Raw genomic sequence first — 68604 nt, forward strand, 5'->3', positions numbered from 1 at the left:
GCCCGAGGAGGGCGAGGTCTTAGAACTGTACCTCTCGGCAAGCGACGAGGTGGTCAGTTCGGTACTAATAAAAGAAGTAGATCGGGTCCAACGACCCATCTATTATGTTAGTAAAATTCTGCAGAGAGCAGAGACGAGATACCCACAGATAGAAAAGCTAGCATACGCATTGATAATTGTAGCTCGAAAACTCCGCCCATATTTCCAGGCTCACACTATCATCGTCTTGACTAACAAAACTCTGAGGCAAGTCTTACTCAAGCCTGAGGTTTCTGGTCGGCTGACAAAGTGGGCCATCGAGCTCAGCGAGTACAACTTCTAGTATAAACCACAAACTGCTATTAAGGCCCAAGCCTGGGCAGATTTCACCATCGAGTGCACGTTCAGGCTCGAAGTCTCTAGGCCGGTTAAGCCCGATATCCCCAGTTTGGGTAAGCCCGGGGCTCCCAGACCAATAGAGTCTAAACCCCGTGAAGTAGCAGCCAGGGTGGCACCTCTCCTAGTTAGGCCAAATGCGAACTAGGATTAGGAGCCCTAGATCCTTCACGTAGATGGCTCCTCAAACCAACAGGGCAGCGGGGCTGGAATAGTCCTATGCGGCCCGAGTGGCACAAAATTAGAATGCACGCTACGCTTTGAGTTCGCGGCATCCAACAATGAGGTAGAGTACGAGGCATTGATAGCCGGGCTTTTCCTAGCATAAAAGGTAAGAGCGAAACACATAGCTATCTACAGCAATTCCCAGCTTGTGGTCAACCAGGTTACAGGCGAATACGAAGTATGCGAGCCAACTATGATCAACTACTTGGCAAAGGTAAAAGAGGCTCTGCTCAACTTCCAGTCACACTTCATCAAGCAAATCCCGAGGTCAGAGAACACTGAGGCCAACGCCCTGTCCTGGTTAGCCAGCATCAGTCACAACGCCATGAGAACCATGTACATGGAGGACTTACCTCGGCCTAGCATTCTCAGTGGGGCAGAGGAGGTTGATTCTGTCTTTGAAGCAGAGTCGAGCTGGATTGACCCACTCGCGAGCTTCTTGCTAGATGGGACCCTCCCTGCGGACCGCAATGCAGCCAGAAGGGTGCAACGCCAGGCAGCCAAATATGTCATAATAGACAAATGGTTGTACTGACGATCCTACATGCTCCCTTACCTATGTTGCTTGTGACCTGTCGAAGCCAAGCTCATACTCCGTGACACTCATGAAGGTCTGTGCGGCGGACACTTGGGAGGTAGGTTCCTCGCCCAGAAGGCACTTCGGCAAGGGTACCACTGGCCAACGATGAAGGCAGAGGCCATCGAGCTCGTCAGAAAATGCGACAAGTGTTAGAAGCATGCCAATATCCACCATCAGCCCGCCGCCGACCTCAAGTACCTCACCAGTCCATGGCCCTTTGCACAATGGGGCATCGACCTCCTGGGGCCATTCCCGCCAGCAACAGGTGGGAGGAAGTTCCTAGTGGTGGCGGTAGATTACTTCACAAAGTGGGTAGAAGTTAAACCTCTCGCAACAGTTACAGCTCGAAACGTACAAAACTTCTTTTGGAAGAACATAGTATGTCGCTTCGGGTTACCTCGGGTACTGATCTCCGACAATGGCAAGCAGTTCGAGGACATCAAGTTTCAAGAATGGTGCCAAGATATGGGGATTCGGCAGAACTTCACATCGGTCGTGCACCTGCAAGCAAACGGTCAAACAGAAGTGATGAACAGAGCTATCCTCCGCGGACTGAAAGTGCGACTAGACTAAGCTAAAGGGTTGTGGGAGGATGAGCTACCAAGTGTTCTATGGGCTCACCGAACTACAGAAAAAACTGCCACGAGAGAGACTCCCTTTAACCTCACCTACGGCACTGAAGTGGTAATCCTAGCGGAGATCGAAGTACCTACACTGTGACTAGAAGCATACAACGATCATACAAATGGAGATGAGCTACGTACCAACCTCGACCTATTGGAAGAGGTAAGAGATCTCACGTACATCCGAACTGTAGCTTACCAGCAAAGAGTAGCTCGGTACTACAATGCCATAGTAAAAAAACAAAACTTCTGCGTCGGTGACCTGGTTCTCCATAAGATCATGGCACCCGAGCCCAATGTGGACAAACTTGGACCAAATTGGGAAGGGCCCTACCAAGTAAAGAGGGCGCTCATGGGAGCATACGAGCTCGAAACATTAGAGGGCAAACAAGTACCCTGAGCATGGAACGTCATTAACTTAAGACGATACTACCTATAAATTACTAAGCAAAGTGGACTAGGAGTCGCTATTAGAGCCTGAGGGTTAGAATGATGAGCTAATAAGGACCTCGGCATCTCATTATCAGAAGCATATGGTCAGTTCGGCAATATAGTCAGTTTGGGAAAAAGAGGGTGACAACAACTTGGTCAAAAGAACGTTTCATTACTAAACACTCTGTTTACATTTAAAAAAAATATTGTTTACATTCCAAACAGTTCGACAATCTCAATCCTCACCCTTGGAAGGCACGTCGATGATACCCGAGGGTCCTGCCTCATCCTCGGAATCTGGTTCACCATCAGCCGCGTTGGCCATCTCCTGAGTATTGCGCGAAGTAGTTATGGTGCTGATGTCGAGCTCGGGGTACGTATTCCTGATCATCCACCGGCTTAGTTTAAAACCCCTTCTGTACGAACCCACCATCAGGTCGTCAAAGCGCGACGAGGCGATATAGTCTTCAACGGCCTTCTTCTTGGCATCCTCGATGCCCTGAGGAAAGATCTATGTCTTCTCCCTAATATCCTCTTGAAGGTATTCGAACTGATGCTGCAAGTCTAGCCTCAGGTTCGCCATATGCTTCACCACCACTCCCATGGCCTCGGTGTCTCTCTGAGACCTCACCAGCCTGGCCTGTGCAGCACGAGAAGCCGCTTTGACAGCGTGAGAAGCTTCTTTGGCAGCTCGGAAAGCCTCTTTGGCAGCTCATGCCCCCCTCGAGCTCCTCTCCGCTTGGGCCGCTATGGCATGGATGGAGGAGTTCACCTACCTAAAAGAAAAATAACGAGAATGAGCAACAGCGAGAAAGGTAATGACAAGGAGCCCGACAAGAAGTCGCTGACTTACCACCATGGCATGAGAGGCAGCACGCGCCGGCTATATGGTTCAAAGGAAGCTCGGTCCAAGCTGCGACCTCCTTGGGGTAAATGGCCTCCCTATTTTTTTGAAGAGCGTGGTTCGGTGACAACACGCTCCTGAACTCACCTTGGCCTCCCGATCCTGAAGGCCCAGCTCGCATATAAGCAGTCTTGGTGTAAGGAGCCCCCGTCTAAGCAGCCTCGGCATAAGGGGCCCCTACTGGTTCTTTTACAGGAGGGGCCACCTCGGGCTCCCTGGGCGGATCCGCTGCCGGGTAGCCTGGCACCTCGGGCTCCGCATCTTGGGGCAATTCAGCACGAGTCCGTTTGGCAACTCGCTTCCTCCTCTTCATGGCATGTAATAGGTTCCCACTCTGCGTCCATCACACTTGCACAAAGAGCTCGGCATCAAGAAAACAAAAGAACGGAAAATAAAACAAAAGGCAAGCCTCTGAGCAAGGAACCTACCCGAACTCAGGCCAGCCTGGATGAGCTTGGCCTTCGTCAGATAATGGTGGAATTTTAGCCCAAGCCGGGCCCATTCCCGGAGGCCCTTCGCCATCTCCCTATCTAACGTAACACCGGCATCAAGGGCAGCCATCCCCCACCCGGTTTGGAACGGCCACCCCATTGCACTTCGCACCCCAAAGTAGTCCCGTTTCCACGCCGGGACCTTGTTGGTAAGATCGTGTAAAAGTTTGAAACCTAGGTGAGGAGACAGGTAGTACGCCCGCCTACGCCTAGGAAGGGGACCCGCTTGCTTCTTAAGCATCAGAATGGAGGAAAATATCTCAAGGTCTAAAGGCAAAATCTATTTGCAGAAGAGGGAGATAGGTGCAATCCAGCGGCAAGCTGCTCCCGGAATATCATGATCTCATCAGGACCGTGTTCCCAAGGGAAGTCGCCCGGCGGTATAAAGTAGGTATACTCCCTAGGCAGGTTAAACTGGGTGATAAGGGAGTAAAGCCCCTCAGGCATCATGGTTGAGGGCTCAAACTTGTCCAACGTCTGACCTCGACAGGAGGAGGATGCCAAGCTACCCGAGGCGACTCGGCCTACGGGTTCGAACTCTTCCTCGAGCTCCTCCTCGAGCTCTACCTCGGGTTCACTAAGGCTGTCGGGGGTTGCAGCTCGATTCGTAGAACTTGCATCTAACCCCTCGAAGAATTGTCTGAGCTATTCGAGCTAGACATTGGGAAGAAAAGAATACCAGGAAGAAAGCACCGACTCACCCGAAAAAAGCAAACGGACTATGGAAGGTTGACGCGAGGTAAAAAACTTGGACGCGAGCTGGAACTTGGATGCGAGCTCAAGAAGCAAACACAGGAGAATGGCAATGGAAAGCGATTGGGGGTCCCCCACTATTTATACCCATAGTGAATGAAAACCGATGGTCTTGATCGAGGCGAATCCAACGGACCACGATCAAGCTGACCACACGCCTCCTAAGACCGAGACGTGACTGGTCGCACGTCTTTTGAAACTAAAGCAGCATCGGCGCACGTCTCCTCGCATTGAAGGCAGCAACAACGCATTTTTTCAAATTTGAAATAACGCCCGCTGTCACGTCTCCCAACCGTTCATTTTTTAAAATTTAAAATAACGCGCGTTGTCACGTCTCCCAGCATTTAAAGACGGACTGGCGCGTTTTTTCAAATCTCCTGACGAACGCACACTTGACGCTATCAGTAAACCAGTTCGAAGTACGGGTCAAATCCACCCGCCACCTCGCGAACTCCCCGCACCAGGGCAAGCCCCTTAGCATGAGGGTTGGGGGGCAATTGATGAAGGAAGATTTGGCCCGACCTCTTGACCACCCAACATGTGGTAGAAGCAATAGATTGGCACGGCAGTACGCTCAAGGCGCGAGCTCCGAGAGGAGGAACCAGCGATCCAAGCTCCCTAAAAGGAGCCCGAACTCTCCCTTTGACCCCGAGCCTTATGAGGAGCGCAAAAGGCAACCACCCGAACTGGCTCGCCCCAGGGCAATTCGGGCTACACCTCTATCCGAACTCAAGACTTCACCTCGCACACCACTCCAGCACTTCGTCTCCAGGCCGCCGAACTGAACAACCGTACCTGACACCGAAGGAGTCCGTATCCTGAGGCGGTGCACCTGACTGACTTAGGATTTGACGCTTGACAACCGCACTTCAACGACCACCTGCCACCGCCACATCCAGTCAAGAGACGGCTCTGACAAAGAGAGCAGTGGCGGTTGCCTGCCCTAGCAGAGGTGGTGGAACCCGAACTAGCAAAAGTGCAGAAGTAATGATACTCGGCCCGACAGGAGCTTGGGAGTGAGTGCGCGAAGTGGTTATAAAAGGCTCTCTTCCCCCCAGAAGGAGGTATGTGATAACTTTGCGCTATCTGGCTTATTATCTTGCTTTAGAGAAGATACTAACTTGAGTTTCGAAGCACTCTCACCGGGTTCCTTCTCGGAGATACTCGCTTTCTTCCCCATTTTCAGACACCTTTCACTCCAGCCAGAGGCAAGATCGTCGACAGCTAGGACTGACCGGATCGTACTCCATCATTTCCCTTCTTCCCCGTATATAGCATTCAATTCAAAGCCTAATTTTTATGTAAGAGAACCAATCGAGAAGTGGTTTAATTGGTTTGTTTTAGTATTGATGCAGAATCAAATCTTACAATCATCAGATTGAGGAAAAAGGGTCAAAGGGGAAGCTATTAGTGGTGCATGGCACGAATTATCGAGCCGTTTAGTCTAATAACCATTCAGATATTCAGTTCTGTTTTACCTTTGAATTGTTCCTTTGACAAAAGCCATTAACTTAGTCAATTATCTGTTGATCTAGGTAGTCGAATCATTAATTCGTTTTATCTAGATAATAATATTTGACCATTTTTTTATTATTTTTAAAATTAAAATAGGCCATCCATTCGGGCCGAAAGATGGAAGTCGAAAGTGGTTCTGGTTCGAATTCTGGGTCGATTTTAAAAACATTGGTGGGAATTGAAAATGGATACGAAAGAAAAATCATTTAAAATAAATGTGATTGGGGTGGGTGACGGAGTGTGGTATATATGTGCTTTGTCTTTCACTCAAATTGGGATTGAGGATGGGTCTGTTTTACAGAGACTTTTTAGTTTTTAAGTACAGAAATTAAAGGCGGATCTGGACTCTGACTCCGCGACTTTTTAACAGCTATCCAAGTTCTCAAGGATCGTCCTCATCTGTTGTTACTGTTTTATCACATAGAGCCTTTAGGTCATCATTTGGTTGATTATATGTTAGGTCAAAATATTTTTCTTTCAGTCAAATGACTTGGTTTTTGTTAGGATTGAAGTATGAGTATATAAGGTAACGAATCCACATTAAAACAATAAAAGAGATGCAAAGAATTTATTTATAAAGATTGATCTACAACCTAATTCTTTAAGTTTTTAGATTAAAGATTGATATCTAATTCTTGTGTGTATAAATTTCCCGATTTTTGCAACTCTATCCGGTTCGTTCAATAATTTTTGTTTAGTACTTGTTGTGTGCTGTATGGTAATAATTAAATTAAATATATTAATAATATATATATATATATATAATTTAATTAATTTAGATACCTTGGCGGCATTGATATAGAGTTGTAGCAATGTTTTTAAAACAAACCCGGATGTTGAATCATTTTTCTCTCGATTGTGGGTTACCAATTCAGTCATCCAGGTCAAATAGGTCAAACTGTGCCATATCATCATACTATATAAGTATATTTATAATTATGGGAAAATCTATGTTATTGGAAAGACATGGTACGGAAAGAATTTTGACCAATACAGTACCCCGTGAATAGTGATGAACATCTAATTGGTCATCTCTTTTATGATGCAAATTTATTGGATTTAAGTTTTTCTAGTATCTGTGTATGTATAATATATATTTTATTAATAAATAATGTATATAATATATTATACATTTAATATATGCATTATTATATGTTTAATTTGAATTTTTAATTTTTTTTTATTTGTAAATATGTTAAATTTTGCATTTTGAGGCCAAAAGATTTTCTTTTCATGAAAATAGTGGGATAAGGCACCTTGGGACACACAAGTCTTGAAAGTTATTCAAAATTAAAAAAAAAAAAAAAATCTCAATCGAACATCCGAGCATTAAGTTATGGACTTTGGAAGTTTGCATACACTTTTAGTATGCACCCACAACATGATCACCAAGTCAAATGAATCAACAATTCAACTGATTAGGTCATACGGATTTTGACTAACCATCGGGTTTTAATAGAACTAGTCCCGAAATCATGGCCAATTGATGATTTAGACGATTCAACCAACTAGGTAAATAGTGGATTGAAAAGGTCAATGAAGCATAAGAAATATGAGATTTTTCAAAAATCACTAATTTCTAAGATTAGTGATTTCTCATAAACCAGAGAAATTGCTCATTTGATACCACTGTTGCCATGTCAACCAATTTCTAAAAAACCAATTAAGAATTTATTTGGTAGTGATCCGAGGTGTTCCGAACCGAGGACACAATCGGATAGTCCTGTCAACTAGACGGGGTTGAAGTGGAAAGTCAAAGCCACACACTGATATCTGCAACCAGGAGAAAGGTCAAAGGCCCGAGAGATTGTTCCCCCCGTATAGGTACTCTGACACTTAAGTCAATAGGGTAAAGAAGGATGTGGTCGGGATGACCAATTTGAAATAGCATTGGTCCAAGCCGAAAAGATAGTGCAAAGAGGTATTCAGAGAGTGCAATTCTAGAAGTCCCTTACCTCAAGCAAAGAATACCTATTTATAGTTGAGTGTCTATGTCATAGATGGATAGGTCTTCCGAGGTTGCCGAAATGAGGGCGTCTGCCAAGGTCTTCGAGAAGTTTCCTCTTCTCTAGCAGAGCTCGTTTCTGTATCCATGCATGACACTCCTTCTTAGCCGTATTCTTCCGTTACGCGTGGCGTCAACGTGGCTTGAGAAGGGAGCGGCTGCAGAAATAGCCATGTGGCATCCTTGACCAGCTCAACCGAACAAATGAAACATAAGAAATATGAGATTTTTCAAAAATCACTAATTTCTAAGATCAATGATTTCTCATAAATCAGAGAAATTGCTCATTTGATACCATTGTTATCATTGCCATGTCATCCGATTTCTAAGAAACCAGTTAAGAATTTATTTGATAGTGATTATCAGTAGTGATTTACGAAAACTATCTCTCTTATCCATATGAAAGTCCATATCATCCAAAAAAAATGAAAATCAAACTGAAAAGATCTGCCAATCAAACAGAAAAATAATGGACGATTTTGAAATCGCTAATATGACTTTAACGTGGCACCGATTTCTCATAAATGAGCGTCCTTCTCAAACACTACCCAATATCAAACACCCTCAGTGATTAGCGTTGTAACGCAATAAAGCATGCATGATGACTACGCTCGTTAGAAGCTGATCACGTGATTGACGGTCGAAAAAAAAAAAGAAAGCCGGCAGAAAAAGAGGTCCAACGTTTGGATCCAAGCGTGCTTTCACTCCACATGAAAATTGTTGAGTCCAAAAGCCAAACGTGCGCCATAATAAAAACAGTCGGGCAGGAATCAGGATGGCTTGTCGTCACTCGTCATCTCCTATGGAGGCCGGAGGACCGGAGAAAAGCATTTTTCCATATGCGTTGCTTTTTCCGTCCCCACTAACTGTTGGGACAATTCATTTGCACCACCAACAAGGCCGAGATTGCCTTCCTGCTTTTAGCTATTGATGGAGGAGGTAGAGTAGTTTCTAAGTCACTCATATTTTCTCCTCGAAGCTGATATCATGTTGCATGATAAATAAATGACTCCGAAAAAAATTAAAAACAGAAGAAGCACGTATATGATTCCAGAAAACGATTTTTCTATGCGTGTCAAATGATTAGAGAAAAAGTACTTTCCTTTGAAACAGTGTGTTTATGGGAGTGAAAGGAAAATGAATGAATTCGATTTGATGAGTCAAAATATCCCTCGGGCTTTATATAACTAGTGTAACAATGCATGGTAAATGCATCTGTGCAACTATTAATCCTATATGATATATGGTAAATGCCATTCCATTAGAAATGGGAATGGGATTTCAATTCTGCCCAACTAAATAATTGGAAAGAATGGTTAATTCCAAACCCATATTCATAAGAATCAAATCGGCCCTAAATTTAAGGTTTAGGGCTTAGTGGTTTAAAGTATTAGAGTTTATATTTTAGGGTTTAGGGTTTTTGTTTTTGGTATTAGGTGCTATGCATCATTAACAGCTTTCCCCTAACTCCTTTTTTCCTCCTAAGTGCTGGTTGCAGGATTTGATTCTGCATCAATGTTGAAACAAACCAGCTAACGCACTAATGAGCCAGCTTTCGATTGATAGGGTTAAGGGTTTAAGGATTTTAAGTTTAGATTTTAGGGTTTAGACTTAAATCTAAAAATTAGGAGTTGGTAAGAAAGATGTCCTCTAATATAGTAGGAGCGAAGTAGTAGGGGTGTCAATTGGACTGGATTTGGTCCAATCCGATCCAATCCAATGTGAGTCCATTATAAATAGACTAAGTCCAATCCAATCCAATGAATGTTTTGGACCAGTCCAATTCAATGTGTGGACCATCCAATCTGTTCAAATTCATTTTGACTTGGATTGATTTCAATCCAAACCTGGTCTATTGACACATATATTCTTATCTTATATCAATGGACCAGATATTGGCTTAATCCAACTTAATCTAATATAAATTTGTTTCGAACGGACCATGTCCAATCTAATCTAATAAATATTTTGGATCAAATTGGTCTAATCCAATATGTCTTGTTGGTCCATCTATTCCATCCAATTTGGTTTTGGACTGGACAGAATCCAATCCAAAACCGGTCCATTGACACCATTGGAGCCAAGTATTGCTCTAAACTAACATTATATAATCAAGATTCGACAAATAAGGTAATAGGGCCTCATGTACGGTCACTATTGAAATGGAATCTTTTTTCCCCATTTGCTCCATCCAACGGCTTTGGCAAAGGGACAAACAGAGAATGCCATCAGGAAATAACCTTGGAAAATTGAGTTGGGCTCCGGCCTTTGTTCCTTCGGTAAAATCGAAGTCATTTTCTATGTAGGCGGGAGTTGGGCCCATAGAAAAAATGGGAGAAGAAAGACGATGGGTCAATCCCACTCAGCGCCAAAGTAGTAATGTGGGTGTGGTTGGTCCAATCCAACAACTTATTAGCTCCATTTTCCTTTTATCTTACTCTCAAGTCTCAAATGTCTAAAATACCCTCACTGAGATCCCTTCTGTCTGTATAGGACAGGTGGCAAGCATTACACTGATCAGTGATCGATTCTATCTTTGATGTACACGTGGCATACATATGCCAAACGACCTTACCGCCCAACAACGAATTTGTACTTAGTACCCTAGTCATAGTGGTAGACCGACCACAATAATTGACTAGAACGTCTAAGTTCTAACCACCGTCGGCTGGTTCTTGTCCTGTCACCTGTCACCCAAGCGTACGATTGTCGTACACTTTGCTACTGCGATCATACCGTCTGTCCATCGGCCATCCAACCATCCAACAACGGGAGTAATTGGTTGGGCAAAATTTGCAGGTCTCAATGGATGACATAACCTTATTGGATTTTTAGCCTGCGCCCAACGTCAGAATTAAGATTCGAACTGCATACCTATAAAATAGTTTTACCTATAATACCCGTATCCGCCCATAAATTAGTATCAATTTTAAGTTGGCACCTACCTATAATGGAACTGGGATTTCAGAGATGGATTGACGATTAAAACCCCTTTATTATAAGACGGGATCAGAATGGTGTAAGTGGATGAATCCCACAGAATTGTAATAATCTAACATTAGGTCACCGTACTCAATTCTTTCTTACAAGACCGTGCTCATACTATCCTCAGTCACTTACAATGTGCATTGAAAATATTTTGATGAATGAATCTGATCTTCACTACAGAACTTTTCTATGGACTAGAGGGTGTAATATTTTTGTGCATTATTAGGTAATATTTCGCCTGACTGAATCTTATATTTATGAGTATCCTAGCAACTTTTCTTAAGGCTGCATTTGGAAATGATGCAAATATAGTGTAAATCCCGGTTTAGGGTAAATTTGTACTCTGTTCACTTTTGCCTATGCTTGATAACATTACATTTATGCATTGACAAATGATAAAAAAACTCATTTTCTAATGTATAGTTACATTGATAAAATAAGATGTAAAAATACATCGAGTATTAGAAATTGACAAATGACAAATTCTAATAATACATGCTTTATTAGAATTTGTGTTTGTATCCATTACAACTAAAATTTTAAGAAGATAAACTTGTCGGTACAAAACTAATCCAAATTTACAATTTATATGAACCGTTTTATATACTATATATTTGCATCATTTCCAAATACAGCCTAGGAATCACTTGTCTAATCGTCAAGGGAAATGCATTACCTAGGTAACACAAAAGAACCAGGCCTTAATTCCTAGACCTTTTAATTAAATACCGTCTGGACTGGACAATGGGAGTGGATTGAAGAAGGACCAGACAACCTCTTTGATTTCAGACTTTCAGTCTGCCTACCGAACCTAATAAAACAGTGATTAATATATAGAGAGAGGGTACAATAAACAAAGACGGTTCTAATTTCCCGGCCTTTGCTTGAGCCAAGGCCGGCCCGATGGCAATCGGAATATTGGGTTGATCAGTTTCTAACGCCTGCAGAGAATCAAATATTATTTATGAGAGATATTCCAAATATACAGCGGGAGTGTGCCTGTAAGGTTGTTGTGAGGCGCACTTTTAATTAAACCCCAGTTCCCAGTTTTAGTTGGCATGTTCGGCAAGATTTACGGGCTTGTAATTATCTTATCAGAAAAGGAAAGGTGGCCGGATGGAGACAAACAAGAGAGAAGTAGGGAGGAAATTTATAGAAGTTCTGTCAAACACCTGGAGGATGGAGCAATAATTGAGAGTTAGATTAGGCTTTACTCACCCACTTACGAGGTTTTCATTTGATATGATTTTGGGTGTACGCAAACTTAGGTTGTGTTTGGTATCATTTTTATTTTCTACCTGAAATTAAGGTTTTTGAATTGTCGTTAATTTAGACGGTTGAACTGTTTGTCCTGGGAATCATTCAGGTAATTGATTCTGTTTTACTCTAAATCCGGTTTTTGTTTAAAAACCATTGAAAATTTCAATAATTCATTGACTCGGATGGTCAAACTGTCAACTTGTTCAATGGTTTTTGACCATTTTTTATTTTTAATTATTTTTTCATTTATTTGTCAAAACGGGATGTCTATTAGAACCAGACGGTCAGACCATCGACCCCGAAACTAGTGGCCAAAACGATTCCGTTTCTGGGTCATTTTTTAAAACATTGCCTGAAACCATTAGTTGATCAATATAAATCGGCATACAATTGTTATTGAAGGTTAGTTATGGTTAAAAAGGCATATCTTGGAGATGAATGTCTTAGAGGTTGATTCTAAAAACTTCAAATTGGTGTTTCTTGCTTAAAGGGGTGAAGTCTAATCATTCTAGCTAAAGTAATTCTCGCATGTTATGTTAATAACACATGTATCTCATAGATTTGTATTCAGCAACCCAAAACGTTTTAATTATAAACAACAATGGTATCAAATGCAACCTAAAATTGGTCTAGAAAATGCCTAAACAAGAAACAAAGGGGGAAATTGGTAACTTTAGAAAATAAATTGAGATTATGTTAGAGGAATAATGGGATTGAGGTTATTGCTTTATATAGGGGTGTCAATTGGACTGGATTTGATCCAATCCGATCCAGTCCAATGTGAGCCCATTATAAATGGACTAGGTCCAATCCAATGAATATTTTGGACCATTTTGGACCGGTTGAGTTCAATGTCTGAACCATCCAGTCTGTTCAAATTCGTTTTGATTTAGATTGGTTTCAACCAAAATCTGATCCATTGACACCTATATTCTTATCTTATATCAATGGACCAGATATTGACTTAATCCAACCCAATCCAATATAAATTTATTATGGACAAACCAGGTCCAATCCAATCTAATAAATATTTTGGACCAGATTGGTCGAATCCAATATGTCTTGTTGGTCCGTCCAATCCGTCCAAATTGATTTTAGACTAGACGAGGTCTAATCCAAAATCGGTCCATTAACACCCTTAGTTTGCTGGTAGAAAAAATAATTCATTTTGCCAATTGTTTTTTTTATTGATATGTTTTTTTTTTCCGATATAACTTGTTTAAAGAAATTATGTTTTTTTTTTTGTTCGAACAAGGTCTGTCCAAACTCAGAAATACAATTGGCCAATATCTTCTAAAAGTATTTTTCTGGTTAAGGAAATCGATGATAAATTTATAAAGAAGTATTAGATATACAGTGATCAATGTATTTGTAAAATCACTAGCAAATGTATATATGCTTTTACATGGAAACTTTAGATGATGATCATAGTAATAATATGTTTCCAAATTTTTTTATAAGTTTTTTCTACGTATAAAATTTTTTGATTTATCACACTTATTTTTGTTTAATATGATGATTGATGAATACATGATATTAGAGATGTGTCCAAATATTTTCTACAAAATCTCTATATACTTTTTTTTTTAATTTTTGTGTTTTTCTCCTTCTAACTTTTATTTAACTTTGATACCAAGATTTGATACACTTGACCTAAATGGTTGAACTACTAACCTCCACCAAACAAAAAAAAAAACATTTATTTTTTATATTATATTTTTATAAATTTATTATATTATTTATTTTTTATAAAAAATATGTATATATATATATATGATGAACATAATTTAAAAATACTTGTATTTTTTTGTTTTTACTTTATTTAAATTAATATATTTTATTTTTGTTTTAATAATCTATTGATTTTTAAAGAAAACAAGTCGGATCGGATCAGATCCAACTTACCGATAGGATTTGAATTCAAACCGAGTCCTATCAGATCTGTTCGAATCTTCGAATCGGATCAGATCCAATGTAAACAGTGTCGGATTGTATTCAAATATACCCTGATCTGTTTGCATCCCTAATCAAGGATTGAACTATTAACCCACCACCACATAGGAAAAAAAAATTAATTTTGGGGTTTGTTTTATATTATGCATTTCATTTCCTTAATAAATAAAAGCAATTATTGTTTATCACACTTATTTTTCTTTATTGATATTAGAGATGTGCCCTTTTTTGTGTTTATTTCTATTTTAAAAGTTTTATCATTTAATTATTATATCATGAGCTGACCCATTTAGCCAAGATGGTTGGATTGCTTACATAATAAGGAAAAAATAACTTAAATATAGGACTCAATGAAAGAGAATGAGAGTTAATATCTTAAATATAAGACTTAATGAGAGGGAAATGAACGAGGTAAAAGTAATAATTCAAATTATGCTTTTTGCCCTAACAATTAGACTAGTTTGGTTTGAAGGAAAAGGTAGGGAAAGGAAGGGAAAGGTAGAGAAACCTATAAAAGGTTAGTAAAGGTTTTCCTACCTTTCCATACTTTTTCCTTCAAAACAAACACAACCTTAGTGAAAAATCAAATTAAAAATTAGTGGTATTTTAGTCAAGAATAAGATTCAATGAGAGGGAATTAAAGTTAATACCTTAACTATAAGACTTAATGAGAGGGAATTGAATGAGGTAAATTAGTAGTTCAAGTTACATTTTTTACCCTCATAATTAGAGAGGGACCAAATCAAAAAATAGGGTATTTTGTTCAGCATTCTCTTATTAGTATAGGCTTTAGTATATATGTGGAACTATAGAAGGTGTTTTAATAAATGACCCTTGAATATAGGACTTAATGAAAGGGAATTGAATGAATTGAAAAGTGGTAGTTCAAATTACATTTTTGCCTACAGAATTAAAAAATGGTCCAAATTTAAAGTAGGGGTATTTCAGTAAAAAATTTCCATAAAACTCTTTATTTAGTATACCTTAAATATAGGGTTTAGAGAGAAGAGAGAGAGAGAGAGAGAGAGAGAGAGAGAGAAAAAGGGAGTTAAACATTAAATATAAAACTTAATAAGAGGGAATTAAATGAATTTAAAAATAGTATCTCAATTTATGTTTTCTGCATTACAATAAAGAGGAACCAAATTCAAATATATGAAGTATTTTAGTCAAGAAAAATATCCAGAAGCCAAATACCTCACCCCCACTTTTTATAGCAGTATAGGTACAGATATAGATATAAATATAGATTTAGATATAAAGGAGACGACAAAACTAAATGATATAGAGCTGTTTGGTATAACTGATAACCTGTTTTCAGAGCCTTGGATTGAATATTGGTACATATACCTACTATTTTCTATTTCTTTAGATGGATGGTCTATCATCTTGAATAGCCTAACATATGTTTGTCTTGTTGCTAATGGAAATAACCTTACTTGGGGTTAATCTCATGTTTTAGGGAGTGGGCTAGATTTATTTCCTTAAATATCGGCTATGGTTTGTATTAGCTAATGAGCAATGAAATTCCTTGACAATGGGGACGGCTATCTGTCTGATGGTCATTTTAGGGCTCTAATTCCATCTTTCATAAAATGGGAAAATCATCATAAAGGTCCACACCAAATGTCCCCACTATCTTTTCCTTTTTACATAATCCAAAGAAAGGCGATGTTTAAAGCAAACAATTTCGCTTTCAAACAGAAGAGAAGTTGCAGGGTTTAAGGCAGGAGTAGGATAGAGCGGTACAAATGGAGATCAAATCAGCCCCCTGTTAGGCAGTTTTTGTATGCCCTTGACTTCAATCTGATTTGATGTACTTTTGTTATTTAATGGAAATAAATAAAGTGCATGTTTGATTCATGTTGTTTGGTTTAATTCTCTGTAAAACCCTAAAATTGGACATTTATAGAGACTCGTGTTAGTTTTAAATGTTCACAGCCGTTGGATAAGTCTGGGGAGATTTATCCTGCCAAGGCTGATACTGGTGTGCCACCAAGTGTTGGGATGGCCTGTCTCAGCCACCAGGGTAAGACCCGAGGCACACCCAGTATGGGATTACTTGAATCCTTGAACCGGACCAGATTTCCAGTATTGCCCTGGACCTTGGAGATAGATGGGCAAAACTGGAAAGTTACACCTGACCCCTAGATTCGATTATGACACTTCACTAGGTGTTGGATCATGCTGCCTTTGATATGCCAATCAATGAGATCCTTAGCAGGGATCAAAACCTGGGTATGTTGGGGCAGTTTGAGAATTCATCTGAGTGGGTGATCATAGTGACAGAATCAGCCACTTTGTCGGACAAAGGGTAATGATCGAAAATGCACTCTCTTTGATGGAAACCAAACTGTCGGCAGTTGATTTCAATCGTTGGAATTTTGTTTTGCAAAATTAATATATTAATATATATATATATATATATATATATATATATATATATATATATATATATATATGTACGGTTTCAAATTGTTTGCAAATGGTTTTAATTCCCGGGATCCATGTGAGAGGAGAGTGCGGCACTGTTCCTTGCAGCCGAGGGAGAGGTCCTTTCTTATCGGGCAGTGCTTGATCATTAAGGGCTGAGAGATTAAGTGTAAGACCATTGAGGATAATACCTGATGGGCTAATCTTGCACCTGCCCACAGTCCCTGGGTTTTTATAAGATGGCTTGGCCCAAGGACCACTTAATGTAAGTGTTGGGCCCATAGGGTCCATATGATGGACTCAAGGGGTTCATTGAGTTTTTCAGTGAATTCGGCTAGGCCTTGTATTAAAGGCTGGGCCGAACCCATGTGGCTGGTGTGTAGATCAATGCTTGGGTCCCACGCCATACAAAGAAGCCCAACTGGGCAGCAGATTGGAAAGTAATTAGACACTGAACACTTAATGGGCCAGAAGCCCATTTCGAGGTGGGCTGATATGATCACCCATCCTTGGGGCGAATCTGAGATTAATGTTAGTAAAAGGATTGGGCCTTTAGCCTTATCCACTCTTGGAGACCAAATTCAAATTAGATTTGAATCTGGTAACCTCCTGATAAGATCAGGAGTAAGCTAACTTTATCTGCAGATAGGATTAAGATTATCCCTTATCCAAATACTGATTTGGATTGGGATAACTCCTAATTAGGAGGATTCTTAATCAAGAAGAAAGGAGGAGAAACCCTAACCAAAAGGGAGAGAAATACAACAGATTTCAAATCAAGAAAAATCGCAAGAAAGGTTCCTGCGAATTGAGATCAGATCTCATACTCCAAAAAAAAAAAAAAAAGGCAGTTCAGCATTTTCGCCTTTAGAATTCTCCTCCTGCCCCCGCCATCTCCTTTGCAAGATTAGATCTTTGCAGAAAAGAAAGTCAAAAAATCTGTTCTTGACATCAGTCTTGCAAGAAAGACTAAAATAGATTCAGTGTTTAGTGCTTCCAGAGGATACTTGCGAAGGATCCAGTGTGTAGGACGCACCCTGCTGGTTCTGTTCCATCTACAACTGTATCATCTTCAGCAGGAACAGATCTTGGAGCATTCTTTGGGCGTGAACACGAACTTTGGGAGATAGTGCTTCTCTGGATCAGGTATATTCCTCCCATTTGTCTTTTGGTACAGATCTAGTTTGATTATGGTTCAAGTAGGATCCTTGAATATTGTATTCTAAATTTAGGAAATATGATTCCTAGTTGGAAGAAGGTAGAAAAATTTTTGAAATTCGCCCACCCATTCCGCAACCTTTATAGCGTCCATTAGATGGATCCTACCATTCTTTCACCCCCCACAAGATTGCCCCTCGCACCGTCCTACAATACATCCCCGTTGTGTATTAGAAACATCTTTTGATAATAATACTAGAAATGATGATACCACCATCGAGAGATATTTCTAATACACGGCGGGATGTGCTGTGGTACGTTGTGGGGGGCTGATTTGAGGTTTGTACATGGAGGTGAAGTTTATAAAAGTGATCCAAGGAATGGGGGGAGTGGAGTTCCTGTTGGACTGCTAATCTGTAAGCATTGCAATTTGGGGGCTCACAAAATGAGTCTTGCACAACTATTGAAATATGTCAAATTCAGAATGTCAAATTCAGAAGGTCCTGTGCCAAACCCCACAGGGTCCCTACCCCTTTGAAGGTTTAAGACAGCCCAATATAAAAGACAAAATGGGCATGGACAAGACGATATGGGTGGGATCCGCGGGTTAAATATATGATGCTTTTGCAATGCAATTTCATTTGCACCTAATTCAGAAATTTGTATAGTGCAAATTCTGGTTTTTTTTTTTTTTAACCTTGCTTCAAATTTCATTTTACTACATTTGCAATACAAACAAATAAAACAAAGTAAAACTTAACATAAAATATAAACCAGAATTTGCATTCAACTTATCTGCAATCTCTTACTTTTCAGCGGTATAAATAAAATTGCATTAGGCTCAGTTTGGAATGAGTATTATATATTTGTATTAAAACCTCACAAACAAATTGGGCCTTGGGCTATCTGAATGCACCAAGAGTATTAATCCGGTTGTTTATTTATCTTGCCCTAGGCACTAAATTGGATGAATTGAGTGATGGAAGGCGATTTGACCCAACCCCTTGAGAAGGTGACACGTGGACATGATTCAGCACAAGTAATAATTCAGCAAAACAGCTTTACCGCGACTAAGTAATGAGCCCACAGGACAGCTCGCTACGTCACAGCTCGCCTTAGGGTGAACTCGTTATAGCGCGAGCTCGAGAACCCCCGATGTACTAAAAGGGAATACTCCAAGGCAAGTCCATCCCAGTTCGCGAGCTAGGATAACTAGCTCGCTCCAATACTTAGGCAGAAAAACTGCCTCAATGACCACTTCAAGAGGAATCACCTCGCACTACCCTCAGAAGCTCGCTACAAGGTAGCTCATGATAGGATACAAGGCAGCTCGCTGCTAAGCGACGCAATGTCTTCAGGAAGCTTCTATCTGACAAGACCATACCTGTCAGACTACACCACGTCTCCTGACCAATGGTGTAGTCCCCGTCAGCTCGACAAGATTGCGCCCACGTCTCTCGACAGATGGTGGCATGTTTGTCCTTCCGGGACGTGTCACTCATCCAATTGGGTAGTACTCTACAACGGTTACCTGCGCAGCCCTGGCAGATAACGGCTGCGACAGAGGTCCAGTGGTGGTTACGCCCAATTTAACAAGAACACTCATATATAAGAGCCCCCTAGTCGAAGGGAAGGGCTCTATCGAATATCTTGAGTATCTTATCCTAAATATCTCGAACTTTCTCTCGAGCTAACTCAGTGATCTAGCATGACGTACACTCTTAGCCTTCTTTGCACTTTTTACTTCTTTCTCCAACGTTCTAACTTAAGCATCGGAGTATTCCCACCAGGGAAGTCCCTTGGGAATCCTTCACCATCTGCTTCTCAGGTACCATCCATCGCCAGCATGGAGCTAGTCAGCTGCTAGCTAGGAGTGCCCGGATTGCTCTGCATCATTTGGCATCATCTGTGGGAAATGCTTCGAAAAAGCCTTCCTCTAAGTTTCTACATCTTCCCTCTGAGAACTTAGCATTCATGGCCTCCTCCAGCAATGTCGAGCGTGGTGCCAACCAGAACGCTTCTAGAGAGCAACCCCAGCTTCCCACTGTCTGTATCGGATAGTTCACCGTTCCCCTCTTTGTGGACAGGATCCCCAACCTGAACGTGCCTCTCACCGTGGCACCGTGAATGCTCCACTCCCTTCCACGGTTGGAGCGTCCTTTGCTGAACCTTCGGTCGTGCCCCCAGTGACTAACCAGAATCAGTTGGAAGATCTAGTGCAGTGCATGCAAGCCATGCAAGCTCAAATGTTGCATCAAGTCTCTTAGTACCAGTATCAGCAGTAGTTCCGTTCCTTGCCTCAGGCCCAGTAGCCGCTTCCCCCTAGGCATCCAGCCTTGAAGCAAGCCAAGCCCTCCCACCGGAGCGAACAACCTCATCAGGGAGAAGCCTCTTAGGCTCAGGATCTCTCCAAGAGCCAAGTCTCTTCCCATGGCAGAAAGGAGAGGCCAGCCACCCCCGCCTCGCAGCCTGTGGGCAGGTCAGGGGCCTCCCAGCCAGCCAAGCCCGCATCGCCCCAACACTCGTAGTTCAAGCTCCCACTCGCAGAAAATCCGTTTGAGGTTCTAGCCGCAAACTACAGGCAGGGCCCTTCAGTTCAGAGCTACCACCAGTAGTCCGATCCCATCGAGCTCGGTAACACTAAAGCAAGTAGCACCAACGCTGAGCCGACAAAGCAGTAGCGAAGGCAACGACGAGCTCGCCAAACTGCTACCCGTGTCTTGCCCGAGCTCAAAGGTAAAGAGGAGGTGAGCTCAGGTGAAGTAAAAGCTACTCCTCTTCTCTCAGTTCCTTCCCCATTGTCTCCAGAACTTCTTGTTGTCTCCATGCCAAGGGACTTCAAGCTCCCTCCACTGGACAAGTATGATGGATCCTTCAATCCAAATGATCATGTGGACGCTTTTCAGTCCCAGATGCACTTGGCAAGAGCCAGTGAATCTTGTATGTGTGTGGCTTTCTCCACCACCTTCAATGGGGGTAGCCCGCACATGGTACCACAACTTCGCGCCTGGTTTGATAAGAAGCTGGGCGTAGTTCATGCAAGTTTTCACCTCCCACTTTGTCACCAGCAAGAGACGCCCAAGAACTTAGGAAAGCCTCCTCGACATAGTTCAAAAGGAAGGGGAATCCATTCGGAGTTACGTCAAGCGGTTTAATGACGCTTGCCTACAGATACCTGATTTGGACCCCGCAGTTCACCTCACCACAGCCAAGCGAGGTATTACCCACAAAGAGTTCAAGTGGCATGTGGTCGTCAATCAGCCCAAGATCGTGACCGAGTTCCTCAAGCTCGTAGATTGGTTTATAGGGACGAAGGAAGAGATCAACTAGAAGGGCGAGCAGGCCCTCGAGAAATGGAAAAGGGAACCGGAGCCCCCAACTTAGGGCGACAGCAAGAAGAAGAAGGAACAAGCTTGGGGGGCAAAGCCAAACTAGCCTTTCCGAGCTCCAGTAGTAGAAAGAAACTACATGCCCCTCAATGTGAAGCCGGTCGAGATCCTCAAGGCGATCAAGGACACCCCGTATGTGAAGTGGCCATCTCAGCTGAAGGCAGACCCTAATGTTAGAAATAAAAATTTGTATTGTAGTTTTCATAAAGATCGCGGTCACAGCACCGAGAATTGTAAAAACCTCCGCAGCGAGATAGAGGAGCTCATCCGTCGCGAGTATCTGAGAAATTTTGTACAAAATAATAATAGTAATAATAAAGCAGGTTGGCAGGGGAAACAGAGTAGAGATGCTCCCGAGTTCAACAGGCAGGCAAAACAGCCGCAAAAGCAGCCCCCCGAAGAGAGACCAGTTCGGGGGACCATCCACATGATAGTCTGTTAAACAGTTTTGTATGCCCTTAGCTTCAATCAAAATGATGTACTTTATGAATTTATTGTAAATGAATAAAAGTGCATATTTGATTCATGTTCCCTTGGTATGTTTCTATGTAATACCCTTAAACTGGACACTTAATGAGACTCGTGTTAGTTTAAAATGTTCATAGCCAGTGGGTCAGTCTGGGGAGACCTATCCTGACAAGGCTGACACTGTGGTGCCACCAAGTCGGTTGGGGTGGTCTGTCTCAGCTACCAGGGTGAGACCCTAGGCACATACAGTGTGGGATTAATTGAATCTTTGAACTGGACCAGATTTTCAGTATTGCCCTAGACCTTGGAGATTGATTGGCAAAACTGGAAAGTTACACCCGACCCCTAGACTCGATTATGATACTGCACTAAGTGTCGGATTGGGCTATCTTTGATGTACCAATCAATGAGATCCTTAGCGGGGGTCAAAACCTGGGTATGGTGGGACAGTCTGAGAATTCATCTGAGTGGGTGATCATAGTGACAGGATCAGCCCCTTTGTCGGACAAAGGTAATGATCGGGGATGCACTCTCACTGATGGAAACCAAGACTGTCGGCAGCCGATTTCAATCGTTGAGATTTGTTTTGCAAAATATATTTTATATGAGATATAAAAGTATATATATTATGGTTTCGAAATGTTTGCAAAAGGTTTTAATTCCCGAGATCCATATTTGAGAGAGTGCAACACTATTCCTTGCAGCCGAGGGAGATGTCCTCTCTTGTCGGACAGTGTATGATCATTATGGGCTGAGAGGTTAAGTGTAAGACCATTGAGGATAATACATGATGGGCTAATCTTGCATCTGCCCACAGTCCCTGGGTGTTACAAGGTGGCTTGGCCCAGGGACCACTTAGGGTAAGTGTTGGGCCCATAGAGCCCATCTGATGGGTTTCAGGGGGTGCACTGTCCATAACAGTGTATTTGGCCAGGCCTTGTAACAAAGGCTGGGCTGAACCCATGTGGATGATGTGTAGATCAATGTTTGGGTCCCACACCATACAAGGAAGCCCAACTGGGCAGCAGTTTTGGAAGGCTTAATGAATACATAACCCTAAATGGGTCTTAAGCCCATTTCGAACTGGGCTAATTTGATTAGTCTTTAAGGGGTGAATTCTGAGATAAGATCAGCTGATAGGATTGGGCCCACACCCTATCCACTCAGAGAGTCCAAGATCTAAATGAGATTTAGATTTGGAAGCTTTCTAATTAGATTAGGAGCTGACTGATCTAATTTGCAGATAAGATAAGGATTATCCCTTATCTTAAAGGGACTTCTAATCCATATATGATTTGGGTTAGCAACTCCTAATGGGATTAGGAGCTGATCCCTTTAAGTCTATAAAAGGAAGAGGGGGCAGCAGCCTTTAGACACAACATCCAATAGACTCAAGTCTTGTTTTCAGAGCGGAGATCACAGAAGAGAGAATTCTGCACCCTACAAATACTCTTTAGCCGCCTCCTTCCTGCAGCCGCCATCTATAGCAGTTTGATCTCCATTACTTGGGAGAAATCAAGATTGGATCTTGATTCCAATCTTTTGGAGAAAAGATTGGTAGGAGTTGTATTCACAAGCCGTCCAGGTGATTCTCGGGAAGAATCAAGTTCTTAGGAAGAATACTGCTAATTCTGTTTCACCTTGCACCGCGCCATCTTCAGTGGGAGCAGATTTTGGTTTCTACCTTAGGCGTGAACACCTCTATTGAGAGATATTATTTCTTTGTATCAGGTATTATCTCTCTCTCCTTCTTTTGGTTCAGATCTGGTTCAGTTTATGGTTCAAGAATGATCATTGAAAATATGATTTTCTAAATAGGGAATTTGATTCCCAGTTGAAGGGAGAGAAAAATTTTTGAAATTTGCCCCCTTTATTTCGCAATCTTGGGCATCCATGTGATGGATTTCCTATCCCTTCAAGTCGGAGGATCGATTGTGGCAGGTTGCACCTCAGCCGCAGCTCGGACATCAGCTTACTAGGCTGCCAAGGAGGAGCAGAACCCCTCGAAGCGGCCAAGGATGGAAGACCCAATCTTCTTCACAAAAGATGACGCACGTGGGGTCCACTACCTCCATGATGACACGTTCGTCTTAAAGATGAAGATTAATGACCTTGAGGTCAGGCGCGTCCTCGTCGACTCAGGCAGCTCAGCAAATATCCTCTTCAAAGAAACCTTCGACTAACTTCAGCTCCAAGAGAGCGACCTGAAGCTCGTGAGCACTCCCCTGGTAGGCTTCAGCGGAGAGGAAGTCATGCCCCTAGGAAGGATTACAGTACCTGTGGAAGTCGGCACTTGGCCTAGCATAGTGAGGCTCAACCACGATTTCTTAGTGGTCGCAACCCCCTCCCCGTATAATGCCATAGTAGGTCGGCCGATCACCCATGCCTTACGTGCTGTGGTATCCACCTACTACTTGGCCATGAAGTTCCCCACGGACTTCAGAATTGGGATAGCACGAGGTGACCAGCTTGAGTCTCGCAAATGCTACATCGCCGCCCTCAAAGGGAAAGCCAAGGTAGCCGACGACCTCGAGCTGGAGCGACCTACGGAGCAGAGCGAGGAGCGAGCAGCACCCATAGAAGAGACTGTCTCCATCCCGACATCAACGAATGACCCTCCCCGAATGCTCCAGATCGACGCTTCCATTGAGGAGCCTCTACGATCTAAACTGGTACGCTTCTTGAAAATTTAGATGTTTTTGCATGGTGTACGGCAGAAATGCCCGGCATAGACCTTAGCATTATCGATCATGGATAGAAGAAATGCAACCTAGCCCCAGAGCGATGGAAGGCAGTCGATGAGGAGGTCGAGAAGCTCCTTGCAGCCGATTTATCAGGGAAGTCCATTACCCGAGTTGGGTGGCCAACCCCGTTTTGGTTAAAAAGGCTAACGGTAAATGGCACATGTGCGTCGACTACACCAACCTGAACCGAGCTTGCCCAAAGGACTGCTTCCCACTTCCCAGGATCAACTGTTTGGTGGACGCGACCTCGGGGCATGAGTTGCTGAGCTTTCTAGATGCCTATTCGGGCTACAACCAGATCAGGATGGACCCGGATGATAAAGAAAAGACTGTCTTCATAACCGAGTTTGGCCTGTACCGTTACAAGGTCATGCCCTTTGGGCTAAAAAATGCCAGGGCAACCTTTTAAAGACTTGTAAATAAGTTGTTTGAGCCATTGATTGGCCGAAAGATAGAGTGCTATGTAGATGACATGGTCGTCAAAACCCAGTTTTCGCATGAATTAATACAAGACTTGAACTCAGTTTTTGAAATACTGCATAAATTTAACATGAAGTTGAATCCGAATAAGTGTGTCTTTGGTGTCACCTCGGGTAAGTTCCTGGGGTACATCATTAACCAATGTGGCATTGAGGCTAACCCAGACAAAGTAAAAGTCATCCTAGACATGAGACCACCCTAAAAAATGAAGGAGATTCAGAGGCTGAATGGCCGAATAGTTGCTCTGAGCCACTTCATGTCCAAGTCGGCAGACCGCTACCTACCTTTCTTTAAAGCAATTAAAAGCAAAGGGTTTGAATGGACCCGAGATTGTCAGCTCGCGTTTGACGAGCTCAAAAGGTACCTTGCTAGTGTATCGGTCTTAACCCGGCCCAAGTAAGACGATGTTTTAGAGTTGTACCTCTCAGCATATGATGAAGTGGTCAACTTGGTAATAATAAAAGAGGTAGATCGGGTCCAACGACCTATCTACTATGTTAGTAAAGTATTGCAGGGAGCAGACACAAGATATCCGTAGATAGAAAAGTAGGCCTACGCACTGGTTATTGCAGCCCGAAAGCTCCGTCTGTACTTCCAAGCTCATATTGTTGTCGTCCTCACCAACAAACCTTTGAGGCAAGTTTTGCTCAAGCCCGAGGTATCTGGTCGACTGATGAAGTGGGCCATTGAGCTCAGTGAGTACGGCCTCCAATACAAACCACGAACTGCCATCAAGGCCCAAGCCTTAGCAAACTTCATCGCGGAATGCACTTTCAACTCCGAAGTCCCCAGGCTGGTTGAGCACGAGGCCCCCAGTTCAGGTGAGCTCGAAGCTCCTAGGCCGGTTGAGTCCGAGCACCGTGAGATAGCATCTAGTGCGGTATCTCTCCTAGTGAGGCCAAGCACAAACTGGGGTGAGGAGCCCTGGATCCTTCACGTTGATGGCTCATCGAACCAGCAGGGCAGCGGAGCTGGAATCGTTCTGTACGGCCCAAGTGGCACAAAGTTGGAGTATGCACTACGCTACGAGTTTGCGGCATCCAACAATGAAGCGGAGTACGAAGCGTTGATAGCCAGGCTTGCTCTAGCCAAAGAAGTGAAAGCCAAGCATATCGTCATCTGCAGTGATTTCCAGCTCGTGGTCAATCAAGTCACAGGCGAATACAAAGCTCGCGAACCAACTATGATTGCCTACTTAGCCAAAGTAAGAGAGGTTCTACTCAACTTCCAGTCACACTTCATCAGGAAAATTCTGAGGTCGGAGAATGCTGAGGCCAACGCCTTGTCCCGATTAGCTAGCACCAGTGATAATACCATGAGAACCGTGTACATGGAGAACATGTCTCGGCCTAGCATTCTCAAGGGGGTAGAGGAGGTCGCTCCTGTCATTCAAGCAGAGTCGAGCTGGATCGATCCGCTTGTGAGCTTCCTGCTACACGGGACCCTCCCTGCAAATCACAATGCCGTCAAAAGGGTAAAGCGTCAGGCGGCCAAATACGCCATGATAGAAGAACGGCTAAACCTCTCATGACAATCACAGCTTGAAACGTACAAAACTTCTTTCGATGATTGTTTAGGTATTGATTTCTGATAATGGTAAGCAGTTCGAGGACAGTAAATTCCAGAACTGGTGCCAAGACATGGGGATCCGGTAGAACTTCACTTCAGTCGCACACCCTCAAGCAAACGGTCAAGAAGAAGTCACGAACAGAGCCATCCTCTGTGGACTGAAGGCACAGTTAGACCGAGCTAAAGGACTATGGGCAGACGAGCTACCCAGCGTTCTATGGGCTTACCGAACTACAGTGAAGACTACCACAGGAGAAACCCCCTTCAACCTCTCCTACGGCACAGAAGTAGTCACCTAGCCGAGATCGAGGCTCCCTCGCTACGACTAGAAGCGTATGATGACAAGGCAAACGAAGACGAGCTACGTACCAGCCTCGACCTACTCGACGAAGTAAGGGACCTCACATATATCAGGACCGCAGCCTACCAGTAAAGAGTAGCTCAGTACTATAATGCTAGGGTCAAGAAGTGAAATCTCCACGTTGGCGACCTCGTCCTTCATAAAGTTATGGTACCTGAGCCCGGTGTTGGCAAGATCGAACCTAATTGGGAAGGACCCTATCGAGTGAAACGGGTGCTCGGGGAAGGAACATACGAGCTCGAAACCCTAGAAGGGAAACAAGTACATTGGGCATGGAATATTGTCAACTTAAGGTAGTATTACCTGTAACTACTGAGTAGACCACGAGTCACTCTCAAAGCCTAAGGGCCAAAATGTCAAGCTAACATTGACCTCGATGCAATAAGACTCATTCGCCTCTATGGCATGGGCGAGCTAACATTGACCTCAGCCTAAGGGTTAAAACGTTGAGCTAACTAAGACCTTGGCACTATGAAAGACCCAACCGCTTCATTAGCAAAGGCTAAGTATTAAGTACCAGAGGTGTAGGTAGCTCGAGTGTGAGCCTTGTGAAGCATAGCTCGTCTCGGTATACTAGTTGAACCCAACAAGGAACAACTTGTGTACATACAGTTTGGGCATACATGGTAATTACTTTGGGGCATACTATAAGAATACCTCAAGCAGCAAGGGAGAGCTTGGGGTAATAACTACCAAATTACCCTACTTCGGGTATGTAGCTCTAACAGCTCGAGTGACAAAGTTGCTTCAGCAGAAAATAAAGAGCACACCATACTTAGCAATAAAAAAAGATAAAAAATCCATTTCTAATTTATATAAATAAAAAACCAGGCTTAACAGCCCGGGAAGAGTTCAACAAAAGTAAAATAGGACCCAACCGCCCAAGAAAGAGATTTTAAAACCAGGTTCTAACATTCGGGAACCACCAGAATTCATCAGAGAAGAAAAACAGAAGAGTAACCGGCCTCAGGGATCCATCACCTCCACCTCATCCTCATCCTCCGGAGAGTTAGGCTCCTCCTCCTCCGCCAGGTCCGTCGTCTTAGGATCCAGGCTCTTCATTGTTATGTCGTCAAGGATGAGCCCAGAGAACTTGCGAACCAACTAGCGGCAGAGCTTGAATCCAGAGCGGTAGGAGTTCGAGCCATACTCCACTTGGAGGTCGTGGTACTCCTGGGAGTCCTTAAAGTCCCACACTGCCTTAGCCCGCTCGGCCTCCACCATGGTGTCAAAGTTCCGAGTTTGGTCCTGAAGAGTGGACTCCAAGTCTTGAACCTGCTGGCGAAGAAGCTCCCTCTCCGCTGCCACCCTCGACGACTCCTCCCGGTAGCAAGCGCTCTCCTCAGATAGCCGGGCGATCTGCCTCCTGGTCCTAGATGAGCAGTTCCTGGGCCTCGCTCCCCTTTTGAGCCTAAAGGACTTCACCTCGGGCCCGGTCGAGCTCGCCCTGGAGCTTCTGCACGGTTGACCTATGATTATGAGCATCGCTGGAGTGGATGTTGGTCTGGAGAGCCATGGCATGGATGGCGGAGTTCACCTGCCAGCAGAAGATTAAGGTCAGAAAAGAGAAAAGGAAAGAAAAGAAAGAAGGAAGAGAAAGGACACTTACCACCATGCAGTGAACGGAGGCAAACCTGGTGAGCTCCTTGGGGTCCATTTCTCCCTAGCTAGCGACCTCCTCGTGGCAGATCTCCCTTCGGCTCTTTCGTGCAGTCACAATGTAGTCATTAACACCCTCCCAGTTCTTAGTAGGGAACTACAAGAAGGGGAAGGGGTGGGATGACCCAGATGAAGGAAATTGCCCTTGCGCCAGGAGCTTGGGCTCTTCTGCACAACCTTCCGTAGTGACCCCCTCAAATGAAACCGGTGGAACCTCAGGTGGTGGAGAAGCAAAGACTAGGCCAGTATACTCAAACTTAGCGCCCCCAGAAGTGGAGGCTCGGTCAGGACACGACCTCTTGGCCTTGCGCTTCTGGTTGCTGGACAGGAGGCGGCATGCGTCAACACTAGACATGATGGCTGCCAAAAACCACACTGTATTAGTCCAGTAAAAAAATGAAGAGAGAAAATTTTACAAGGCACTACACGACCTAAAAAGCAACCTACCCGAGCTCAGGCCAGCCTGTGCAAGCTTTTCCTCTGTCAAGTAGTCCGACCAATGGAAGTCAACTACTGCCCAGGACTGCAGCATTTTCCGAACTTCGGGGTCCAACTCAACCCCTAAATCCTAGATGGCGGCCCTCTAGTAAGCTGGGAAGGGCCACCCTTCGGGGTTACGAACTACAAAATAGTCCCTCTTCCAGGCCGGGATCCTATTCGGTAGCTCGTATAAGAGCTTGAAGCTGTAGTGGGGAGAAAAATAGTAGGAATGTCTTTCTGGAGGCAATCCGGGAGAAGCATTCTCGATGCAGAGGATGGTGGGAAGGATGTCAAGATTAAGGAGAAGACAATACTCATAAAATAAAGAGATAGTCCCAACTACATTGCGATTGGAGTTGGGGTGAAGCTGGTCAATAGTGATATTGAAGTGATTCAAAACCTCCACTATCAGAGGGTGCAGAGGAAGATAGAGGCCAGCGATGAGCTGCTCCTGGAAAATCACTATCTCATCGGGACCGTGCTCCCAAGGATAGTTACCGGAAGGGAGACTGTAGATAAGGTCTCCGATAAGGTTAAAATGAAGGACTAGGGACCTAAGCCTCTCATCGACATGGAGGAGGGACCAAAGCTATCTGGCTCCCTGCCCCGAGAGGTAGAAGCAGTTTCGCCAGAAGCCTCCCGAGCTTCTAGAGCCTGCCCCCAAGCTCCCCCTGAGCTTGAGGGGGCATCATCTTGGTCGTCACCCCGGGAAAAGACGTGGTACTGATACCCAGACATACTAACGAAATGATAAGACTCACCAGGGAAGAAATGAACCTAAAAGACGATGTGAGCAGAAGAAGAGCTCGGGCAACTAGATAAAGACGCGACCTCAGAATCCGAAGGCAAGCAAAGTTAGCGTAAAAGAAATGAGGCCTGGGTCCCTCCCATTTATAGCCACTGTGCCCTCAAATCGACGGCTCGGATTGAGACAGATCTAATGGTTTGCAGTCAAGCTGACTGCATGTCTTCTGAAACCAAAATGTGACTGGCTGCACATCTCCCATGATTAAGGTAATGACGGTTGCATGTCTTCTAGAGTTAAGAGCCGCTTCTGCACGTTCCTTTTGGCATTCAAAAGGTCTAGAGACCCCCTAACTTCTGCGAGCACATTTAATGCGATCAGTCAATCAAGTTTGAACATTGGGTCAAATCCACCCATCACACTTCATGAACTCCTCACGCTAAGGTAGCACCCTTAGCCTGAGGAGTGGGGGGCAATTGATGGAGGGCGATTTGACCTGACCCCTCGAGAAGGTGACATGAGGACATGACTCAGCACAAGTAACAACTCAGCACAACAGCCTCACCGCAACTAAGTAACGAGCCCGCAAGACAACTCGCTACATCACAGCTCGCTATAGCACGAGCTTGAGGACCCCCGATGTACTAAAAGGGAATACTCCAAGGCAAGTCCATCCCATCTCGCGAGCTAGGATAACCAGCTTGCTCCAATACTTAGCTAGAAAAACTGCCTCAATGGCCACTTCAAGAGGAATCACCTTGCACTACCCTCAGGAGCTCGCTACAAGGTAGCTTGCAACAGGATACAAGGCAGCTGTTAAGTGACGCGATGTCTATAGGAAGCTTCTATCTGACAAGACCGTACCCGTCAGACTGCACCCACGTCTCTTGACAGATGGTGGCATGTCTGTCCTTCTAAGACGTGTCACTCATCCGATTGGGTAGTACTCTACAACGGTTACTTGTGCAGCCTTGGCAGATAACGGCTGCGGCAGAGGTCCAGTGGCGGTTATGCTCGATTTGACAAGAACACTCATATATAAGAGCCCCCTAGTTGAAAGGGCTCTCTTGAATATCTTGAGTATCTTATCCTGAATATCTCGAACTTTCTCTCGAGCTAACTTAGTGATCTAGCACGACGTATACTCTTAGCCTTCTTTGCACTTTTTACTACTTTCTCCAGCGTTCTAACTTAAGCATCGGAGTATTCCCACCGGGCAAGTCCCCCGAGAATCCTTCATCGTTTTCTTCTTAGGTACTGTTCGTCGCCAGCTAGGAGCCAGTCAGCTGCCAGATAGGAGTGCCCGGATTGCGCTGCATCAGTTAGTGTACAACTTAGCAAAAATTAATGGTCCATTTGGTTCAGAGTCTTCAGACAGGAATGCATCGAGAATAAAATTGCATTCAACTAGCCCAAGGACCAATCGGAATTGAAATCCTCCAAAATCGGAATCAGAATGGTCCATTCCCATAGTCTGTTTGGTTCAGAGTCTTCAAACAAGAATGAGAATGGGCATTGAAATCAACAGGAATGAGATTTCATTCCCAAGGGACAGTGAATGGCCATTCCCTCAAATAGGGGAATCCCATTGCAGCAGAAATGGAAATGGGATTTCGATTCCATCCAACCAAACAGTTGGAATTGGAATAGCCCATTCCAATTCTGATTCCAGACCCCTATTCCCACAAACCAATCGGGGCCTAAGTTTAGAATATCAAGACTGCAGCCAGCACGTTCTAAAAGAAGTCTCATATAGATAAGGCCTATCAAAAGCTTAATTTGAACATTAGCAAACCAGCCAAACGCCCCAAAATTCTTGACTTCATTCTTTTTAAACGTCTCTTTGTGTGGTTTCATTCACTGTCATGCATTAAGCAATACATCACGCATCCTCGTTTTATTTCTATTTTTATGAAATCTGTAGTTTTGTACATCTTTTCCTTTGCAGGATCAAATGGAGAATAGCTGGGCCTGCTGGGGTTCAACATGATCCTAGGAACCAGTTTAGTGCCTTAGACTTTCTCTTTGTTTGGTTTGAGGGAAAATGTAAGGGAAAGGTAGGAAAACCTGTACATTCCTTGTATGGTATGGGTTCTCCTTCCTTTCCCAAGGTTCACCTGTGTATGGGCAAAGGTGTATCTATACTAAAAACCATGAACTTTTATATATTTTTTTAGTTCTCTTTTCAAAAATTGGCTAATATATATCTATATATATATCATATCATATCAAAATTTTGATCCTTGTCCTTTCCCTACCTTTTCCTTCAAACCAAACATAGCCGTATGCATAATTCCCGTTCCTTTCTTCCAAGTTTTGAGAGCTTTAAATCGTTCTTCAGAAAATTCTTAAGTTGATCATTTGCTAACCACTTCTTTAACTTTTAGTTCTTAGACGCCCCTTAGATCTCTCTAGTGTGTATTAGACACCCAAAACGCATTCATGCTTCAGAAGATAAGAGTACATAATCCTCATAGAAATACTTTGAGATTAAAGTCTTCTTTCCAACTATTTTTCTATGTTCAAATACATGCCCATGGTTTAGTAAGGGCATGCATAATAATGCAATGCAGCATTGATCAAGGTAAACTGATACAGCCTTTAGCATCTGTTCATGTATCTGCATAAAAATCATCTATAACAGCTCTAACTATCAATGGTATCCTTACTACATGGCCGCCATCTTCCCACGAGAGATATCCAAAGGAATATCTGCCTTGCACTCTGAGTTGGGAATGGAAAATTACCTTGAATGTTAGCTTTTTAGCTGTAGAATTGAATGATAAAACTGGTGGCTCAACTTGCACGATCACACCTGGGGGTGACTTAACACGAACAGAGTAAACAGAATTAACTGGACCCACATTGGTTACAGTTCTTGACACTGTCAAACTTTTCTTCAGCTCAGGAATGGAGATGGAAGGTAGATTGAGGTCTGCTAGTGACTTGGATGTTTCATAGCATACAGTAGGATGCTTTGTCATTAAACTGACATCAGAGTCATTGTATCCCATTAAACAAAGGAAGCGTACATGATCTGTAATTCCCATATCATATATAAGACCAGGATCTGCAGATTTGTTAGGGTCGACATGACCACCCCCATATTCAAATGGGTCAGCCTGCTTATGTGGAGATCCCTCAGCTACAATACTTTGGCCATATTCATCTTTTGTAGAGGCTAGTAAGAGAGACACAAAGAAAGAAGGTCCATCAATTACTAAATCTCATTACAACTACTTACAAAACATCAAGTGAAAAACCAATAACTTTCTGTTTATACCTGTTGTGACTAATGCAGATTTTATTGCTGCAGGGCTCCAGTTGGGATGCATTGATTTAAGAAGAGCCACAATAGCAGATATATGAGGACAAGACATGGAGGTTCCTGATTCAATTTTGAATTTAAGTGGAGGTACTTTGTGTTGATGTACACTGGATGATGGAGAAGCAGGTGACCATGAAGCTAAGATATTAACTCCAGGTGCAGCTATATCAGGCTGTAGAACACATCAGATCAGATGCTAAGTTAAAAAAAAAAAAAAAAATCATCAATAAGAACAGGATAAGATAAAGAAGATGCAGCACCTTCAACACTGAAGGAGAGAGAGAACTCGGTCCTCTAGAAGAGAAGAATGCCACTTCTGGGGAAATTTGTCTCCCAAGAGATGTCTTTGTAAGGCTAAATCTGACTACTGGATTTCTGTAGCATAAAATTACCAAGGCATCAAAAGTTGGTATTCAACTAAGATAAACCTATTTTATTAGCCTAGTAGCCCACAAGTAAGGGGTGATATAAGGCAGATATAGGGAAAAAAACAGAGAACTGTACTCAAATTTAAGCATTCAAAGGTTATCTGTTTTCAAATATGCCAATATCAAACATAGAAACCATGCAGGTGACACATTTGAAATGCCCTTGTAAATTTGTGTAGCAAGAAGGGAACCATCTGTTAGGCATGGGATACTGGGAGAATTTGGGGATGGCAGTTTTCCTTGAGAGCAAGGGAGTTTTTGGGTTGGAAATAAAACTTGAGGTGAAGGTTGGGTGGGAAACGAAGTGGCAGAAAATCAACATTTTGTGCAATTACAGTGCAAAGAACTTGTCCTGTTAGGAATCACCTGGTGCTTCTGATGTATTCCAGCACACGTGTTCCTATTGTAAAGTCAACGTGGACGCATGGAACACCTGGTGTAGAAGCAACATCCTTCTTTGGAAGTTGAGCAAAGATGACACCAACACCCTTAACTTTTGTTACTGTTCTTGTGGCAACAAAGGCTAACCTCTGTGACTGAGATTGGAAACAGAGAACCACCTTTCCTCTTGCTAGTGTCGCATTCAGAGATCCCACATCACAACTCCTGTAGGGGTGGAAGGAAAATTCATAGGGAAGAACATATGCTTTGAATTATAAAAAAAAAAAGACAAAAAAGGAAAAAAGTAAAATACTGCAAAATGTGTTCTACCTTGCTTTATCTTCATCAGAATCATTGGAAGCAATACTTTCTCCATAAACTATGGGATAGAACTTATTCACATGCTTCTCTGTAAGAAGAGCTTGGCCCTGTATGAGGAAATAGATTTCTGAGTTCCAGATGACACCATGAAGCCTTAAAACTAAACATTTGAATAAACGAAACTGAAATAGGGAAGTGTCTTAACAATACATGTTCAAGTGAGTGCATTCAACTATTAAACCAAGTCAATAAAATGTTGGCAGAATACAGTCCTAAAGCATAAGTTTCCACATGAATAGAACTCGGGAGGTAGAGTCTACTGTAGATTGTTTAGATTGTTTCATTTCTTCTTGGCCTTTGACCTATTTGGGTCTTCTCCTAGGTGCTAACCCTAAGGAGTGTCAATTATGGAATCCAATTGTGGGAAATTTTGAAAAAAGATTGGTGGCTTCGAAAAAGAATTACATCTCATTAGGGGGTAGAGTGACTTTGATTAATGCCACACTTGCCAACCTTCCAATTTATTTTCTATCAGTCTTTAGAATTCCCCCTAGAGAGGCTAAGAAGTTCAAAAGGGTGATGAGGGATTTTTTGTGGGAGCCGGGGGAAGCAAGAAAGGATCACTTGATTAGGTGGGAGGTAGTCAGTCGAAGAAAGGAAGAAGGGGGCTTGGGGTTAAGGAACCTAGCTCATAAAAAATGAAGCTCTACTAGGGAAGTGGTTATGGAGATGACCATTGGAGAGAGAAATTATGGCACGAGGTGGTGGCTAGCATTCATGGTTGTTCGTAAAAATGGTTGGCATGTCGGAGTATCTTAATAGGCTACTCTTACAACACGTTGGAAGACAATACGCTCTATCCTCCCCCAGTTCCTCAGGTTGGTACGGTATGATGTTTGCTCTAGAAATACTATTCTTTTTTGGGAAGATGTTTGGGTGGGCAACCAACCTCTCAAAGACCTCTTTCCCTCTCTTTTACTCCCTTTTCCTTTATAAAAAAGAGACAAGCTCTTTCCTCTCTTTGGTTTTCATAAGGGGTTGAGGGATAGTAAATCTGCTTACAACACCTTGGAAGACAATACGCTCTATCCTCGCCCAGTTACTCAGGTTGGTACGGTATGATGTTTTCTCTAGATATATTATTATTTTTTGGGAAGATGTTTGGGTGGGCAACCAACCTCTCAAAGACCTCTTTCCCTCTCTTTATCCCTTTTCCTATATAAAAAAGAGACAACATCTTTCCTCTCTTTGGTTTTCATAGAGGGTTGAGGGATGGTAAATCTGCTTGTGTTTCTGAGTTATCATTTTCACTTAAGTCTATCTATTTGGATCCTCTCAAGCTTGACAAAAGGATTTGGACCCCTATTCTGAAAGATACATTGTGCTTCTTTCTTCAAAACCCTCTCTTCTTACTCTGTTCCTTAGGTGTTCTTAGTTAAAGAAGTCTAGTCTAGGCTAGTCCTATTCCCCCTAAATTGTTGTTTTCTGCTAGGAAGTTTACTATGATAAGATTAATAATTTGGAAAACTTGCAAAAGAAGAGACCTTTGTGTTTATCGCCTAATTGGTGCATTCTTTGTAAAGCTCAGAATGAGGACTGTTACCACTTAATGCTATCTTTTTTACTAAGAGATGGAGAATTATGTGGAAATGTATCAAAGCAATTCTTCTGTGGACTGTTTGGGAAGAAAGGAATGCCAAAATCTTCCTAGGAAAGGAATGAAGTATTTCTGAAGTTAAGAAGTGTATTTTGACGAGAAATTTATTGGCTGAAAAGTTTAAGCCTCTTTGACAGCTACTCCTTTGATGATCTGTGGAGGAGTTGGTTAGCAGTGGCTAATACTTCTAGGAATAACATTTTGGTACAATGGACACCTCCTCCTGAGTGTATCCTTAAGCTTAACTTCAATGGGAGTAGCCAAGGTAATCTAGGACATTCAGGTATAGGAGAGTTTTTGAGAAATAAGGATAGCAACATCATCTCCCTATTTGCAGGCCCATTGGGAATTGGAGACTCTACAAGGTCTGAGGTACTAGCTGTTGTATAAGGGATCCAGATTGCAAATCAGCTTGGGGTGGACAATTTACTAATTGAAGGTGATTCTAAGGTGGTTGTTGGGTGGCTCTTGAACTCAGATTCCGTCATTTGGGGCTATAGAGACCTAGTCAAAAAGGTTAAATAGCTAACAAGTAATATGAAAGTTAGAGCTAAATGGGTTGGCAGATGGGCAAATGCTTTGGCTGATTCACTTGCAAAACAAGGTGCTTCTCGGGATTCTTTATATTGGACTACTTTGTAATTTATGTTCTAGTCTAGTTTTAGAAGCTGTGTTCAATCTTAAAGGAGAGGTCGCATCTCATGCCTCCCCTTGGGTTGCTTATAATTCCCTAGCCTCTTGATTAATAACATTTTTACTCATTCATCAAAAAAACAAAAGATTCAAACGCCCATAATTTAACAATGGATATGACACTGAACAGAATGGAATGGCAAAGCAGGATTCATGTAACTGACCATAGTTGGGACAAGGCTTAGATATGACCATGTATTCTCACTCAAGGCAAAACAGAATTTGATTACAAGATCAATTGGTCAGAAGGCTCTGGACAAGCATTGCAATGAATGAGAATACATGGTCATATCTATAATTCTATGTGCAGTAAGAGCAGGTATCTGGAATTAAAAAGAAAATGCTAACAGACCACAATGGTTTGGTTGTTCCCTAGGGTAATTGCTGTAGGAAAAGCTCGATCAATTGTACTTGCTGCAACAGTTATAATCCAGGGAGCAGTATTTATGACTGTCTGAGAGTAAGGACCAGAATTCCCCCCAGAGCAAACTACAGGAATCCCTTTAGCAACTGCATGGAAGGAACCAATGGCCAAAGTATCCTCAATGTATGGAGAAAGTGGTGGTGCTGAGCCTAGAGACACAGAAAGCACATCCACTCCATCAAAAATTGCATCATCAAAAGCAGCAAGAAGGTCAGCTGAGCTGCAGCCACCAGTAGACCAGCATACTTTGTATATAGCTAACCGAGCAGCTGAAGCACCTCCCCTTGCCAGCCCTTGAGCCAGACCCATAAAGCTTGCATTTCCCACCAGAGCCCCTGCTGCAGTAGATGAGGTGTGGGTACCATGTCCCACTGCATCCCGAGGAGACAAAAACTCAATACTACCACTTGTATTCAGCTTCCCAAATTCAGCTTCATATCCTTTGATATACCAACGAGCACCAATAATTTTCCTGCATAAAGAGGCCTAATACCTGTGATCAATAAAGACTTCAAATGCCAAACTAAGTTTCAACAGATGATTCCTTTCCTTCAAACAGTAATTTCTAGCACTTGAAAATTAATAGAATATTTTGAGAAACTTATCGACTATTAACCTCCCAGTTTGATCACACTTTACGCAGTTGTTTGAAAAACTTTCAGAACATCCATATTCTTACAAGTTAAGATAAATAAATGAAGAAGAAATGAGGAAAATTCAGGAAACTACTCAACCCATATTTGCATTTCAAATTGGGTTTCACAGTCTCTAACAATGGAGAATGACACCCAATCTAGTACTAGTAACTTTCCCAGGAAATACTAATATTACTGTTCAAATGGTTGTTAGAAAGTCACCACAACCACTTACTTATTCCACAAGATCAGGCTGAATCAATTACCTCGTCAAACAAGGATACTTATTCTTTTGAATGAAATTTATATTAAGTATGTCAATCAGAAGTTAGTGCTTTTCCAGATCATATAGAGTAAAAGATAGCAATCAACAATCATCTTGTCAGAATGAAATCATTCCAAAGCACCAGATATGCCAACAAGTCCATATTTGTAAGGGAAAAGGTCTCTGAGCAGCATTCTTCTTGCACAATTGCACAAGAAATTGGGGAAAACTAAGCATTTCAATCTATTCCTCTGTCAGCACATAATCCTTGCTTATCTAGAAATTATTTTTTTTATCAATATGCTTATCTAGAAATTATTACTCTTACCATTATGTTCTTCAGTCTATATGTATGTCAGCATAGGCACATACTTTGAGTACAAGTTTGTCAGTAAAAAACCTATCATAATAATTCAGGGGTCAGTTATAATTACTGATTTTCTGATAAACCAGCTGATAAACAATCAAACAGGCCAAGAACATAGTAATAATCCTACTGCCATTTGAAAGTTGAAAGATGATAATTATTTAAATCCTAATTACATGAGCATGTGAGGGGCATGTTAGACAGTTATGCCCTTAGCTCCAATCAGATTGATGTATCTTTTGACATTTATTGTAAATGAATAAAATACATAATTGATTCATGTCATTGTAGTATGTTTTTGTGTAATACCCTTAAATTGGACACTTATGAGACTCGTTTTAGTTTATAATCTTCACAGCTGTTGGATAAATCTGGGGAGATTTATCCTGTCAAGGTTGACACTGATGTGCCACCAAATTGGTTGGGGTGGCTTGTCTCAACTACTAGGGTCAGACCTGAGGTACATGCAGTGTGGGTTTTCTTGAAACCCTGAATCGGACCAAATTCCAGTATTGCCCTAGACCTTGGAAATAGATGGGAAAAACTAGAATGTTACACCTGACCCCTAGACTCGATTATGGTACTGCACTAGGTGTCGGATTGGGTTGTCTTTGATATGCCAATCAGTGAAATCCTTAGAGGGGGTCAAAACCTGGGTATGTTAGGATAGTCCGAGAATTCATCTCAGTGGGTGATCATAGTGACAAGATCATCCCCTTTATCGGACAAAGTGAATGATCGGGTAATGCACTCTCTCTTATGGAAATCCGGCAGTTGATTTCAAACGTTCAAATTTGTTTTGCAATATAATATATATATATATATATATATATATATATATATATATATATATATTATGGTTTCAAAATGTTTGCAAAATGTTTTAATTCTCGAGATCCATGTGAGTAGAGACTGCAGCACTGTACCTTGCAGCTAAGGGAGAGGTCCTCTCTTGTTGCGCACTATTTGATCATTATGGGCTGAGAGGTTAAGTGTAAGACCATTGAGGGTAATACCTGATGGGCTAATCTTGCATCTGCCCACAGTTCTTGGGTTTTCATAAGGTGGCTGGATCCAAGAACCATTTATGTAAATGTTGGACCCATTAAAAGCCCATAGTGATAGACTCAGGGGTTCACTGTCCCTATAGTGAATTCAGCCAGGCCTTGTAACAAAGGCTGGGCTGAACCCATGTGGCTGATGTGTAGATCGATGTAAGGGTCTCATGCCATACAAAGAGAGCCAATTGGGCAGCAGGTTAAGGAGTAAGTGAGCACATAAGCTTAATGGGCCTAAAGCCTAATTCGAACTGAGCTTAATTTAGTTAATTAAAAGGGGCAAGATATGATTTATAATCTGATAAGGATTAGCTGAAGGATAAGATAAGTCTTATCCATTCAAGAGTCCAGATCCATATATCAGATTTGGATTAAGAGACTCTCTCCTAATTAGATTAGGAGGCTGATCCAAAGAAGACTATAAATAGGGGGCGAATTCCTTAGTTTTAACACACAACAATCTGCAGAATTCTCTCCTATTCTTGCTATCCCTACCTAGTTCGATCTCCACTTGTGCAATTGATCAAGAAAGGTTCTTGATATTATTTCTTGGTTGAAGAAACAATCTGAAGTCGTACTCACCAGCCCCTGTTCGATTCTTGCTGAAGAATCATGGTTCTTGCTAAAGAGCCCTCTTGCGGATCATGCTCCATCACACACTATGTCATCTTCAGTGGAAGCAGATTTTTGGTCTTCTCCTTGGGTGTGAACACCTTCATTGAGAGTTACTGCTACTTCGTATCAAGTATATCCCCCTCCTCCCTTTTGGTTTCAGATCTGATCCGGTTTTGGATTCAAGAGCGAACCTTGAAAATGTAGCTTTCTAAATTAGGGAATGCAATTCCTAGATGAGAGAAAAGAAATTTTTGAAATTTCGCCCAACCTTCCTGCAGGGTCCGACCATCATATGATGGATCTCCCATCCCTTCAAGGCATACTTCTACCAACACAAATAAAAAAAAAAAAAAAAAAACTCAAAGGACTATGCACCACGACTGGTCATGACCTATCCCAACAGGACATTCCATCTTACCTCAAATAAAGTATACAATATGCTCAGAAAGTGAACATTTTAGAGACACCTCCTACTCGGGCTTATGCATATCCCACAAAAAACTGTTTTTAATCTAATAAGTGCTTCCTGAAATGTATTTCTCAGTTTTTGCACATCTAATTCCCAAGCCCAGATGCAGTAGGAAGGTTTTTCCATGAAACTGCCAACCCCTTGTGAATGTCAATAACAAAGGCAGGTGGGTCCATGGGAGGTATTTGAGGAGGGGGGACGCACACAGACAATAATAATAATTTTGAAAAAAAGAACATCTAGAGTTTATACTATATGTGGGGCCCATTAAGGTCTACATGTTAATGTACACTGCCTACACCTCTAATAGTTTTCTAGGTCAGCCTCTGCCTAAGGTTTGTTACAAGCTTGTCATAGGGTGCTCTTGATAGAGTTGAATGGAAAAACAGGATGCATGTAGTCGGTCCAAAAGATCTGAAATAAGACTTTGTTGAGTTAAGAAGTACTCCTCTACAGAATAGTGTCTCCATTTCTGAATTAACCTTTGTTGAGTGGCCCGGTTTGTCTTTCGTTTGTTTTTATTTAATTAGGAAGTTGTTGGGCCTTCGGCTCATTAGTCTTTATTTTTTAAAGTTGTGACTATTCAATTTTAGTAGCCGCCCTACTAAGGTCATCCTTGTAATATCTCATCTTTAAGTTAAATATAAATATAATGAGGGGCTGGCAGCTAGGGTTAACTTTCTCATAACTCTAGTTGACCTCCTACTCTTTTCTTCTTCTCCTTCCTTCTCTACTACTGAAATCTTCACCTTCCCCCTCTTTCTCTCACAAGAAGCTTGACTGAATCAGCAAATAGTGATTTCTACTTGGTATCAGAGCAGGTTGAAGGTTCTTGAAGTTGTTTTCTCATGCAGCCCTAGATCGGCCGACTGCATGGTGATTTAAGAGGCTGATCGAAGCTTTCAGGTAAGCCCAGTTTTTGGATTTTCTTAATGGATCTGTGTGCCCTGTAGCTGGTCTAGGGTTTCTCATCAAAATCAGGAAAAACTGGAGAAAGGGGAAGAGTCCTGTTTTTGCTGGACTCTTCAATTTTGACCTAGGAAGTGGTGCCCTAGTTTTTTAGGGTTCCTTGGAGTTTTTTGTAAGGGCGATTCAAGTCCCACGTGGTTTGGAGGCTTCTAGAGAGGGCGGTTGTCTTTTCTCTCTCTTCTCCCATCCCACAGAAAATGAATCTTTTGTGGAAAGAAATCCCAGGACACCAAGAAAGTGTTGTTGGTTCCAAAAGGTGTCTTGCTTGATCTTGCTGCAATTTTTAGTTATTTTCTTTACCTTTTTTGAGAAGCATGGAGGGCCATAAAGTTGAAAATAAGCCCGAGAGTGAAATGGGACCAGTGGAAGGGGGTGCTGGAGACCCCTTCAGGGCTGGAACCATTACTACAGTTAGGTTGGATGGTGCAAACTACTTGGAATGGTCACAATCTGCAAAAATGGCCATTGGGGCTCGTGGGAAATTAGGGTATATCGCTGGTGAAGAGGTGAAACCCAAAACTAGCAACTCCCAGTGGGTGCAGGAAAATTATATGGTGATGACTTGGTTGTGTAATTCCATGTTGCCACATATAAGTAAAAATTTTTATGGGCAAACACTGCTAAGGAAATATGGGATGGGGTTGCAGAAACCTATTCACAAAGGGAGAATATTGCTAGGGCTTATCAACTGAGAAATCAGATTATTGCTACAAGGTAGGGAGATAGATCTGTTGCAGCCAATTTTTTAGCCCTTAAGACCCTGTGGCAGGAGATTGACCATTTGGAGACCTTTGCTTGGGAAACCACCAAGGATGCAACTACCTATCAGAGACATTTAGAGAAGTATAGGGTGTTTGAATTCCTTGCTGGCCTTAACCCTGAGTATGATATTGCACAATAGCATCTTCTTTCTAGGGATAGTGTCACTCTCTCCCAAGCATATGCTTTTGTGTCAGGGGAGGAGTGCAGGAGGGATGTGATGATGAAAACCCAAATTTCTGATCAATTTGTCATGGTAAGTGCTGTGAAACCTAAACAAAGTGGTAGTGAAATCAAGAAGGAAGAAAAAAGAGACTTGGTTTGTGACTACTGTAAGAAGCCTAAACATACAAGAGACACTTGCTAGAAGCTTCACCCACATCTTGTGCTGACTAGATTGAGAAATAAGAAGGGAAATGCGCACATGACAGTTACCGGTGACACTCTGGCCCCTCCTACTACAACTGCTTTGGAGTCTGTTGCAGTTGCTGCAGTAAGGGTCGAACTTGAGAGGTATGAGCTACTTCTGAACCAGCGGGATACAGCTAGTTCCAGTTCAGCCGCAAGCGGACGACAAGGTACAGGTGGCACTAATGGAGCTCACTCCACCTCCTTTGCTCACACAGGTAGTTCACACGTCACTGCAAATTATGTTTCCACTTCAGGTAAGGAGAGACCTCCTTGGATTATAGATTTTGGAGCCTCAGAGCACATGACCCATAGCTCCACTATTTTTTCCTCTTACCAGCTTTGTTCTGGCAGAGATAGGGTCTCCACTGCTGATGGATCCCATGTTCCTATTGCTGGGAAGGGATCTGTCAAGATTAATGATTCTATTTGTTTACCCTTTGTCCTTCATGTTCCCAGATTGAACACAAATTTGTTATCTGTTAGTAGTTTGACTAAGAATTTGAACTGCTCAGTAATTTTTTCTCCTGGACGTTGTATTTTGCAAGATCTGGATTCAAAGAGGATGATTGGGAGTGGTCGTGAAGTGAATGGAATCTACCTCCTGGATGTTCCCCCTCACTAGAGTCATCATGTTAGCAAGGATAGTGAGTCAAGATCTGTGAGTCAGATTATGCTTTGGCATAATCGTTTGGGCCATTTGTCTTTTTCTTCTTTGAGTTCTTTGTTTCCAAAACTTTTTGAATCTGTTAGTCTGTCAAGTTTGGAGTGTGAAGGTTGTCAACTTGGAAAGCATTGTAGACATTCTTTTAAACCTAGTAATAAAAGATCTTCTTCTTTTGATGTTATTCATTCGAATGTGTGGGGTCCATACCATGTTCCTTCTATGGGAGGCTATCGCTATTTTCTCCTTTTTGTGGATGATTTCTCTTGATACTCTTGGATTTACCTGATGAAATCCTGCGATAAAGTACCATCCTTGGTGCGGCAATTTCATCAGATGGTACTAACACAATTTGAAACAAGAATAAAGGTATTCAGATCTAACAATGCCAAGGAATATTTTAAAAGACATCTTGCCTCGTACTTGTTAGAATATGGTGTTGTCCATCAGAGCAACTGCTCCTACAGTCCACAATAGAATGGTGTTGCAGAAAGGAAGAACAGACACATTGTTGAGACCGCAAGAAGCATGATGATCACATCTACAGTTCCAGTTCGGTTTTGGGGTGATGCAGTTCTCACAACAATATATTTGATTAATAGGGTGTCTTCTCGTATACTTGGATTCAGCACACCATTCAGCCTTATTTTTCCTCAAGGAGAGATGTTTCATGTTCCTCTCGATGTGTTTGGGTGTGTCTGCTTTGCACACATCCTTGGTCCTCACCGCTCGAAGCTTGATCCCAAGGCAAAGAAGTGTGTCTTCCTTGGATATGCAGAGAACCAGAAAGGGTACCGCTGCTATGATCCAATCTCTGAGAACCGATATGTTACCATGGATGTCACCTTTTTTGAATCCACGTACTTCTTCTCACAGAATCCTTCTCAGGGGGAGTGTTTTGGGGAAGTAAGTCAGTAGTCTATCCCTCTCCCAATTCCAGTCCCTGTGTCACCTCCTGTGCTTGACCACCACCCGGTGCCACCTACCTTGCCACCTCCTTTGTGCTCTGTTTCTCAGCATTACTCACAATAGAGACTTCACAAGGCGGTTGATTCCACTACAGCAAAACTCACACCACTTCCTGTTGATCCCTTGGAGACTCCAGATTCGGCTGATATGGATTTAGGTATTCCTCTTGATCCCGCTACTATTTCAGTTCCCATTGATCCTACTAACTCTGTTACCGATAACCTTGATCTCCCCATAGCTCTTAGAAAAGGGAAGAGAAAGTGTATTGCTCATTTTATTTCATAATACTTATCCTACAGTGGACTTTCTCCTTCCTACCGTACTTTTCTCGCTTCTCTTGATTCGGTGTCTATACCCAAGGGTGTTAGTGAGGCTCTCTCCAAACCTGAGTGGAAGACAATTATGCAGGAAGAGATGGAAGCTTTTATTAAGAATCAGACATGGGACATTGTGGACCTACCAGAAGGCAAGGAGACAGTTGGATGCAGATCGGTTTACACGGTAAAATATAAGGTAGATGGAAGTATAGAGAGGTACAAGGCAAGACTTGTCGCAAAAGGATACACACAGACCTATGGCATTGATTATTTAGAGACCTTTGCGCCAGTAGCAAAGATGACCTCCGTTCGGATACTCCTTTCCCTTGCTACCTCATACTCTTGGCCCTTGTTTCAACTGGATGTGAAGAAGCTTTCCTAAATGGGGATCTGCAAAGAAGTGTATATGGATCTTCCTGCTAGTTTCTACAATGATACTGAAAAGGGAAAGGTATGCAGGCTTAAGAAGTCACTATATGGCTTGAAACAATCTCCTAGAGCATGGTTTGACAGATTCAGAAAGGCCTTGATTGATTTTGGCTACACTCAAACTCAATCCGATCACACTTTGTTTGTGAAGCGCAGGGGATCTTTGGTGTCAGCCCTAATTGTTTATGTGGATGATATTGTTGTCACTAGGAATGATCTGAGTGAGATTGATAGTCTGAAGAGGAACCTAGACAAGGAATTTGAAATTAAGGATCTTGGAGAACTAAGATACTTCTTAGGCATCGAAGTTGCAAGATCGAAACATGGAATTTTTATCTCTCAAAGGAAGTATGTCTTAGACCTTCTTCGAGAGACAAGGAAGCTTGGAACAAAGGCAATGAGCACCCCTATTGATCAGAACCATAAAATCAGTGCAACAGAAGGTGAACCAGTAAAGGACATTGGGAGATATCAGAGACTTGTGGGTCAGTTGCTATACTTGTGTATGACAAGACCAGACATCTCCTATGCAGTGAATGTAGTAAGTCAATACATGCCTGCCCCACGAGTCCAGCATTGGGAGGCAGTTGACATGAACCTTGCTTATTTGAAGGGACATCCAGGCAGAGGCATATTGTTTATTGATCATGGCCAGTTGAAACTAGAGGCTTATACAGATGCCGATTGGGCAGGATGCCTTGATGACAGGAGATCAACTTCAGGAGTGTGCACCCTAGTTGGGGGTAACCTAGTCTCGTGGAAGAGTAAGAAACAAACAATGGTGGCAAGATCAAGTGCTGAAGCCGAATACAGGGCCATGGCACATGGAGTTTCATAACTTCTCTGGGTCCGTTCTCTGTTAGAAGAAATTTGTGTATAGGCAGAAGAATCCATGATGCTATACTGTGATAACCAGGCAGCAATTAACATTGCCCATAACCTAGTCCAGCATGACCGAACTAAGCACATTGAAGTGGATAGACATTTTATCAGAGAAAGGGTAACTTCTGGAGAAGCCTGTCTTCCATACATTGCTTCTGATCTGCAACTCGCTGATGTTCTTACAAAGGGTGTTGCAAAGAACAAGCTGGAGCATGATCTACGCAAGTTGGGAATGTGTGACATTTACTCCCAACTTGAGGGGGAGTGTTGAGTGGCCCGGTTTGTCTTTAGTTTGTTTTTGTTTAATTAGGAAGTTGTTGGGCCTTCGGCCCATTAGTTTTTTATTTTTTAAAGTTGTGACTATTCAGTTTTAGTAGCCGCCCTACTAAGGGCATCCTTGTAATATTTCATCTTTAAGTTAAATATAAATATAACGAGGGGCTGGCGGCTAGGGTTGACTTTCTCATAACTCTAGTTGACCTCCTACTCTTTTCTTCTTCTCCTTCCTTCTCTACTGCTGAAATCTTCACCTTCCCCCTCTTTCTCTCACAAGAAGCTTGACTGAATCAGCAAATAGTGATTTCTACTACCTTAAATTTTATCTTCTTATAGATGACTATAAAATTCTTGATAGTTCATACAAAGTCTGAACTCTACTAAATAGAATTTCTCCAAAATTTACTGCCTCTCTCCAGAATTTAACCATGCAACACATTGTACTGCTTTTATGGAACTTTTAGTTGAAGTCAAGGAGCAGAAAATGCTTACTGAAAATTGTCACCCATGCAATATTACTTCCTCAAGTATCATGTTTAGATTACAATTTTTGTTCTTAGTTGAGTTCTAAGAAATATAATCTTGTCAAAAGGCATTCTAGATCATGTCATGTTGTTTCTTTCCCTTTATGAATCAGGTATGTATGGTAAACAAGTGGTGTTTAACAAAGTCAATATGGGATGAATATTGTACTCTCTCAGCTTTAGAATCAAGGAGAAATGCCTTAAAAAAGATAATACCAGGTTAACATTGCATTCTTTAAAGTTACAGTCTTACAGATAAGGTGCTATTGACTCACATGCCATACCATTCATGGAATGAATCTACACAAACATTCATGCACGAGGGCACTGAAAGAAAAATATACTTTTTGAGTGATTACTTACATTGATTATCAAAGATTGTGTATTATCAAGATATATAAGTAATATACAACAAGGACTATACTAATAAGATATATAAGTAATATCCACACTCTCCCTCAAACTGATGCCTAGACATAAGCATCAGTTTGTCTATAAGAAAGAGATGTCGAACTCTAGTCATAGCCTTTTTTTTTTTTTAATCAATAACACTTTCATTAAATCATCAATAGAAGATTTACAAGAGAAAGACAAACACACTTATCTTCCAAGAGCAACAAAGAACCTCAAGAAAAGGAAAAAAAGAAAAAAACACTAAAGTTACAGCTTATCCCAAAACAGCGAATCCCTTGTTTAGTTAAACCGTCAGCTAGGGAATTAGCCGATCTTTTAACCCAACATGTCTTAACTTCCATCTCCCGCACCATCCACTTGAATTTCCTCCTCTCATTGTTGTACTTCCATAAGCCATTGTGATATTTATTCAGCCACCCTATTACTACCTTTGAATCCCCTTCAATTACGAGTTTCCTGATGTTCAACTCCTTAGCTTTCTGGACTCCTTCCATAACTGCAAAGATCTCAGCTCTAAGGGAGTCATCCACTCCAATTGGGCCTGAGAACATGGCAGAAATGACCCCATTTTCATCCCTAAAAGCACCCCTAATCCCCGATTGTCCCAGATTTCCCCTACTACACCCATCAAAGTTTAATTTCAAGATCCACCAGGAGGAGGGGTCCAAGCCACACTCATTACTGACTTGGTCTGTGTGCAACTTGCAATTTCACCCCACTTTCTCAACATTTCATCCACAGTGTAATCTGTGAATAGCTCCAAAGATTTCAGCCACTATACCGCCCTAATATGTATGATAGCCTTCAGATCTGCTGCTCCTCTCTCTCAAGTTCTGAGAATATCCTGGAGTTTCTTTCTTCCCAAAGTGTCTAACATACTGCAGCCCTTAGTCCTCTCCACATAGTCCTTCCCCTTTTTATCCGCCACCTGAAAAAAAAAGGGGAAAAAAGGCCCTGCAAGTCTGATGGAGGATTCTAGCTACATCCAAATAGGGAGAAAGCCCAATCCCAAATTGACCTCGCAAAATGGCAAGACACCAGTAGGTGAAAACCAGTCTCCCCATCCACTTTACAAAGAACACACCACTTAGGTGACAAGCAAGTATTGGGTCTCTTCTTTTGGAGTAGATCACCAGTGTTGATTCTTTCCAGATATGCTTCCCAACAAAAACTACCAACCCTAGGAGGTATTGCTCTGCACCAAACCTCATCAACAAGGAAAGGGAGGAAAGTAGGACTAGTGGGCTAACTTAAGACTTTGAAGAAAGAAGCACAAGAAAAGATGCCATTGGGGGTAGGTGTCCAAATTCTAGAATCCGCCCTAGTGGGGTCTAAGACAACGTTATCAAGAAGTGCAATAAGGCTCGAAATACTATCAAAGTCTGAGTCCCTCAAATCCCTTCTTAGATCCAAGTTCCACCCAATCCTAGAAGTGGAAGAGGACGGGGTGGTGAAAGACAAGATTGGCTCATTTTTCAAATCAGAAAGAGCATACAAAGAAAGAAACTGATCCTTTAGAGGGGCACTCCCCACCTAGGTTTGTTCCCAAAATTTTATAGAGTTATCGAAATTCAAATCATACCTGATATTAGGGGAGAAAACTGGTAATAGGTCATGAATGGCTTTCTAAAGAGAATTGCTTATGGTCCTAGCTCTGATTCCAGCGTCCCATCCATTGTGCTCCAACCCATGTATATAGTTGCCAGTATTCTAGCCCATAGCTTCTCCTTCTCCATAGGGAACCTCCACAACCACTTTCCCAACAGAGTCATATTCCTTCTCCTAATACTCCCAAGCCCCAAACCACCACAAGTCTTACTCCTATACACTATCTCCCAACTAACTCTATGATCCCTCTTCTCCTCTCCCGGCTCCCACAGGAAACCTCTCATTAGCTTCTCCAATTTGTTAGCAACCTTCACTGGGATTATAAACACCGACAGGAAAAAGATGGGTAAGTTAGCAAGCGTGGCCTTCATTAGTGCAATTCTCCCACCAAGAGAGAGGTAGTTCTTTTTCCAGGATACCAGTCTTTTTTCAAACCTTGCCACCACTGGGTTCCAAAAGCTCTCTCTCATAGGATTATCACCTAATGGCAACCCTAAGTATTTCAAAGGCCACCCCGAGACTTCACACCCCATCACTTCAGCATTCTCCCTGATCTCTCTCTCCTCCAAATTCACCCCCAGTACATAACTTTTCCCAAGGTTAACCTTCAAGTTGGACACTTGCTCAAACAGTTGTATCACCGACTTCAAGTTCCTGATAAAGTTCACATTACCGCCTTCACAAAACAAAATCGTGTCATCAGCAAACTGTAAGTGAGTGAGGGGGGTTTCCACCCTCCCAACTCTCCAACCTCTAATGAGCCCCCTAGAATCTGTTCTATGAATCAATTTCCCCAAAACCTTCGCAATTAGAATGAACAAGAAAGGAGAAAGGGGGTCTCCTTGTCTTATACCCCTACTGGCTGGAAAGAAATCTACCACTATCCCATTCACTAGCACTGAATAATGACAATTCCGGACACAACCCATGATCCACTTACACCATCTAGCCCCAAACCCAAATTTAGTCAAAACTTTCCTCAAGAAATCCCAATCCACCAAGTCATAAGCCTTTTCCAAGTCCAACTTACAGACCGCTCCCTTCTTCTTATCCCTCTTAAAGTTCTGCACACTCTCATTAGCAATTAAAATCTGATCAGTAATTTGTCTTCCACTCACAAAAGCTCTTTGGTAGTGTGCAATGATATCTAGCAATACCTTCTTCAGCCTCAAAGACAACACTTTTGCAATGATCTTACACAATATATTAACCAAGCTAATTGGCCTAAAATCCTTTGGGTGGGATGCATTTTCCTTTTTTGGAATTAAGGCTATAAATGTAGAGTTTACACCCGGATTGACAATTCCTCTCCTGAAAAACTCCTCAAACACCCGCAAAAGATCATCTTTCAAGATATCCCAACAGTCCTGATAAAAAGTCATTGTGAACCCATCCGGCCCTGGAGCTTTTGTTCTATCCAAAGAAAACACAGCCTCCTTGATCTCTTCTAAATTAAAGCTTCTTTCCAACCTTCTCTTGTTCTCCACCCCTACATCTGGCCAATCCAATCCTTCTACCCACACCCTTCTACTCACAGGCCTTCTTAGAATAGATTTGAAGTGCTCCACACAGGCCCCGACAATCTCCTCTTGTTGTACTAACTAACTCCATCTACTACCAATTTGGAGATAAAGTTCTTCCTTCTCCTTCCATCTGCTAGAGAGTGGAAATACCTAGTATTTTTGTCTCCCTCTTGCAACCATTTACATCGAGATTTTTACCTCCAACTAATTTCCTCCTTGTGTAGGCAATCCTCTAACTGTCTTCTCAAATCTCTCTTGAGATCATTGTCTTCCTCTCCAAATTCTCCCATTTCTTCTTTAGAGTCAAGGCTTTCAATCTTATCCATCAGATCTCCCTTTCTTTCTTCTATCCTCCCAAACTCCACCAAATTCCACTCCTTGATTTTTGCTTTCAAGAATTGTAGTTTCTTATAGAATCTCATCCCCTTCCATTCCACCAATGGGTTACACTCATACCACCACTCCCTTACTTTGTTAATAAACCCTGGATGAAGTAACCACATATTTTCAAATCTAAAGGGGGTAGGACCTCCACACCTTCTTTCCTCCTTACATAACACTATGGGCCAGTGATCCGAGGTCACCCTTGGGAGAGCTCTAGAAGCCAAGGTTCCCCAATGTTCTTCCCAATCCAAAGAGAACAGGAATCTATCCAGCTTAGAGCAAATGGGTCTAGATTGGAGATTTGACTATGTAAATGTCTTATGGGCTAGGGGAATCTCTTTAAGCTCAAAGGCATCCACAAAATTGTTAAACTTCCTCATGCTTTTTGTCACCCTTTGATTAATCTTATTGGATTCCTCCGAGAATCTGATCACATTGAAATCCCCACCCATGCACCAGGGCCCATCCCACAACCTTCTAACATCAGCCAATTCCTCCCACAACTCCTTTCTCTCTCTGTAGTCATTCGGTCCATAAACATTTATGAGCACCCACATATAATCACCTTCTTGTTGCTTAAACTTCATGGAAACCGAGTACTTTCCGATCAACTCCTCCAAACCTTCAACCGCATCCCTCTTCCACATTTGTCATTTGTCATTAAACTCTTGCATTTGTCATTTGTCATTAAACTCCATTCTCTTAGACTCTTGCAACAGCACAATGTCTAGGTCATACCGTCTTATTACCTCTTTTATTGTCGCTCTCTTCCTTGCCCTCCCAATTCCCCTCACATTCCAACTAAGAATCTTCATTCCACTTCTTCTTTTTTAAACCCCTTGCCACCTACCCACTACTTCCCCCTTTCCTTCTATCTCCTTTTACCCCGAGCATCTTGTCTCCTTCTACATCTCTCTTCAATCTCTCTACTTCACTCAATCTCCTCTTCTTTGTTCTGATCTCCTTCTTCCTCTTCTGTAAGCTTTCTTTCAACACATTCAAATCTTCCAACCTACAACCCAACTTCCCTACAAATTCTGCTATCATGTCTTCTCTCACCGAGTCCTCCACCCCTACCCTTCCTACAGAATCCCCTCCATCTCTGTCCACCTACCCTTTCTTCCTCTCCTCTGGTCCCACCTCTGTTCTTTCCTCTCCATCCATCCTCCCTCTCCTGTTACCTCCCTCCTTCCCTATTCTCTCCCCATAATCCTCTCCATCTCTACCCTCATTCCTTTCCCTCCTCTCCACTAACCCCTCCCCTCTTCCTTCCTCCCCTCCCCTCCTCCAGATCAACTTTCCTTCCAATTCCTTAAACACTCTTTCAATGATTTCCCACACTTTTCCACTCCTAAACCTTCCTTCCCGCACCTTCCCACTTTCCTTCCTTCCCCTCTCCCCCTCCTCGGAAAGCCCGCCTACTAGCTCGGCTGCAAATTCATGGGCTACAGGACATGGAACTGAAACGGAATATGGAACCAAAGACACAGGAGACACATTAGTAGCACAAACCGAAATCACTTGGTTACCTGGGACTGATAGACAAGCTAGAAAAGGACTGCTCCTGACCTCCCTCTCTTGTTCCAGAGGTAGGTAAACATCTATCTCCCTGATTTGGTTGGGAAGTACTTCTGTCCTTTGGTCATCCTGGTGATCTTTCCACTCTACCCCTGGTTCACCCCTAGATGGTGTGTTCCTGCTCTACTTCCGGTTCTCCCGGTTTGCCCCTTCTGATAATCCTTGCACACTCTGTAGTCTTGGGAATGAGTTAACCCGATTGCAATCTTCACCCTGAAATAAGCTTGCAATATTCCACCCATCCATGTCACCTCCGATTCTTCATCTCCTTCACTACATTGCACCCAACCTTCATCCTTCTCATCCCTCTCTTCAGTTCTTTCCCTAGCGTATCTTGGATTCGGCCTCTCTGAGGAGCATCGCAGGGGGCTAAGCTCCTCCAAACTTCGTCGAGAAGCCCACTACAAATCCAGCTTCTTCTCCATTTTCCGCTACTACGTGCATCCCCCCCCCCTTTCTCGCAACTTGGGACGATGATAGACCATTAACATCGTCTATTGGCGACCCAAGAAGAGTCCCCATACCCCGACCCACGTGACATTTTAAGTTATCACGTGGGTCCTTCAAGTGGAGCCTCCTTTCGGTGTTACACCCACCCAACCCGCCCGCGTGACCTTTTAAGTTGTCACGTGGGCCCTTCCAACGCTGTCCCGGCTCAACCTTCACTTCACCCGACCCACCCACCACCTTCAACGGCTCGAACCAAACCTTTCAGCTCCCCAACCTATCCTGCCTCTTCACCACATCAGCATAAGAAGAAGAGCCCACCATTAATTTGTTTAATTCAAACCCATTTGAATTAGTTTCCTTAATTAGGTTGCTTGTCGTTTGGTTTTCCCCAACCGGCTCAGTAACCCCAAAAATATCTTTCATCTGCTCCACCTTTTCATATCCCAAACTCTGCCCTCCATGTGTCCACCACCCAGCCAGCTCGTCATCTTCTACCTTAGGAGCACCTTCCCACCACGACCGTTCAACTTCAGAAGCCACCCACACCTTGTACCAGGCTTCATCCGAGCAGATTTCAAAGAACCTCGGCAGGTTCTCATGCCTTACACCAGTTACCTGTAACTCCATTGCACCCAGATTTTGTTTATCAGCTTTCACCAAGATGCCTCCCAGACTTTGCACGATGTGCACAAGAACAGAGTCTCACCAGAGGTGAAATGGAAGGACTACAAGCTTCAGCCACACACACCCATCTTGGACTTCAACTTCATTGCAGATTGGGCTCTAGTTCTGAACCTGTATCAGACCTCCATCCACCACAACTGCTTTAAAACTTAGTTCCTGGTCGCCTACATCAAGCACGGCTTTTGTCTCTGCAAAAAGGAACAGCATAGCTTCACTCCCAATACCTATCTCCCCTACAACTGTACTCAGAACCCTCCTCCAATCTGTCACTCCTTTATCAGCCACTAGCACCTTTCTTTTCTTCCACTCTTCCTTCCCTGCTCCTACCAATAATCTTCGATGAATAGAAGCGCAAGCAACCACCATTTCAGTCGGAAGGCCTTGCACTTCTACACTCCCAGAGGAACTAATCGAAACTGCCCCCTCCTGAACTTTTTGACCCTGGTCTTTGGATTTTTGACCAGTTCTCTTCACCCCATCCACTCTCTTAAATTCCAAGGCTACAAGGAAAGACTGTAGCACCTTCACAAAATCCATCCACCCTTTCCGTAATCTCCCTTCCGGCACACATAGCATTGCTTTCCATTTGTTCCAAAAAACTCCACCATAGAGATAAGCCATCCCTTTCTGTTTCTTTTCAATTCTGTTACATATTTCTTACCTAGAACTGACATTGAGTTTTTCCAGCCATTCACCTTACCAGAGTTGATAGCCCCATCTATGAAACCTTTCATCCAGACAATGACCTCCTTTGACACCAACACAGTCGCCCTGTTATTCTCTCTGATTTTCATTGCATCCTCACCTTTGATCCTTTCCTCTTCGAACTTGAAAGTCTTGGCTTCGATCGACACCTCAGACCTCCACCTTCCTACTACTCTGAACCTTCTCTCGTCCTCCATAACTTTAGTTTTTGGAGTCTTATTAAGTAGAAGGATGACTAGGGAAAAATGTTAACTCCGGTAATAGTTTGTTCTTAGACTAGGCCAATTGGGAGCAACTCTAGTCATAGCCTTAGTGACGATATCAGCAATCTGCCTGACCGAGGCTACATGATGAAGCAATATAGACCTAGCAGTGAAAAGATCTCAGATAAAGTGGCAGTCCACCTCAATGTGGTTGGTCCTCTCTTGGAAGATACGATTAGATGCTATCTTGATAGCACTCGTGTTGTTTGCATAGAGAGGAATAGGAGTAGGAAGCTGAATGCTAAGATCCATAAAGAGAGATCATAACCAAACAATCTCACTGCAAACAGAAGACATTGCCCTATACTCTGCTTTAGTGGAAGATTTGGAGGTTGTTTGTTGTTTGTTGTTTCTTACACTTCCAAGAGATGAGTGAATCACCCATAAAGAGACACCACTCAGAAATGGATCTACGAGTGTCAAGACAACCAGCCCAATCTGCATTAGCATATGCTCTCAACTGAATAGGAGAGGAGGAGAAGAACAATCCCTGAGAAGTTGTGCCTCTAACATATCAAACAATGTGATGAACAACAGTCTTATGAGGCTAACGAGGTTCAGAAACAAATTAACTAACAACCTAAATAGCATGAGAAATATCAGGCCGAGTCATAGTGAGATAAATGAGGGACCCCACAAGCTGGCGATACAAGGCAGCATCAAGAAGCAATGGACCTTTAGATTTAGAATTTTAGATAACTTAAGATTTAGCTCCATAGGTGTATCAACATGCTTCTCATCATTAATACCAGCAAGTTTAACAAGGTCAGAGGCATATTTCTACTAACAAACAAAATACCATTGATCACTACGATGAACTTCCCGTCCTAGGAAATAGGTGAGAGGGCCCAAGTCCTTCATGTGAAAGGAATTATGAAGTAACAATTTCAATTCACAAATACACTCAACATCATTCTCAGTCATCAACATACAACAGGAGAACGGTAATACCCTGAGGTCGTTGCCTAACAAAGAGAGTGTGATCAGAAGAACTTTGGCTATATCCAGCAACAACTACAACATCTCAAAAGGGTTCAAACCATGCTCGGAGAGCCTGTTTTAGACCATATAGAGATTTTTTGAGGTGATATACTAAAGAAGAATCAATGCAGTATCCAGGAGGGGGTTTCATGTAAATTGTCTCTTTCAAATGACCATGAAGAAAGGAATTCGTCACATCAAGCTAGAATATGGTCCAAGATTGGGCAGCAGACAAAGCTAAGAGAACACGAACAGTGGTGATCTTTGCAACGGGAGCAAAGGTTTCTTCATAGTCAATGCCATACTCTTGACTATATCCCTTGGCAACTAAACGAGCCTTGTATCGATCAAGAGATCCATCAGATTTCAGCCTAATGTTGTAAACCTAACGACTCCCAACAATGGAAGCATCTGGAGGAGCAAGCACAAGGTTCCAAGTGTCATTTTCATGTAAAGCATGAATCTCTACATCCATGGCTTCCTTCCAATGAGGGCTACCACTAGCTTCCTAGTAGGAGCAAGGAATATCTGTGGAAGATAAAACAACAGACAATGGTTTAAAGGGAAACCATAGCGATCAAGAGGTTTAGATATACGAGTAGAACGACAAAGGGGAATAGAAGTATGAGGAGTATCTGAAATAGAGGTATCACTTACAGGAGCAGTGGTAAGATGATTATCTGAACCAGGAAAGAGAGTCACAGGTGCAGGGGTTGGAGCACGTAACCACTTGCGAGAGAAGACAAGAAAGTCCTTCACAACAAAAGGAGATGGAGCATCCTATGAATCAAAGTTTGGTAAAACAGAAACAGACGGTGCAGATAGTCTAGCAATTCAAGCAAAAAAAGAAATGTGCTCAAGGAAAACAATATTACGTGATATACAAATGCGACAAATAGAGGGATCGTAACAAAGAAATCCTTTGTGGTCAGGACTTTAACCCACAAAGACACGCATGACAAATTGTGCAAACAATTTAGAACACTCACAAGGGAGAAGATGAATAAAGCACACACTCAAAAACATGAAGCATAGATAAATCTAGAGAATGACCAAACAACTTCTGAAAGAGAGACATATTACCAAGAACTGGGAAAGGAATATAGTTGATCAAAAACACTGTTGTACTGGTTGCCTCTACCCAAAAAGAAGGTGGAGTAAGGGACTCCTATAATAATGTCCTCACAACACCAAGGATATGTCCATTCTTGCACTCAGCCACACCATTCTGCTAAGGAGTATCTGGACAACTTCATTACACTTGTCTTCCACGATTCTTCAAATAGGACAAAAAATCCCCATCAGTGTATTTTCCCCTTAAATCCGAACGGAGAATACGCCCTTGTGATTGAAACCAAACCCATACTATAGCATGGAACAACTTAAATGTTGGGAACACCTTTGACTTGTGGTGGAGAAAGTATATCCACATGTACCTGGTACAAACATCAATGAACGACAAAATATTTGTATCCAAGATGAGAAGTGACAGATGCAGCCCAGGCATCACTATGTATAAGCTCAAAGGGAGAAGTAGCATGCTCAAACACATGAAGAAATGGTAAAGTACAATTCTTAAACAACAAGAAACACAAGATGTATCAAAGGTCTGCAAGAAAGGAACTCTATTCTTAATAAGGCCTGAATCAAACAAAAATTTTAATTTCTCAGCATGTATATGACCCAAAAGTTTATGCCATAAGTCCCAAAAATTATTTCTATAACTCAGAAAGGAACTAGAAGTGGAGGAATTGAAATAAACTGATGATGTTGTTGTTTGAAGCTTCTCGAACTCCAGTGCAAACAAACGGTCCAACCTATGCCCCTTCCCTTTCCCCTTCCCAATGTTCCAGTCCTGAATCAAACATCCTTCGTGAAAAAAGGTGAGAATGTTGCTTTTATCAACTAATTGGCCAACAGAAATCAGATTTGTAGTGAGATTAGGAACAAGAAAGGTCTTGGTAAGTGGGAAAAATGTAGTGGGTGAAAGCTTAAGAGACAGATTACTACCTATGATGTTTAACTTTTCACCATTGGCAGTAACAATATGTTTGTGATGGGTTTCAATAAGGTTACTTGGTTGGTTAGAGTCGACTCTTGTCATATGGTTGGTAGCTCCAGAGTCAATGATCTAAACATGAGAAGGAGAAGAACAATAACCAGAAAACTCACCAGGTAAGCCAATAGCAGAAAAGACAAAAGAGATGGCAAATGTTACCAATTGTCGAATGTTTTCCTCAACCATAGATTCCAGAGAATCACCTTTAACAAAAGAATCACCACCATTAGTAGATTTCTTACTCCCATGTGCTACAACAGCAATGTTAATCCCATAGGTTGATCATCCAGCTTTATAGAAATAATATCGTCTCTATCAGAGGCCATTTCAGCAAGAAAACGACAGTTTAGACCCAAGGATATTAGAGAAAACAAAATTCAGAAACAGTCCACTCTAGTCCAAGGGAAAGAGAGGTATTCCAATACTAGAGAAAGTCAAGGGACTGCAATAATATACCATAAACAACTTAAGCAGTCAAGAACTCAAGTTGACAGTCCAAAAAGGCAAGTTTTAGAATTGTTGAATCTAAAATCTCTCAAATATCAATCTGAAATCTGAAACAGATAAGTGGGAAGCAAGAAAACCCTAAGATGACACCAGATCTAGGGTTATAGATTGATCGAGTCAACCGATTGAGAGAAAACTGTGATTTACCGACATATTAGGCATATTTTCCAAGAACAAAGAGGTACCTTATGTTGATCAAAACAGTCCTTACAAAACTCCAAACCAGAAACTGAGTGTAGGGTTAAAAAGAGCTTGAGAGAACCCCTTCAATCTAGAAAGAAAATCCCAAATCACAAGCTGGTGTAGAAGGCCTGAAATCCAAAGCTGTTGCAGTCCAAAAAAGGAAATTGTATAGCATTGCCACCCCAAGAAGAAGATTAAAACTCCATCAAAAACTTCACCAAATCAGATACTGTTTGTAAGGAGAGAATAGATCAGGTCTAGGCGACACAAGATCTGAAGTTTGGCCTCGAACAAATGTCTCCCAAGAGAGCTAATAAAATCTCTCCTGCTGGTTGCACAAAGTAGGCTGAACAAAAAAGGGTTGATCAAAACAGCCCTGATACAACAGGATTACTGCTTCTAGTGATGTTCAAGAGAGAAAGTAGATCAGAAAGCAACCTGTTCTAATACCATGTCAACACCCTTGACTGAATACAAAAAACAACAAAAATAATCTTAGTGGTGTCAAGAATGAATGACCCCCATCTCAAAGAGTCTCTTATAAATTAAAAGATATGTACAATTACAAGAATGCGCATATAGGGCTGAAAAAGAAAAAGAACAAGATATATAAGTAATATACAATAGGGACTATACTAATAAGATACATCAAGTCACAGAATCTCCACAGCACACATGAAGGTTCCTTTGTCCACAGTCTGGAACTACTGTTAAACGAGAACCTGAAGTAGTAGTAGTTGAATAACAATATAATAAAAATCAGATAGATGGATTAATAGTAAACATAAGAACCGCTAAGACCGAAGACCTTGATTAAGGGGAAGGGAATTTGTAGATCAGAATATAACAAAGCATGCAAGCAACAAAAAGTAAATAAATGAAACTAAACAGATCAATAGAGACAGAGTATGGCAGGAGCTGAATGTGAAGTTGACCTGTTACAATTGGAAGAATTGAATTCCTCTCCTTCCTGACACACCCCATTCCATCGAGATGGAACCTCTCCCATGCCATCGTCATTGAAGCTCTCGGACTCGGGCCATATTCCTGCACAACAAATGTGAATTCAATTATGAGTAAAGATAAACCCAGTTGCCTCCACTCCCCATTTTTCAGGTGCAAATACAGAAAAGAGAAACATACCCGTATCCAGGACTCCAATAATTGAGCCATCACCTGATTGACTCCTCGATAGAATTCCATCGATGATCTCAGACTTCAACTGCAGGAAATCCCAACTTCTAGTCGTGTGCACATTAAGAATACGGTTTGGAACAACACGAATAACTCCAGGGAAATCTGCATTAATGTTTCTTTTCTTTTCATTTAGTGCGAACCAATCAAATTAGCACAACAGATTAATTCAGTTCACCAACAAACCTGAAATGGCTTTTGCTTGAGATTGACTTAGCACAGCAGCAAAGCCCGAAAACCCATGCTTGTAGCTATACAAAATGGACGCCCTCGCAGCTTCCTGACTACAAATGAAACAAAGTTCGAATGGAAAGAAAATATCAAATTGGGCATTTTAATCGTCTACGGAGTAAAACACATTTTCACTAGCAGCAACTTTTTGCGAGAAAATAATGAAGGAAAACTCCATATAACGATGTATGTGGATTATGGAATCTCCTAAAGACACAGAGGTAACAAGAAGAAAATGATATCTTTTTAACTATAGAAAGGTCGAACCTTCCGAGCAGAGTGGAAAGAACTTCATGGTGCGAGTCCTGAATAAGTTGAGAATCATCGTGGCGTCTCTCTCCCATGTAAACAATGTAAACCTTGGGAGAAAAAGAAAAAAAAAAAAAAAAAAACGCAAATAGAACAGTGTTAGCAAAAAATGAAACAAAAGTAATGGAAGAAAGCAATTCAAAAAAAAAAAAAACAAAAAAAAGGAAACTTACATTGCTTGAAGAGATGGCTCGGAGGATAGAGTGTTGCAGAGAGAGGAGAAGAAGGTGAAGAAGCAAAAGGAGGAATGAAGATGACATCGCCATGTTATGGTGAAAGAATAACTGAGAGATCATACATCTTTCTTATGGATTAACAATGAACAAGATATAGGTAGTTGACAAAGAACAATTGAAACAGAGCAACGAGCCGACGGGGTTTGCGACGGGTCCACATTGAAACCTGCTCCTCTAGAAGCACTGATAATGGTGCGCAAGAATCTATTAGATCAGATGTCATTTACTGGTGGAGTGTGTGCGCGCGCTGTACGGTTGTGTGTGTGGGGGGGGGCTGGCCGGCTGGGTTTGTCCCGTCACCACTCACCACCGCCCCCGTGAGGAGAGAGAGAGAGAGAGAGAGGAGCTCCGACGCTGAGCCAATGCGTCAGTGAAAGCAACAGAGAGGGAAAAAAAGAAGGAATTCCAAAAACCAGCACGAGGGGAAAGATGAAAAGATCATACGTTGGTTCCAGTTGCACTCCACAGAGAGAGAGAGAGAGAGAGAGAGAGAGGGGTGCGATTTGTCGATTTGATAATTCCTCTAGTGGTGAGAAATTATGACAATACCGTTGACTCAATTTACCAAAAATGGATCAACATCAAGCACGTTTCCTTCCCACGTGGTGATGTTTGTCTAGACCCATAAATTGTCACCTGTACTAGTTTTTGAAAGGTCGAGAGCTGACGACTGCTTTAGTCAGCTCCGATGTAGTTGGAAAATTGGGTCTCAACTCGGGCGATTCGTTCAGTCCAGCAAATAAACCGGTCAAGGGTAGTCCTGACTCCGGAGTAACCAGGACTGGGGGCAAACCAACCTATTATTCTTGATCTGTTGATTGGATTGCATTTGGGACAACTGATGTGGTAATTAAGTAGGACCCATCCCGTCCCTTTGCAGCTTCCAATTCTCGGAACACATGACACGTGGCAAGTTAGGAATCTGGAATCAAAGTTTAGCCATTAATTTATTAAAACATGACTAAAAACACTTGATTGGTGGCGTGGCGTATGCATCGATAGCTTTAAGGTGGAGCTCGACCAATCACCAAAGGGCAAAGGCATCCCATCTAAATAGTCGGATAATCCATCCAGGTATCCAATGTGACATCACTTCCAACTAATCCGCCTGTCTGATGCTTTTATTCACAATCACCCAAACAAAGAGTCAGGCCGCCCAAGAAACTTCACCCTATTTCAAGGGGGTGTTATATGACATGAATGTTTTGTTTTTATTTCTTTTAAAAATGTTATGTCCCTTTAATGAATCGTGTTTTTCCGTGATTCTTTGGCTGTGTTTGGAAACGCATGCAAACATGTAGAGTGTTAAAATAGTTCATATAAATTGTAAAATTGAATTAGTTTTGTATTGACAAATTTATCTTTTTGCCGAATATATTTTTAGTTGTAAAGGATACAAACATGAATTCCAATAAAGTATATGTTTCTATTTATCAAAAGCCCACTTGAATACAAAGTTACTTCTTTTTTATTAATGTATTTTTACATCTTATTATCAATATAAATATGCATTAGTCTGTTGTCATTTGTCAATGCATAAATATGATATTGTGAACACATGCAAAAATGAACCAAAATGCAAATTTACCAAGAACATAAATTTACACTATTTGTATTATTTCCAAACATGGCCTTCAAAAAGCAAAAATAAGTTGATTTTGCTCCTAAACTTGAGAATAGTGATTTTTAGCAATGTTTTAAAAATCGATTCGGATTGGAAATGGTTTATGTGCCAAAAAAAGGTCAAAATATGATTTATGGGTTTCTGTTTCAAGGATCAATTTATCTATTATTTTAAAATGAAATGGTTTTCGTTTGTTTTTGAAACTCTCGATATAAAAGATCAATTCGCCTGGAAGAACACGCCATGTCCCAGCTTGGTGCCGTCCAAGTGAGCTACAAACTGGAATTCAAAATTCCAAATGCTATTAATCAAAGACATTAGACTCGTGACTTGTCATAACTGTGGTCTCGCTTTTGTGGACAATCTGCTTGTCTTCTTCCAAAGGTGTAAACACTACCCAGCAGGCTGCACTCTCTCTCTCTCTCTCATAGTGGTTCAGTAGAATAAGTATCAAGTCGAGTCCAAAGTGGGTTAACCAACACCCAATGGGCAAAGCAAATATTTCAATTTCTCTAGCTAGCGTCATTAATTTAATTATATTCTCAATCATTTTGCTGTGTGTTTACCATAATGTTTTAAAAGCATATTCAGAGGCCGAACCGTTTTTGCCTATGGGTGATGAATCATTGGTCTGTTTGAGTCAAATGGATTAAACTGTGCCATATTAGCAAATACACTTATATATAGAGAGAGAGTTACAAATACACATTTTATTAATAAATAATATATAATCATATTCTTTATCAATACATGCATTATTTTATATTTAATTTATATTTTTTATTTGTAAAAAATGTTAAAATTTGTGATTTGAGATCAGAAAAGGTTTTTTGGTAAAAATAATGAAGATACCTTGGGATGCATAGACCTCAAAAAGTTATCCAAAATAAAATAAAAAGAAATCATTCCAATCAGACATTTGGACACTAGACCTATTCATGGGCTGGGTAGGCCGGCCCATTCTAAGTCGGGCTTGGACATGATTTTAGGCCTATGGGCTTAGACTCGGGCCTAAAAATTTGGGCATGACCTTTTTACGAGCCAAACTCGAGCTTTCTCAAAAAAGCCTGGCCCAAGCTCAAGCCCGACTTGATAATATATATAATGAAAAACATATATTATTTAATAAAATATATATAGGATATTTTTTTCTTTGTTCCTCCTCTTTTTCTCAAGTAATAGTGACATATTTTATTATTTTTGAGTTTTGAGGGCTTTTAATATAAATAAAATACATTTTCATTGAATGAAAAAAGAAAAAATAATCTATTTCAAACTTATGGCTAGGATCAAGCTCGGGCCCAAGCTTCGGTCTTTATACGAGGTTCGAGCTCAGACTTAAGACCTAGGCCCAATGGTTGGGTCTGGCACGGGCTTAGGCTTGAATTTATTCTATTGATACATAGACAAAGCCTAGCCCGAATCCGGTGGCCCATGAACAAGTCTACTGGGCACAAAGTTATAACCTCTAAAAGTTAGCATGTGCATTAAATGTGCAACACATGACCTAAACACTAGGTTGAATGGGTCAACAATCTAACCTCCCAAGTTAAAAAAAAAAAAAAAATACCAAGTCAACAATGTTTTACCAAAACCTAAGTTTTAGGAAAGTTGAACCTAAAATCCTAATTGGATGATGGTTCAAATGATTCAATTAGATGAGTCAAGGTGTACTAAAAACACTGGTTTACAAAATGACAAAGATTCAGCATTCTGCTAGAGGTGGCATCACAGGAGATCAAGGTTCAAAGTATTGATACTCATCGATACACCATCGGCCAATATCAGCCCTTTTTTGTAATTTCCGTTTTTTTTTTTTTTATTTTGGTTCAGAGGAGCTGGTTTAAGTCCCAGCCACCCTCTGAACCGGGCCCTGACCTGATACAACCCCTGTAGGGGCATATTAGAAAGGGCCCCGATAAGTAATGATTTTTTGAACCTTGCATGAGATATCTATTTGGCAAATGGAAATAAATAAATGAACTCATTTGTTTTGATATTAACAATATTAACATAATAGCAATAATTTATCCCTAGTGTAAGCACATTTGTGACCATCAAGGCATCAATAACTATATTGCTTTAAAGGAAAAGAAGAAAGAAAGAGGAAAAGTAAAATAAGGAAAAGCTCTAACTACATTGAGAACACAGTTATATCTTTTTATTCTTAGTAAACATCTTTCTATGCATTTGTGTGTTAATCAGCACCCGTTACAATAAAAACTTTGGCTATTGGGGGCCAACAGCCATTAAGGGGAAATTTTACATAAAAAATTGTGTATTACTATGAAGATTTTCTGAACCATAGGGAGGTCATGGCTCCCCTTGCTCCTCCCTTGGTGCCACGTTACCAATGAGAGTGGGTAAATTAGTAATTACCCCCTAATGTATTTTTACCAAAAACAAAAACATGGATGTGAATAGGTGAATCACCATGAACCTGTCTAGCCCAAAAACTTTCTCAATAGCATAGGTTATTAAGAGAGTTTTTGGGAATGCCATGTTACCAATTAGAGTGGGTAAATTAGTAATTGCCCCCTAATTTATTTTAACCAAAAAAACATGGGCGTGAATAGGTGATTTTTCGTGAACGTGTCCAGCCCAAAAACTCTATCAATAGCATAGGCTGTTGGCCCTAAACAGCAAAAGTTATCTCCCTTTACATACGAGAAAAAAATAAGTTTTTTAACGTTGGTTATCTGTTTCCAAGACAATAGCACCCTTGTTTATTAAAAACTACTCAAATCTTTTTTTTTACCACTAAAATCATTCCCTTAAAATATTCTAACCATATCCCAGACCCTCCATTTCATTGAAAGAATTGAAAAGTTAAATAAATATACAAAGTGGTGATATTTTAGTTTGTTTCATTGCTTGTCATTCTCCAAAATCTCTTTCCCATGTTTTCGGCTATGATACATGGACATGTATAATGGTGTTGTATCATACAAATATTTCAAAATTTTAATGCAGATTCCATATCCAATACTTTGTTCACTGATGTATTTGCCACATATATGAAGCATGCATTCAAACAAAGTGTTCTAACAACATAAAATTGCCTCTTCAACAATGTTTTCAAACTTTCATTGACTTGTATGGTCCAACCATCTAAATCGTCACCCCGTCACTTTTCTAGGTCCAGTTCTCATCAAAACTCATTGTTCTGCAAAAAAAAACCATTGATTAAGTCATCAAATTGTCAACCCAAATGGTTGAATCGGCGAACTGGACAACCCGATTAGCGAGTGATGGTTTGGATTTCAAATGATTTTGAAAATGATCATCATGTCCCAAATTCCCAACTTAAGCCCAACCCATCTTTCATTTTACTTTTTGTCTCGTTAAGAGTTTCAAGTTTCTAAATTCTCAAAGGAAAAACAAAAGAGGAACAGGGGTGTAATGCTTATTGCGCTTGAGATTTGAGAAGAAGAAATCAAGTTTAGAACAAACATTTAATGCTGGCAACTCCAATCCAGTGATTAACACCAACTACTATAATTTGTTACATCCATTTTTTGAGTTTTCCACATTAACATAGACGGTGTAAGCAACTAAGCATTGGGTAATTCAAGTTCTCCTTGGTAAGGTTTTCATTTTAGTTTTGGGTTTTCTTTTTAATTTCTAACTTTCTAGAAATCAAAATATCAAATGATTAGACATCTAAAACTCTATAGTTAGAAAACTTTCATTTTTGTTTTGGGTTTTTGGGTAAGCTTTTCTAGAACGACCATTTAGGCATTCATTCTGAATTTCTAATATATTTTTTAATTTTTTAAATGATTACAAGTTGTCAATCCTTTTGAAGAGGTAATTTTTTGTTTTTTATTTTCATCCAATTCTCTTATTACTGAAATTTGGTCATGAATCTTGATTTTTTTCTTTTAAATGACTACAAGTTGTCAATCCTTTTGAAGAGGTAATTTTTTGTTTTTATTTTCATCCAATTCTCTTATTTCTGAAATTTGGTCATGAATCTTGATTTTTTTTTCTTTTCCACCAATTGGAAAATTGGCAATTGCTTTCATATTGATAAATGATAATTTTTGTTATGAATATTATGATTATTGATAATTTTTGTTTTTATAATGATATATTTTTCATTTTCATTAAATTGAACCTCTTAAATCTTAAGGTATGAAAATATATTTCTGCTTTGATTGGTGAATGTTTGATGGTTTGCAATTTTATGATTCTTTTGTTGCAATTTATGTATTTTTTGAATATATATTACATTTTATTTTTAATTATTTTAATTGTGACATTATGAGTTTACTCATTCGACCCAGACGATCAAACCGGTGACCCCATGACCCAAAGGCAAAAACAGTTCAACCTCCAAGGTTGGTTTTGAAAACCAGTGACCCCATGACCCAAAGGCAAAAACCGGTGACCCCATGACCCCTCCAATTTCCAAATAGGAAGCATGAGATAACCTAGCTATGATATTCCATGATACTCCCAGTATCCATTCATCCCTAAGATATCCCATCTCTTCTATGGCACAAGATGACTCTATTTAATGTTTTGAAACCAAATCCATGCATCAAATCCGAAAGTGGCTAGATCAATAATGTAGAATCTTAACTTTATCTTTACCCTCAATTTGTACACATACATAATACGCATGGGAAATGGTAAAACTATTTTATTTTGGAGTGGGACTATTTGCATAGGATGACGCCCCTTCTATGGATGCATGTGTGGAAGGAACCTAAGATTTTTTTTTTTCTTCTTCTTCTTTATAACCAAAGGAAACTAAATAATTTGGATCTCAAAACAAAAGTAGTTGAGGTTATTGATAACAAAACAGCTCATGGAACCAATGCAAAACTAGAAATAATGGTACTAAAAAATATAATAGAAAATATAAGGGATAAATACATCCCAACCAAGCAAACACAAGATAAATTATGGTAGGGAGACAATAGAGGTTTAACCGACAATTTTATATAGAGGTTACTGTAAGATTCTATTTCTCGCATGCTTGCTGATGTCATGGATATAAACATATTATAATACTAATTTTGCCCTTATGCAAAATCATCAAATGTTTGATGACTAAATACCCTTGAACCTTTAACCCCCAAAAAAAAAATTAAGTACAAGTAGGAAACAATTGCAAAACCTGCGATGAAAGTCCTAATAACACAAGTAACTACTACAAAATCTATTGTCAACACAAATTTTGTATATAAATCCAAATATAAAAAAATGAAGACAGATTCAAATAAATCGATTTTGTTATATTTAAAATAAACGAGATACAAACTATTTCTATTTGAAACTCTCTTATAAAAGAGATAGAACCCCTTATTCTCTCTTGATGGAACACTTTTGCAACTTGAAGATTTATATTGGAGTTGAAGTCGAAGGTCGGATGATGTACTCCTATACTTTAGAGCATGGTTAAGATTGCTTCCTTTGGACTTTGAAAGCTTGACCAAAAAAAGGTTATGCAAGATTTCAAGAATGTTGTGACCTTGTCCTTTTAGAATATAGTGTGTGTGCTTCCTCCTTCTCTAAGAGCCTTCTTATTGTCCTTCTTGGAGAGAATTATTTATCATCCATTATTTTTTCTTTAATCATTGACTAATTTCCATTTATGGGAAGATGTACCTTGACCGACTAGAGATTTGATTGGCTCTTACATTTCATAAATAAGAAAGCTGGCAATTTGCCCTTATGGAAATAATGATTTTCAATCAATTATTCTTTCTTTAATCATTGACTAGATTTCCATCTTTAGGATTTGAGATGGGCTCTAGTTGGATTATTTCCATAAATCACTAAGACTTGTAATTAGGGGTGGATTCGAGCTCGGCTCGAGACTATTCTACAAGGTTCAAGCCAGAACCTTGAGATTGAGCTCGGCTTGACTCAAAAGTTCATAAGCTCGAGCTCGATTTTAAGAAAAAAATATTTTATAAAAATAAAAATTATATATAAGCTTTTTTATTTTAAATTAAAAAAATTAAGAATTAAAGCGCGAGCCGAGCTTTAATAGGCTCGAGCTTGGCTCATTTAACAATCGAGCCATTGAATTGGGCTCAAGCAACTCGTGAAAAGCTCAGCTCATTGCCACCCTTACTTGTAATTCCCTTTGAATTTAAATTTGAATTTGACTTCCTATGGGTCCCACATGAACCCTTCCATTATGCTAATGAACTTGCAAAAGCAAAACCCAATTATTAAAGCCCATCAGCCCATGCACATATTTGAGACTATGGGGTAGGGTCCAAATAGAAGAACCCACATTAAGGCCCATGAGCAAATTTGAGTTTAAGGGGGTAGGGCCTATCTAGAAGCCCATGAAAATTTGAATGTCTACACCAATGATGAATGTCATATCCACAGCCAAAGCAAGTGTGAATCACATCGATGGGAATCAAAATCGTAGACTCAACCCCCCAAAACCCCAAAAAACTTGTAATGCTGCTTGCAATATCACACTAATCCTACTGGTAGTGACAATGTTTTTAAATGGTTGTTGACCCAAACGGTCAAACCGTCCGAACTGTCACTCGGTCACCTTTTCATCAAAACCCATTGTTCTACAAAAAAAAACCGTTGATTGAGTCGACAAATCATCAACCTGGATAGTTGAACCAGCAAACGAGATGATACGATTAGTGGGCAAAGGTTTGGATTTTGTATGATTTTGAAAATGACCATCGTGTTCCAAACTCCTGGCTTAAGCTCGACCCCTCTTTCATTTTACTTTTTATTTCGTTTAGGGTTTCAAGTTTCCAAACTCTTAGAGCAAAAAATGAAAGAGGAATAGGGGTTTTAATGCTTATTGCATTTGAGATTTGAGAAGAAGAAATCAAGTTTAGAACAAAGATTTAAGGTCAATGACTCCAATCCAGTAATTAATGTTGACGATTGTAATTTTTCACATCCATTTTTGAGTTTTCCACATTAACATCAGCAACTGTAAGCAACTAAGCATTGGGTGATTCAAATTCTCCTCAGTAAGTTTTTCATTTTAGTTTTTGAGTTTTTAATTTAATTTCTTTCTAGAAATCAAAATATCAAACGATTCAAACATCTGAAACTTTGTAATTAGAAAACCTTCGTTTTTGTTTTGGGGTTTTGGGTAAGCTTTTCTAGAACGACCATTCAGGCATTCAGTCTACATTTCTAATATATTTTCTAATTTTTTAAACAGTTGCAAGTTGTCAACCCTTTCAAAGAGGTAATCTTTTATTTTATCTTCATCTAATTCTCTTATTTCTAAAAT

The 68604-nt window shown here is 41.3% G+C and overlaps 1 protein-coding gene across 2 annotated transcripts; it reads right to left on the bottom strand.

Moving 5' to 3' along the window:
- Positions 1-32051: 32051 nt before the first annotated feature.
- On the bottom strand, positions 32052-60250 carry LOC148849121 (subtilisin-like protease SBT3.9). 2 transcript variants are annotated; one of them, XM_088948102.1, is made up of 11 exons: positions 59675-60250; positions 59460-59551; positions 59148-59245; positions 58911-59066; positions 58703-58814; positions 36751-37294; positions 34058-34155; positions 33713-33952; positions 33179-33293; positions 32874-33090; positions 32052-32771 (listed from the first exon to the last, which is right to left on the bottom strand). In XM_088948102.1, exons 1-11 carry the CDS (start codon positions 59795-59797, stop codon positions 32203-32205), a joined length of 2364 nt encoding a protein of 787 aa, XP_088804228.1. In that variant the 5' UTR covers positions 59798-60250; the 3' UTR covers positions 32052-32202. The 2 variants fall into 2 exon arrangements, with proteins under 2 accessions (XP_088804228.1, XP_088804229.1); XM_088948103.1 differs by having other exon boundaries at positions 37069-37294; positions 59675-60179.
- Between the last annotated feature and the right edge of the window lie 8354 nt (positions 60251-68604).

Source organism: Nelumbo lutea, chromosome 6 (assembly GCF_056320005.1).
Source record: "Nelumbo lutea isolate HS-2025 chromosome 6, American lotus-T2T, whole genome shotgun sequence".
Lineage (NCBI taxonomy): Eukaryota > Viridiplantae > Streptophyta > Magnoliopsida > Proteales > Nelumbonaceae > Nelumbo > Nelumbo lutea.

Excerpts from the sequence above, each read along its gene's own strand:
- LOC148849121 (XM_088948102.1), bottom strand. The coding sequence starts at position 59,797 with ATGATCTCTCAGTTATTCTTTCACCATAACATGGCGATGTCATCTTCA. Across the intron at positions 59,552-59,674 it reads GAGCCATCTCTTCAAGCAAT|GTTTACATTGTTTACATGGG; the intron begins GTAAGTTTCCTT and ends TTTTCTCCCAAG. Across the intron at positions 33,091-33,178 it reads TCTCTCCTTCAGTGTTGAAG|CCTGATATAGCTGCACCTGG; the intron begins GTGCTGCATCTT and ends TGTGTTCTACAG.